Raw genomic sequence first — 72,089 nt, 5'->3', positions numbered from 1 at the left:
AAGCCACATTCAGCTGTGCAGACTCAGGCACTGAATAGGTATGGAACCAGATGTAAACAAGGTTGGGGTTTTGCTGAGGGAGGGTGATGATGATGGAAGTTGAGCATCCATGTAAAAGAGTGAGTGTGCTGATTGGCCATGGGATTAAAGCTGAGTCAGGAGGGTGAAGGACAGTGAAAAGATAGAAGGATCCAAGTACTGAGTCTAAGGATTGTTGGAGTCAAGACACAATAGGGGACTGAGCTGCTAGGAAAGATAGGTCGAGGTGTTTGGAGGGTGAAGGGGAGCTCAGGCTGTGGGCGGTTGCAGAGACTGGTAATGACAAAGGCTAAACTGTGATCGAGGGAGAGAGGCGTTGAGGTAGGGTGGAGGACAGGATCCCTGGGAAACAGGAAGTTAGGGAACTGAGAAGCCAGGCATTCCAGATGCTTTTGGTGTCATAGTCACATCCCTTAACCTACTTGTGATTTTAGCAGGAGCTGTGGTGGAGGACATTTCAGACTCCCCCTGACAGCCTCCTACCTGAGAGGAAGCACCTTTCCTCTCTGCTTTCACTTCAGAGTCTTCTCCAAGCCCCCAGGAGCCCGCTAGGCTCACAGGCAAATGCAGCAGGAATGGGGAAGATAATGCTTCAGGGAACAACCCTCCACCAATACGGGCAGAAGCCAGTGAGTAAGGGCACCAGCCTCCAGCCTTCTGGGAGACAACGTTGTGGGGCTCTCAGGATGCTTCCTAGAGGCCTCGGCAGACCCGAGATCCCCTTTGTTCATGGCAGTGAACTTGATGCCACACCTTTACAGTGGCTTTTCCTTCTTCCTTGTCTTACTCTCCTTGCTCCCTGGTTCGTGATTCCTGGGTTATCTCCCCAATAAACCACTGTTGTCTCACTTTCTTGTTTCAGGAGACACCTTACTACCACACCAGGGTACTAATAATCTTCTACATTATTATTGAAGTCACTAAGAATTATGACAGGAGTCATGTTGGAGAGAATGATAGTGAGTCAGGACCTAAACCAATTAAGGGATGAGGGAGTATGACCTAAGGGGTCAATACATGATTTGCAATAAGGAGGGTTAATGGCTGGATGGACAGTCCATTGACCCCAGGCGCAAAGCTGAGTGCTTCTAGGGAGAAGGGGAGGAGGAGGATTTGGAAGTGGCAATAGGAAGTAAGAAAGACCGGTAGCACACAAACATCAGCCCAGTGGTACCTCAGGCCAGCGTCTACCCAGTGGTACAGCCCAGTGGTACGTCAGCCATCTTGTGAGAAAGATGCAGGGGACGCAGTGATTTCAGGGGTGAATTGAGCGTCACCTAGAAGAGACTAAAAAGAAGAGTATGAGGAAACAGAGGTTTTCGGTTTTACTACTAGTCCAGAGGTTTGGAGGTTGAGTAAATCAGAGATGGAATTGGGAGGGGTAAGGTGCAGAGGGGAAACCTAGGCATTGGGGCTTCTTGTGGATATGGATATAACATGGCTAAAGGCATAACGAGATTTTTAAAATAATATTTATTTATTTTTGGTAGATAAAGAGGGAGAAAGTGAGAGTGGGGGAGGGTCAGAGAGCGAGGGAGACAGAGGATCTAAAGTGGGCTCTGTGCTGACAGCAGAGAGCCTGACTCGGGGCTCCATCCACAAACCATGAGATCCTGACCTGAGCTGAGATCAAGAGTCAGACGCTTAACCGACTGAGCCACCCAGGCACCAGAGATTGGTTTTAATAGTATAAGATGTGGGGATGTGTCAGGCAGTAGGGACGGGTGGGGATCTTGCCAGAAACACACAGAGTTCTAGCATCCTCTGTTCTCTGTTACAGTTGAAAGTGTGGAAGTTGGGGAAGGGCAGTCCTACTCCATCCAAACCCATCGGATTCTTTCGAATTCGCACCCTCTCTCTCTTTAAAAGATTTTTAAGTAATCTCTACACCCATTGTGGGGCTTGGAACTCACAACCCTGAGCTCAAGAGTCACACACTTCACCAACTGAGCCAGTCAGGGGCCTCAGGAACTCTCTTGATCCTTATTAGAAGGAGCAGGGAACCCAGGGAGAAACGTGGACTAATCTGGGGTACTGAGAATTCTAGGGAACACATTTTAAAAACTAGTTTCAGGCTAGTGTTCTGAAAGCAACTGGTGAATAGTCACATATTCTTTCCAGGTTCTTCATGAACGATTGTTAACCACGAGCACTAGCGTGGCCCAGTTGGTTGAGTGAGACTGACTGTTGATCTCGGCCCAGGTCAATTTCTCACAGCTCATGAGTTTAAGCCCAGGGTTGGGGTCTGAGCTGACAGCACAGAGCCTGCTTGGGATTCTGTCTCTCCCTCTCTCTCTGGCCCTCCTCCTCTAGCGTGAACGCTCTCTTACTCTCTCTCAAAATAAATAAGCTTTAAAAAACAGTTGTTAACCAATGCCTGGAGCTTATGCTTCAATATTTTCTAGACAAGGATGAATTAAATAATTCAGGACTTAACGATATTCTATTTGTATGATGGAAAATAACCCCCAAATTCTGAAAAACAGAAAAAGTGTCTGAAGATTTAAAATATGGCAAAACAACATTGTGAGACAGAATTGACAGAAATGTCAATTTTTGAAAAACCAGCAATTAGGTACATCTGAATTCTAGAACAGTAGATATCATAACCAACTTGCTGGGTTGATCAACTTGTTTCCTATGAACTTGCTTGGAGTCAAATTATCTCCCATCTTATCAGCTGTGTTGGCACTAGCACTGGGACTAGACCCAAGTCTTCAGATTTGTGATTTAAAAAAATTCTTTTTACATTTATGTATGTAAAGAGACAGCCAGAGCATGAGTGGGAGAGGGGCAGAGAGAGAAGGAGACACAGAATCCGAAGCAGGCTCCAGGCTCTGAACCTGACGCAAGGCTCAAACCCACAAACTGAGATCATGACCTGAGCCAAAGTCGGATGCTCAGCCAGCTGAGCCACCCAGGCGCCCATTCAGATTTGTCATTTAATGCTCCTCTTGGCCGAAAGATGGTTTCACAGGAAAACATCAAAGGAAACGTGCTCAAGGATGTTTTGGTTGAACTGTGAGGTTGAACCTTCACTTCTGGACCTGATTCTGATCTCCCCTGAGGCTGCCTCACCAAAGACTCGGACACTAGTACTCCACATCTGTGGATCTCCCCTGCCTTACTCTCACCATACACCCTAACTCTTCTGCACATGGGAGAGCAGTGGTTTAATCCACAGATGGTTCCAAGTTTTCTGACGCTTCTGCTGGACTCGTTTGTTCCAGTGCCCCAGTCAACCTCCCCCTTTGCCCCTTCCTCTCCCACTAAAATAGTTCGCCAGCAGGTTGAAACTTTCCTCCTTGGAAAGAGAAGACCAGTCAGAGGTTTGAACTCCCAGCTTGTCAGCTCTGCCTTCCGGTACCCTCCAGCGACCGCCGTTGGATTTGCAGCCGCTGCGAAGGGAGTGTTCAAAACTCCGTCTCACGAGCTCCCCCTAGTGGTATAACAGTTAACCACAATGGTGGGAGCTGCCATATGAGTTGATGTTGACTTTTGGCTTAAAGGGGATTTCAAAGACCGGGGCGCGCGCGCGCGCGCGCGCGCACACACACACACACACACACACACACACACACCTCTAATACTCGTTTCATTATCTATAATTACACAATTATTCACTTTTCCAGTACCAGAAAAAAAAAAAAAACCATTTTATCTTGCCTAATTAGCGGTAAGTATAAGAAATGGAAATTAGCAGCTGTTGGCCAATTATAACTTTTTTATTCATGCTATCACTTGGAGACTTTATCTATTTAGAATTTTATTTTCAATTGTGTAATAATATTTTTACTCAGGCTACTATTATTCAAAAGCCTTAGCCAATTTATTTTTAAATCTCTGTTGAGACAATTTATAAGATAAGGATGAATCATGAATATCTTAGTAATAGAATTTACAGACTTACTTTCTACGTGAAACTCAATTTCCCAATTGAATTAAACCCGAAGTAAATTGTCAGAGTGTTTTTCTGTGCCAAAGCAACCCAGTCATTGTAGCACAAAGGGTATGTCTGCTGTATTTTTGCTTAACAAATTGCTTATGACTTATGAAATTAAAATACCCCCAGGCTTCACAAGACTAGGCAATGAAGTCACATCAATATTAAAGCCTAACTTTGCCACTTCATCGACCAACCTCCACTTATTCTCTTTACTCTTCCTGTTTTGCTTTATTTCGTTAGTCTCCAAGGCATCCTTCAAAATGCTCACGATCGATTCTGCTTGTATCCAGCTCCACTCAGCTCCATCACTTCCAATGTAGTGGTGATTTCAGATAATATAGTTAGAAACTAATTATGGGCCGATGGACAGCAAACATGAGGGGACAAGTAGGGCATAAAATATTTACAGTACGCTAGTAAAGCTAGGCTGGAGAATACGTCTTGAGAAGGAGGCCAGGTGTCTTTTTTTTCACTCTTCCCTCTGAATAGAACTCAGCCACTCAGTTATCAGGGCGGGTGGCTGGAGAACCACAGCGTTCCTCCACCTGGAGTCCCATCCACTGGGCACACACAACAATCAGCTCAGACTAGCAAGGACATCCTGTGACACTTACCTTTGACATAATTTCCCCAAAATTAATTTGTATTAGATTTTGTTAAAATACTTATCTGGTTTTCTTTTTCACCAGAAACTTGACAAGCTAATTGAAAATGTATTGGGGGCACCTGGGTGGCTCAGTTGGTTGAAAGTCTGACTCTTGATTTCTGCTCAGGTCATGATCTCACAGTGTGTGGGTTTGAGTCCCATGTGGGGCTCTGCACTGATGGCGAGGAGCCCTCCTTGGGATTCTCTTTCTTTCTCTCTCTTTGCCCCTTCTCTGCTCATGCTCTTACTCTATCAAATAAATAATCTTTAAAAAATGTATTTGGGAGAAACATGTGAAAGACTAGCAAAAATATATATTAAAAAATGTTTTTAATGCTTATTTATTTTTGAGAGAGAGAGAGAATGCAAGCGAGGAAAGCAGAGAGAGAGGGAGGGAGACACAGAATCTGAAGTAGACTCCGGGCTCTGAGCTGTCTGCATAGAACCCAACATGGGACTCAAACCCACAAACTATGCCATCATGACCTGAGCGGAAGTCAGATGCTTCACCGACTGAGCCATCCAGGTGCCCCCAAAATATAGATTTTTTAAAAAAACAAACAAAGGAGGACTTGCCAAACTATATATCAACCCATATTACATTTTCTTTTTCAGTGCTGGGTCTCTTTTATATTTCAGAACACTTTTTTTACTATAGAAAATTGGGGGCGCCTGGGATGCCAAATTTGATCTCAGCTTGGGTCTTGGTCTCAGGGTCGTGAGTTCAAGTCCTGTGTGGGGCTTCATGCTGGGCATGGAGCCTATTTATAAATAAATAAATAAATAAATAAATAAATAGAAAATTTCGCAAATGTAGAAAAATATCACAATGGAACTCCATATGCTTACTGTATTAGATCCATATTCCTGCTGTAACAAATTATCATACATTTGTGGCTTAAAACAAAACAAATTTAGTCCCTTACGGTTCTGGAGAATGAAAGTCCAAAATCGAGGTGTCGGCAGAGCCGCGTTTCTTCTGACGGTTTCAGGAAAGAATCTGTTCCTTGTCTTTTCTGCCCTCTAGTGGCTCCCTGCATTCTTTGACTGGTGGCTCCTTCCTCTATGTAGCCATCCAGAAGCATAGCATCTTCTCTCTTTGACTCCTCTGTTTCCCCTGGTTCCACTGTCACATGGTCTTCTTCTTTTTTGGCTTTGACCCTCTTGTCTCCCTCTTATAAAGTCTCTTCTGATTATATGGGGCTCACCTGGAGAATCCAAGATCATCCTCTCACTAATCAAGATCCTTAATCGCACCTGCAAAAATCTTTTTCATTCTGGCGATGAGGACAGGGCATCTTTGGCAGGTGGCCCGTGATTTTGTCTTCCATCCGTACCGACAATTCATAGTCACTCTTGTCCCCATGCATATTCCAACTCACTTCCATTTTAGTATGTTTATTCTAAAAACACAATAATAAACTAACATCGCACCCAAAACATCAACAGGATGTCTTGATATCGTTAATGAATCTTCCATTTTCCCTGATGGTTACTTCTTTTTTACAGTTGAATCAGAATCATGATCAACACAACCCACATGGTTGATGTTTTAACTTGGGAGCTTCTGAAATACCCCACCCTGATCTTCCTTCTATGAAAGACATATTGGGGCACCTGGGTGGCTCAGCTGGTTAAGCATCCACAACTCTTGACCTCAGCTTAAGTCATGATTTCAGGGTTATAAGTTAGAGCCCCACGTCAGGCTCTATGCCCACAGCACGGAGCCCACTTTGGGATTTTCTCTCTCTCTGCATCTCTCTGCCCCTCCCCTGCTGGTGCTCTCTCTTTCAAAATAAATAAATAAATTAAAAAAAAAAAGATGTGTTGTCCCGGCTCTGCTGTCTGCTGGCAACATTCAGTTGTTAGTTCCCTCAGGCATTGCCTCAACTATAGAGAGCCACAACACCCAAGGCCACACCTCTTCTGGGAGGCCCATCTCCAACAACTTGTCAACAAAAAGAAAAAAGTCCTGACCATCTCAAACCAACCCTGTCTCAGAGTCAGCTTCCTGGAAAATCCACGCTGTGACAGTTGTTACCAGGACACTTTCAATAGAGAAGCAGCTAAAATTGGGTTTTAGAACGGAATCACTTCTTACTATGATGGTAAAGTCACCATCACAGGTTGTTAGAACTTTCTCCAGTGGTGAATGATCTGATATATGCTGGAAGGAAATGCATTAGCTGGTACACTATATAAGGTGTCTGTATTAGCGGCCATTGCCAAGTACAAGAAAAAGATGACGAAAACCTGACAGAGTTAATTTGCAGTTGGAAACTACATGTGACATTCATGTGATAGCTTACACAGAGGCTGTCATCTCTGACAGTGGGAGGAGAGAGAAAGCCAAAGACTGGGCCCAGGACTTACTCGTCAGAGTAGCCAAGCTCCACAGAGAGTTCAACTCCCTACAAGGCAGGTCTTCTATGCCAAGGTCAGGGCCCTGACCGAAAAGGAAGGAGAACCTGACACATGGACTGAGGACATCTAGTTTGATGAACTACAGGATCTTGAATCATCAGATTTCTCTGAAACCTCTGAGTCTGAGAGCTCACCTCTCCCTATTAAAAACTAACACTTCTTGGGGAACCTGGGTGGCTCAATCAGTGGAACATCTGACTCTTGATTTCGCCTCAGGTCATGATCCCAGGGTCGTGGGATCGAGCCCTGCATCAGGCTCTGCACAGAGCATGAAGCCTGACTAATATTCTCTCTCTCTCTCTCTCTCTGACCCTCTCCCCTGCTTATGTGTTCTCTCTTTAAAAAACAAACAAAAAAACCAAAAAGCTAGCAATTCTCCTCTGACTTGATGATGTAGACATTTTTTTTTTTTTTCTGATACAAGGCAACATGTGCTTCTCCTCCAGACCTTAACGAGGGTTAAGTCACAGTATTACCTAGTCAAGAGTGTGCTGGGCCCAAGAAGGGATAACGGAGATTATATCACAAAGGAAACTGCAAGACTGCCTGACCTGTACGTGCCTGAGGGGGCCAGGGGAATGTGCATACTATTGGCTTCTGAAGGTGCGAGATCAGCAGGCCAGAATAGAGGGTTGGATAAGGAAAATTTTATTGATTTGGGAGCATTTTCACAGGACATTGGATTTAATGCTTTGGCAAGAGCCCGGGGAAATGGTGCCGACTTTCTCCCAGGAAGTCCTCCAGAAGCATGGGGAAAGTAATGTCGCGCTCAACGAGGTTGGAATGCTAGAACGGCCGTGGTGGACAGTAGAAGTAAAAGGCTCAGAGAAGCGAGGGTGCTAAAGTGAATGTACTCTGTAACGTGGAAAATTCTCCCGGTGATAGTGCCTCACAGAAAGGCCTGGAGGACACATCATGTACTGAGGCAAGAAGGAATGTCCTGGTCAGAGGCTCACCTGTGTCACTCACTAAGAAGTTCAAGAGTGGCTTTCCTGTGTAGGCCAGGGTTGGCGGTAGGAGAGGTCATACAGAACTAGGCTTCCAGAGAGGAACAGGGATGATAGGACCCCAAAACAGCAGACACGGGGTGGCAACCCTTAACCATCAGAAATCACATGGACGGGTGCCCGGGTGGCTCGGGTGGTTAAGCTTCTGACTTCAGCTCAGGTCATGATCTCACAGCTTGTGAGTTCAAGCCCCACATCGGGCTCTGTGCTGACAGTTCAGAGCCTGGAGCCTGCTTCGGATCCTGTGTCTCCCTCTCTCTGACCCTTCCCTGTTCATGCTTTGTCTCTGTCTCAAAAATAACTAAACATTAAAAAAAAAAAAAGAGGGGGGTGGGAGGGAAGAGAGGATGGGTGATGGGTATTGAGGAGGGCACCTTTTGGGATGAACACTGGGTGTTGTATGGAAACAAATTTGACAATAAATTTCATACATTAATAAAAAAAAGAAATCATATGGACATAATTATCGTAATGTATGTTAAGGTCAGGTCAGGGGCGCTGGATCCTCAGTATTATTGAGACGGTTTAAAGACATGGTGTGCTTGATGGTTTATCTGTCAGCTTGGCTGAGCCACCAGTTGCCCAGCTATTTGGTCTAACATTTTTCTGGGTGTTTCTGTGAGGGTATTTTGCTGGATGAGATTATTATTTAAATCAGTAGACTTTGAGTAAAGCAGATTGTACTCCACGACATGAGTGGGACTCATCCAATCAGCTGAAGGCCTGAATTGAACAAAAAGACCGGCCTCTCCCGAGCAAGAGAAGCCTCCAGCCGACTAACTGCAGATTCCGTCTGCAGCATTGACTCTTCTTGATTCTACAGCAGACGGCCTTCGGACTCGAGCCGGAATTTTGGCCCTCCTGGGTCTCTAACCTGTCAGCCCACCCTGCAGATTCTGGACTTACCAGACCCCAGAATCTTGTGAGCTAATTCCTTATAATGAATATCTTTACAATATGTTTCCTATTGGTCCTCTGGAATGATTCCTCTGGGGAGTCTTAACTAACACGGTGGCTCTGCTGCAAACCAGATGGGCAGCGAAAGTGGCAGACTCAATCTATACCCTCAAAAGAAAATCAAGTACGTACGATCCGGAGGCTCGGGGCAGTCACTCAAAAAAAAAAAAAAAAAGTTATATTCCCTTGCCCAGTTTTCAGAACCAGAATCCATTGACTTTCGAAGAAACTAGGTCATCGGGAGGAAGAACCCCACAACATCTCAGCAAGTGTATATCGTAATGTTTACCCGTGCCCTTGCCCTTTCCCCAAAAGGCCTACAGCCATTTACTTCGGTAACGATGCCAAGGGGAATGCCCAAGTATTTCAAGGACCGTTTGACGCAGAGTGCCAGCTGACATGGACATTCAGAGACCTGAAGTGTCATCGTGTCCCCACTGCTAGAAGGGGGACATACGGGGACCAGGTGGTAAATGACACACATGACTAGTTCCAGCTCACGGTGGGTCCACCCCACCTACAGATTCACCCGGGGGTCCTTTCCCTCCGTCCTCCAGTGTAGAACCAAAATAGCCACACCGGGTAGTTGGTAACTGGACTGGGGACTAAAAGCTAACGCGATGGAAACGGCCGAAGAGTAGGCTCTGCCCTGGCCAGGAGGAGAAATATTATATCCTGAGGGAAATGGTGTAAATAAGGCTCTTCTTAAAGATTTTAGAATTCAGGGGTGGTAATCCTCCATGCGATCCACCAGTATCACCACTCGTGTTGGAGAATGACAGCAGACTACCAAACTCAACCAACTATGGCACCTGATGTGACATTTTGCCAATACATTCTTTCCTATCTTCGTCAGAAAAGAGGGTCAGAAACAGGTCACATTCACGTGGAATGGACAAGAGTGAAAAAATGTACAGTTTTCCTCTAGGGTGATGCTTACTCTCCTGTCCTTTGTCATACTACAGTCTAGAGACGTCTGGACTGTCTCAGCATCCCGCATGATATACCGATAAAAGACATCATTTGATGTAAGTTGCATGTACTTTAGACGTGTGAAATAAACCCTATGAGGATTCAGGAACCTGTGGCAAGACGAGAATTTCGAAGGGCCAGGCGATCAGCTGTGTGCTGGCATTCCATCTAAATTAAAGAACAAATTATTGCATCTTGCCATGAAGAAAGAACAAATCCTTGGAGGCCTCCTTAGTTTCTGAAGACAGTCTAGTCCACACCAGATAATACTGCTCTGCCCCATATACCAGGCTTCCAGAAAAGGACAGGGCTCTATAGCAGATCCAAATTGTGGTCCAAGTGGCCCTGCCGCTTGGACACGAAATCAGAAGACCCTATATCGTTAGTGGTGGGAAAGACATTGTAGCGTTTACGGTGAGACCCAATGGAAGAATCACAAGCAGTCCCTAAGGTTCCCGATCAAAGTCATTCCATCTAAGCAGGGAATTATATGCCTTTAAAAAACCAATTCTGGCATGAAACTGGGCACTGGTAGAGGTGAAGTGTCTGACCATGAAGTACCAAGTGACTCCGTGGCCATGACTCCCCTTCACGAGTCGGTTTCCTTTAGAGCCGCCAAGCACAACAACACCCTCTTGTAAGATAAAAATGGCATATCCGGGATCCACCACTGGGTGTGGTGTTGGGGATTCCCTAGACTGAGACCAACCAGCCACTCACTACGGGATGATTACATTGAACCTTTTCCATCTTGGAAGGGGCAGAGATTTGTCCTTACTGGCACAGATACATATTCCGGATATGGTTATGCCTCCAGTGTCTGAAACGCTTTTGGTTGCACTATCATCCTTGAACTCACGGGATGCCTTATCCGGGTGGTGGCCCCCCCATAGCATTGTGTACGATCAAGAAACTAATTTCACAGCAAAGGAAGTGCAGAAGCAGTCCCACACTTGTGGGATTATTGGTCTTCCCACATACTTTATCCCCAGAAGCAGCTTGGCCTAACTGGAAGGTAAAATGGCTTCCTGAAGACTCTGGTTCAGAGCCAGATCTAGGAGATGAAACCCAAAAGGACACGGTTGTGTCTTACACACTGCAGTATATGCTTTGAATCAGAGACCCTTATACACCATAGTCTCCATTATAGTTTGAATACAGGGTCTGGGAATCATGGACTAGAAATAGTTTTTCTTACTATCATGTGAGCTCATAGATTTAAAAATATTTAATGCCATTTTACGCCACTATTTTTCATTCTGATGCTCGTATTGTCCCAGCTCTGGCCTTTTCAGGTTTGTTTCTATGTTCTTTTGGTATGTCCATAGTATTCTTGGATCTCTTCCTTACCTTCTGGCGTGACAAGATGTCCAGGCTCATTTTGTTCACTTGTTGCCCCAGACCAAGAAGCAGCCATTTCACAAAAGAAATGGTGCCTTTTATTTTAAAAGGGAAATAGTAGGGGCGCCTGGGTGGCGCAGTCGGTTAAGCGTCCGACTTCAGCCAGGTCACGATCTCGCGGTCCGTGAGTTCGAGCCCCGCATCGGGCTCTGGGCTGATGGCTCGGAGCCTGGAGCCTGTTTCCGATTCTGTGTCTCCCTCTCTCTCTGCCCCTCCCCCGTTCATGCTCTGTCTCTCTCTGTCCCAAAAATAAAAAATAAAAAACGTTGAAAAAAAATAAATAAATAAAAGGGAAATAGTATTTAGAGACCACAGTCTGGGTGCTGATGGACATGGGAAGGGCTTATAGCAGTTGAGTTTGTCATTCTGACACCATATTTTAAAACTTCGGTAAATGATTTGGAGCGCCTGGCTGGTTCAGTCGGTGCAGCATGCGACTTTTGATCTTGGGGTTGTGAGTTCGAGCCCCGTGTTGGGTATAGAGATTATTTAAAAATAAAATATTTTAAAAAATCTTTAATAAGTGAAAGTGTGGTATTAGTTCAACAATAGATAATAATCAGTGGAACGGAAGTCTGGAAACAGATTCTGTATAGGTACAGAGAGCGCTAAAATATAGATGTTTAAATCTTCTGGGATAAAGATGAACATTCAAATGTTTGGAGAAAGGAAGTCGTGACATTGGAACAGTGGACTATTCAGAAAAAAAACACCTATATGACACCATGTACAAATACATCCTGACATATAAAAGTGCAAACGTAAAACACAAAACGTAGGACAGTGTTTATAATTTTTGGCTAGGGAAGACATCCCTAATCAAGACATAAATCCTAGAAGATATGAAGAAAAATGAAAACTTTACAACAAAAGGTAACATACAAGCTATAACTGGCTGTAAGAGAAAAATTTCAACACAAAACAAAGTATCTCTGTCCATACTATAGAAAATGTTCTTGGGGCGCCTGGGTGGCTCAGTCGGTTGAGGATCCGACTTTGGCTCAGGTCATGATGTCATGGTTTATGGGTTTGAGCCCCGTGTCGGGCTCTGTGCTGAGAGAGAGTGAACGAGCAGGGCAAGGGCAGAGAGAGGGAGAGAGAGAATATCCCAAGCAAGCTTCACACTGTCAGTGCATGGCCCAAAGCAGAGCTTGAACTCATGAAATATGAGATCACGACTTGAGCTGAAATCAAGAGTCTGATGACTAACTAAGCCACCCAGGCATCCCTCTTATAAAATCTTTTTGAAAATAACACTGGCCTACTCTTTCTTTTTTTTAATGTTTATTTATTTTTGAGAGAGAGAGAGAGAGAGAGACAGAGGATGAGCATGAGCGGGGAAGGGGCAGAATGAGAGGGAGACACAGAATCCGAAGCAGGCTCCAGGCTCTGAGCTGTCAACACAGAGCCCAATGCAGGGCTTGAAACTCACGAACTGAGAGATCATGACCTGAGCTGAAGTCAGGCGCTCAACCCACTGAGCCACCCAAGCACTCCTGGCCTACTCTTTTTAACAGAAATTTGGCATGGTGCCTGGGTGGCTCAGTGGGTTAAGCGTCTGACTTTGGCTCAGCTCATGATCTCACGGTTTGTGAGTTAGCGTCTACATCAGGTGAACATAAGCCCTGCTTTGGGTGAGCCCCACTTCTCTCTCAAAAAAAGGGGGGGGAGGGGGAGGGGGAATTTGGCAATATCGACTAAAATTTGCACAATGACATTTGACCGCGCATACATCTAGGACATCAGACAAAATAACATGTTTTCCCAACACCTATATCCACCAATATGTTCACTGTAACATTATTTATAGTAGAAAAAATTGGAAACAATCTAAACGTCTATTAATGAGAGTGGCTAAAGAAATGATATTTCCCTGTATATATTGCGTTTTGTGAAGTTGTCGAAATGAGTGTATATTAAAATGAAAGATATTGCCAAGACTCTGTTATGTGCAAAAAGCAAGTTACAGAATAGTGTTTTAACAGATCTTATTTGTGTGTTCCTTGTCCATTATATTTGTGTGTATCATCTGTATAAACACATAGGAAAAAGGCGTGAAGGATAAACATAGAATTGCGAACGATGATTTTTCTCTTAAAGGGGAATGGACCCAGGGAGGGCAAAAAGAAGTTTTCACCTTCCACTTTATATCTCTATTATTAGACATTTTTCTTTTTGCAACATGGCTGTATTATTACAAAGGGGGGAAATACCTTAAATGTCGAAATCGTTATTTTCAGGGGACGGGTCTAATGGTGATTTTTCCCTCTTCTTTCTATTGTTCTATATTTTCCAAATTTTGTACAGTGAGCTAGTATTTGCACAGTGAGGATTCCTTTATTAAAATAATGGTACTGGGGGAGACGCCTGGGTGGCTCAGTCCGTTGAGCGTCCGACTTCGGCTCAGGTCATGATCTCACAGTCCGTGAGTTCGAGCCCCGCGTCGGGCTCTGTGCTGACAGCTCAGAGCCTGGAGCCTGTTTCCGATTCTGTGTCTCCCTCTCTCTCTGACCCTCCCCTGTTCATGCTCTGTCTCAAAAATAAATAAACGTTAAAAAATAATGGTACTGGGGCATCTGGCTGGCTTACCTGGTAGAGCGTGAAACTCTTGATCTCAGGATCGTGAGTTGGAGCCCCGCGTCGGGCTCTGTGCTGACAGCTCAGAGCCTGGAGCCTGCTTCCGATTCTGTGCCTCCCTCTCTCCCTGCCCCTGCCCAACTCGTGCTCTGTCTCTCTCTCTCTCTCTCTGCCTCTCAAAAATAAATAAAACATTAACAAACTTAAAAAAGAAAGAGAAAAATCATCTAATAATACATCTTAAACAGGTAAATTGTAATGTAAGTTATATGTCAATAAAGTTATTTCCAAACAATCTCTTAAAAACCCATGCTACTGATAATCATGTTATATATAACTAAGAGGCCCAATCTTTGGCCCATGCTCCTTACCGCACGGCACACGCACACTCACCGTTCCGGTGATGACTGTTTCTAGTGCAGCTGCTGAGACGCGACGGCCACACCCACTTGAGTACCTGTCCATTTGCTCCGGTGTGGTGGCTGGTCGCCAGTCTTCCCCAGGAACTGTACCATCTTCTGTTTGTCCTGCTAAAGCAATTCTCCCCTGACTCTAAGAATCAGATCGTTGCAAAGAGTAGCGACCATTCACGATGATCTGCAAGACTGCCTTCATCAACAATTAGTTTGTGGCACACCGGGGATTAAAACTGGCTTCTTGGCGTTTCGGTGGTTATAAGAGTAATACTAAAGGGGCACCTGGGCGGCTCAGTCGGTTGAGCCTCTGACTCTGGACTTCAGCTCAGGTCATGATCCCAGGGTTGTGGGATCAAGCCTCGCACCAGGCTCTGGGCTGAGCACGGAATCTGCTTAGGATTCTCTGCCCCTCTACCCTGCTCTTGCTCTCTCTCTTTAAAAAAAACAACAACAGAAAGATGACATTTCTCAAGTGCTTACTATGTGCAAAGCACTGTTTTAAATATTTTACATGTATAACTGGTTATATATGCAGAAGTTCTAAATTTTTTTTGTGAGATTGAACAGCTCAATTTAAAATTTAATAAGCTCTTGCTATGTGCAAGGCTGAAGCATGACAAAGATGATCTTACTAAAAAAAGTCACAAATTCTGAGTTATCTCTCAAGGCATAATAAAAGACTATCATCCTTTTAAGTAATTTGGAAACCCAAAAAGCTCTGAGAGTCTACAATTCTTTTTTTTTTAATTTTTTAATGTTTTATTTTATTTCTGACAGAGAGAGAGAGAGAGAGACAGAGTGTGAGAGAGGGAGGGGCAGAGAGAAAGGGAGAAACAGAACTCGAAGCAGGCTCCAGGCTCCGAGCTATCAGCACAGAGCCCGATGCAGGGCTCGGACCCTCAAACTGTGAGATCATGACCTGAGCTGAAGTCGGATGCCCAACCAACTCAGCCACCCAGGCGCCCCATCTTTGAGTCTACAATTCTTTTGATAACTCACTTGGCAGCAAACAATCTGACCTTAATTGGTGACAGGTTATCTACAGACATTCTTTTAGTGTAAATATTTACACATTTTGCTGCACATATATACCTGTTCGATCATGGAGTTCTGCCTCACACTTCACCAGGATTACGTAATATAAATAGGATTTCAGATCTCTTGGTTCTTCTTTGCACTTCATTAGTAAACACACACACACACACACACACACACACACACACAGATGCATGTCATTGGAGTTAAGTGGTTGTTTCTGTTTTGAAAGCACCACAAAAGATGGTTCCCCAAAGATGAATAATGTAACAACCTTGTGACAACCATAGTTCTCATTCTTTTTATTCATTATTTAAAATCAGGTAACACTCATAACATACTTCAAAAAATGTAAACCATATCTTTCTCCCATTGGTTTTCATTCTAAGGAAAAAAAATGGCAAGAGATGATTATAGCAAAACAAGTTTCTCCGTGGAATGTGTAAATTAAAACCATGTATATGAGACTCACATTTAATAGGATTAATTCAACATAATAACCATTGATTGCTAGTCACCAAAGTTCACATCAATGAGACAATGTTTTAGGCACCATTTAAAAAAAAGACAAAAAAAATTTACCCAGAGAGATAACAATAAGGAACATTAACTTTAAAAATAATCTTAAAATTGTTTCTTTTCTCTTCATTTACTCTCCAACATGATTATGCGTAATAAGCGAACCAGAGTCTGTAATGATTGACACAGATTGTTGCAGTTCAGCACTCGTGTGTCTACCGTCATTCTAGGATTATAGAAACACCAAGTCATGTAGTCGGTCACCCAAATTCGGGAGAATGGTTTGCTAGTTATTTTGGTATCAGGTGAAGATTGGTCACTCAGGAAGGTTCAGTGAAGACACGGGGATTTAGAAAGATCTGGATTCGGAACCAGAGACAACTTTTTACCAGCTGTGAAATTTCCAAGAGTTAAGCTTCTTGTTGGGAACATACTCTATTTTAAAACACAAAGGATCTAACTTTAAAGCCTTGGGGCGCCTGGGTGGCGCAGTCGGTTAAGCGTCCGACTTCAGCCAGGTCACGATCTCGCGGTCCGTGAGTTCGAGCCCCGCGTCAGGCTCTGGGCTGATGGCTCGGAGCCTGGAGCCTGCTTCCGATTCTGTGTGTCCCTCTCTCTCTGCCCCTCCCCCGTTCATGCTCTGTCTCTCTCTGTCCCAAAAATAAATTAAAAAAACGTTGAAAAAAAAAAAAAAAAAAAAAAAAATTTTAAAGCCTTTATAGTCTTTCTTCTTTTTTTTTTTCTTAAAGATTACATGCTTCCTCTGCATTTCCAACTAAATCTTTGCAGGCAGTTACTGGGGAACAAATGAATCAGCTTATGAAATGGGTCTTTAGTCTTTCACATCCTTGTCACTCGGTCAGACCTAAGGAAATTATGCAAATATAGTGCACTCTTTGAAGTCTGCGAGGCTTTGTACTTGATTGAACCAAAGGCAATATAGAATCAAAAGTACTCTTAAAAGGATTTTATTAATCCATAGATTCAGTTTTTGAATACTATAAAGTTGGATTAATAGATTGGGAAAGTCCTCTTAACGGTAATAAAGGCTGCTTTGGTCGCCCCTGGAAACAATCATGGAGTATTTTGAGGCTTTTGGAAATCTAGTGTAAACTCTCCAAGAAATCTTGTTTGCTACTATTATGTACATAAAGGCCACATTTAAAAGCATTCTGTTTACAAAATCATTTTGGCTTCAGCTTACCATTTAATAAACATTACATTACTGTATGCGAAGTGTTAATACACTTCAAGAGGAGAAGCATTTCTCAGGGAAAGGGTATCATATGATTAGATAGTTTTTCATTTCCTTTTTATCATGTTTATTAAAAATAGTAATTAGCTACATCATCCGTTAGTTTTAAATTTTTAATTTAAATAGGTTTAAATTTAAATTGAATAATTGAAATGAAATAATATCAATGATATCTGATTCAAGTATACCTGACTTCTAAGACACTTAGTCAAAATGTTTTGCCTGGAGCAAACATTTTTACTATCTCGGTGTCACTACCCACATTCTCCATAACGATGTGTAAGAAAATAGGTCAGTTATTTTATATAGATATATCTATATGGATAAAGATATCTGGCTAAGGTTATACAGAAATTTGGCAACCTTGCATAAGAACTCAGATCTTTGTAGTTATTGTTCATTTTAATATTGTTGTACCACAAACCACTCTTCCATAACCTCAAAATTACATGGTCAATTTTAGAATTTTGTGGATTCAGTTAGATCACATTTTCCCTTTTCTTCAGCACACACACACACACACACACACACACACACACACACCTGACACAGCATGGTAATGAAAAGAACCCCAACTACGGTATAAGGAGAACTAGAGATCTAGGCTTGCTTCTGCTCATGTGTGACCTTGGTTAAGTATCAACTTTGGGGGTCCTGCATTTCCGTTTGTTTCTTCTGCCTCCTTAGTTCTATTCTAAGTCTTGAAAAACATCAGAACCCTTTAGCCTGAATGTTAGTTTTACCCCACCATTAGTATTGTAAAGGGTGTCCAGAAGTTAAATCATATTTTATATTTTAGTTGTTTAACTTCACAAGTAGGCACAGGTGCCTGTTTAAACTTTAAACTGTTGTTAGATACCCAGTTTTTGAGTTGGTGCCATTTTTGACTGGTGCAAAACTGTAACGTAAGATTTAAAACGGTAGCAGTAAAAATAAATTGTTTCACATTTGGCAGGGACAGGTATTCTTACCTGATCAATTACAGTTTGAACTCACTCAAGTGAAACGAATGCAAGGAGATCAAGAAAATGTTGACAATACAACTATCCAAAATCTTATAGTGATGTTATAATTTATATTCTTCTCTCCATAAGCACTATTAAAAATACTTCCATGAACCTAGAAAATGTACAATTATTTAAAATATAATCAAATAGGGGCGCCTGGGTGGCGCAGTTGGTTAAGCGTCCGACTTCAGCCAGGTCACGATCTTGCGGTCCGTGAGTTCGAGCCCCGCGTCAGGCTCTGGGCTGATGGCTCGGAGCCTGGAGCCTGTTTCCGATTCTGTGTCTCCCTCTCTCTCTGCCCCTCCCCCGTTCATGCTCTGTCTCTCTCTGTCCCAAAAATAAAAAATAAAAAACGTTGAAAAAAAAAAATATATATAATCAAATATCTACTTCAAAGATGCACAAAACCACATTCAAACATGATTCCGGATGGAGTTATGTCTCCTGGGATTTCCCTCCCAATCATTTCCACTTGGGAGGAGCAGTGTTTCAGGGCACGAGGGCACAGGGCATACATGAAACCAAGAGATCCCTCAGGTCCAGGAAAGCCTGCACCTTCCTCTGCTCCCTCTGCAGAATGTGGAAATGGGAAAGAATATGAGAAAACAACATTTTCATCCATTGTAAATATAATGTATTACATTATACATTATATTTAATAATGTAATAAGACCAAGCTCATTATGAGACCAAGCTCATTATGTATTTGCATAATGCTTTCTCTGTTTACAAAGCTTTGTCACATGATTCACTTGATTCTCAAAATTAGTCCATGAAACACAATAAATGGGGTTATTATTCTCATCTTACAGTTAAGACAATGGATGCTTAGCAAGGTTAAGTGACTCACTCGTGTTCAGATACCGGTACAGCAAAGGCAAGCTTAGAACCCAGGTATTCTGATTTCTCGTTAAATATTCTTTCCACCATATCACTTTGGTTTTCAAACAAATGAAGATACTGTAGGTTGACAGTAAACCTCATAATTCCAAAAAGGTGGCTGCATTTGGTGCCCCTTTGTGATTGGGAATGCTTCATAGAACAGAACAGAAATGTATGTTGTAAACTATTGTTATCAAAATGTCCCTTCCAGGAGGAGAATTTAATCAATAAGTTAAAAATTAGAAAACTCAAAAGTCATTTTATAGCCTTAACTCAGTATTCTATCTTTAATTTTACTGAAACGCAATTTGAATGCTAAATATATCAAACATCTAACCAATCTTCCTTGCAGAAAAATCTTTCTTTCCTATACTTTTCTTGTCCCAGAACCGGGAAATTCAGAAACTTAATTGGACAAAAAAGCGATCACTAAAAACATTCCGTATTTACCTATACTGATAATTTTGACAACAGTTCAAGGTAAATTGCATTTACTTTCTTTGAAAATGTCGGTATATAAATGAACTTTTCTTGTCTAAATAAGGACAATATACTATAACATCAAAACACTTGCTGATGAATGGTCCTTCATTTTTATTTTTACAAATATTTGCGATAAAATATTTTGCTTGGATCCTTAGATATCTTTACAAAACATAAATCTATCAAGAGCAAGAAATCAGAGAACAAAAATGAGTATAAAACTTATTTTCTTACGTTCAGGCAAATTAAGGGAGGATACATATTTCAAAGAATGGTTTAAAATCTGGCACATTAAATATGGAATTACTATTTTCGTCCTAGTTGATGATACCTCTGAGATCGTTTCCTTTGTAAGCAAACACTGCACTTTTCAATCCACTTTACTATTCAGCATTAACAGATGAGCTCAGGAGAATGTAATTCCTGATAGAATCTTTTCGATCAGATTATATATGCACAAAAAACCCATTTCAAACTGTCAAGAAAAATGAGTAATATTGGTATATGTGAACATTAAGGTTAGCTATGTGCTAACAAAGGGAGAACGGGGATCATTCCGGAGACACTCCAGTTTCAAGAAAAGGTTGTCTGCTTTGCCTGATAATTTAGCACAACCCCCAATCTGGTAGTGTCACCAGCAAGCATAGGGCTCTGCATTAAATACCTTACAAAATAGCATTAGCATCGATTTATAGCTGTGTCCTAAATGCTGCCACTGCGTCTCCTGCTGAAGTTAACATTGGTATTGATCCTGGGGTGACACCCAGTCTGTTCACGGGAGTCCTCTGGCCTGTGGGAAGTCAGCAGAAGCATTCTTTCCTGGGTTTTACCGCTTCCTCAGAAGAATGCACCGTATTTGGAACAAAGCCGCTTTTAACCCCTTCCCAGCCATCTTGAATACAAATCTCTCCCCTTTTGATAAGTTCATATATGTCTCTGGTCAGGATTGTAAAGGATTCCTCCACATTTGTGGCATCCTTTGCTGAGGTTTCTATATACTTCATACCACAGTCTGCTGACAGCTTTTCAGCTTCTTCCCTTGTAACCTGACGTCGCGAAGCCAGGTCACATTTATGTCCCACCAGCAGAAATACAATCCGAAATGGCTGTACGTGCATTTTTGCTTCTTCCAGCCAATCTTTCACGTGTTCAAAAGATCGTCGGTTGGTAATGTCAAATACTAAAAATCCGCCAACTGAGTTGCGGTAGTAAGATCGAGTTATTGATCTGAAAAATAAATAGAAAAACAGGTTGTGAAAGAATAAGTTGTTCTGCTCCCACCGTAATAAAATCTGAAGGTGACGTAATGTGACTTCACTAGAATTTATAAACCAAACAGAAAGTGTCTTTTTTTTTTTTTAATATTTATTTATTTTTGAGAGGCAGAGACACAGCACAAGCAGGGGAGGGACAGAGAGAGGGAGACACAGAATCCGAAGCGGGCTCCAGGCTTTGAGCTGTCAGCACAGAACCTGATGCGGGGCTCGAACTCACAAATAGTGAGATCATGACCTGAGCTGAAGTCAGACGCTTAACCAACTGAGCCACCCAGGCGCCCCAGCCAAATAGGAAGTGTCTTAAGTGAACAAAAATATTCTGAGACTAAGAGGAGAGCGGGTTTCATCCACTGACAGAACATTAAAGTGTAGTTATTTTCAGATAGATAAATAAGCACTTACATGGTATGTTATCTCACACTTAAGACTATGTGTTTTTATTTTAAAGTATCTGATGGGGGGCGCCTGGGTGGCTCAGCCGGTTGAGCGTCCAACTTGGGCTCAGGTCATGATCTCACAGTTTGTGAGTTCGAGCCCTCTTTGGGGCTCTGTGCTGACAGCTCAGAGCCTGGAGCCTGCTTCAGATTCTGTGTCTCCTTCTCTCTCTGCCCCCCCCCCCCCCACGTGTGTCCTGTCTCTCTCTCTCTCTCTCTCAAAATAAACATAATAACAACAACAAAAAAGTATCTGATAGATTATTACATTACTGTGATTAAAAATATGACGATAGGAAGATTTGGTGAAGATTTGGCAGAGGTTACCCAACAAACCATATCTTAAGAATTTCTCGGGGCGCCTGGGTGACACAGTCGGTTAAGCGTCCGACTTCAGCCAGGTCACGATCTCGCGGTCCGTGAGTTCGAGCCCCGTGTCGGGCTCTGGGCTGATGGCTCGGAGCCTGGAGCCTGTTTCCGATTCTGTGTCTCCCGCTCTCTCTGCCCTTCCCCGTTCATGCTCTGTCTCTCTCTGTCCCAAAAATAAATAAAAAACGTTGAAAAAAAAAAAAAAGAATTTCTCTGTCCCTGTCATTTAATTCAAGGAGCCCCTCTCTCCATCAGTTGAGGAAGAAGAAACAAAGCCAAGCCTGTTATAATGTGCGTTACAGGAATGGTCCTGTGCGATACCTATTCGAGAAACAGGAAGTTGCTTGCACATGGGTTATGAATCTGTGCTAGGCATTCCATTTGGCCCCTAAATCTAGTGTCTGCTCTTGTCTGGGCCTTGGGAAGGTGTCATCTACGGAAAGCTTTTCCACACTTCCTTGTCCTTGGGCTTGCTGTGGGGCTTAGCCGATGGAGGCATCAGCTGGTGACCAGAGGAAGGAGGTCAGGGTATCTACCCTTCTCTTTGTCTCCCCTAGACCCTGGCTTGGCAGTAGCTTGTTCCTATTTCTGGTCAAGGTTCCAGTTGGGTAGTGCCTTTCTCATGGGTTCTGCTGGGTTCAGGTAATCCCATTCTCTTTCCTGTCTCTTTTGGCCGGTGAATGGCTTCTCACTGTGGCTAACTCTTTTTTTTTTTTTTTTTTTAATTTTTCAAAAAAAATTAAAAAAAAAATTTTTTTTTAAACATTTATTTATTTTCGAGACAGAGAGAGAGCGAGAGAGCATGAACAGGGGAGGGTCAGAGGAAGAGGGAGACACAGAATCCGAAACAGGCTCTAGGCTCCGAGCTGTCAGCACAGAGCCTGACGCGGGGCTCGAACCCACAGACTATGAGATCATGACCTGAGCTGAAGTCGGACGCTTAACCGACTGAGCCACCCAGACGCTCCTCAAAAATGTTTTAATTTATTTTTGAAGGAGAGAGAGAGACAGAGCATGAGTAGGGGAGGAGCAGAGAGAGGGGGGACACAGAATCCGAAGCAGGCTCCACACAGGGCTCGAACTCACGAATCATGAGATCATGACCTGAGCCGAAGCTGGACGCTCAACCAGCTGAGCCACCCAGGCGCCCCTCGTTGTGGGTAACTCTGAACACCTCACCATCCTTTTTTGGTGACCTTGCCCATACATATCTCCAGAAATAGTCACTTGGTTAAACTTTCAGTTAACCCTCAAGTGTGCTGTTCCTATCTGTTTTCTTTCTTTCTTTTTTTAAGTTTATTAATTTATTTTGATAGAGAGGGAGTGTGTGTGCGCACGTGTGTGTGAGCAGAGGAGGGGCAGAGAGAGAGAAAGAGAATCCCAAGCAGGCTCTGCACTGTCAGCATAGAGCCCTACGCGGGGCTGGATCCCATGAACCGTGATATCATGACCTGAGCCGAAATCAAGAATTGGATGCTTAACCGACTGAGCTATCCGGGCGCCCCTGTGCTATTTTCTGATTGAATCATGAGGCAAGGTGGCAAGGCCATACTATTTTATATATCTTGCTTTTACGTGTTATTTTTCTACCTAGAATGTCTTCTACCCTTTTCTGCCTACCAAACTCCTATTTCTCCTTCAAGAGTCGGCTCAAAAATCATAAATATGAGAAGTCTTCCCTGTCACTGACCTCTTGTTCCCCACCTCTCTTAGGCAATCTCTTATAATTCCATTGAGCCTTTGGCATACCGCCATTATGATTACGTCCACTTTCACAATGTACTGACTGGATTGGCTGGGATGTCTCCCACGCAGTTCAAGGCTCCTTGAGGGTCAAACATTTTTCCTCTATGTATCTAACAATCCTATTGCCTGGCAAATGATAGATGCTACTTGATATCTGTCATATCGGATTAAGTAATCTTATTGGAGAGGTAAGTGCTAAATGCTGTAGGAGGCACAGGTCACGTGTGTCTCAGTTTCCAAGTCGTCAGTGACCTCGAGCATTGAGATGAGCCTCTCTTACTTGCCTGGCCACGAGAGATCTTTGTGGAAGGCCAGTGGGTCACTGGGGCTCTCTCTACCTCTTCCACGCCTTCCTTAGTACCATTTGCTGTGGGAGTGTGAAGAAAGTATCTTTACCTCTTCTTTCTTTCCCTTTCTCCCGCTTCTCTGTTTTTCCTCAGAATTCTTAGCAGAGAGATTCTCAAGTGAATATTTTAGGAATATTTTCTGAAGGACTACTGCATTCTACGGCCACTGACAATAAGAAAAATCTCCCACTATATTTGTCAGGCTACAAATACTGCAGTTCGTTTAAGTTGCTGCTTTTAAAAAAAAATGAGGCATAATTTGTTATTGTTTTGCTTTTCATCTTTATATGTGTGAATTTAGGTAGATGTGTGGCGCCTTAAGAGAAACCTAATTAAGGCTATGTGATTGAACTGAAAGCTTTAATTTACTCAGCACTGAGTTGGCATTACTTTTATTCTCCCTCCTCTTTAATTTACCATTAGTTTAATTTATAAAAACATACTTTTGTGGTTGAAAACTCAATGTTGAGATGCTCGTATATTAGGCAGAGGCATGTCTTACACTGGAGAAAATGCCATGTTTTCCAGGCCTGTGTGTTTAATTTTGCAAACATATTAGGAATACAGTTGGCAAATCATTCTATAGAACAAAATTATAGCAAATTCTATGCCATATACACTATAGAAACAGCCCTTATTAATGATTAGTTGGGATAAATGGTCTCAATATGACATCTGCCATTTTCCATATAATAACTTGGTCTTGAGTTTCTGTGTGTGGGTACGGATATTAGTTTAGAATTCTGATATGGTTAGGCCTCAGATTCAGATACAGTTGTGCCCTGGGGTAGGTTTTCCCTGACACAGTTGGGCATCCTTACTGTCAGTTATTTAGGGGAAGACACAGGCTTACCGACTGAAACTGGACCTTGAAAGGGAGCGTGTATCTTTCTCTGGACCTCCTTTCTTGGGTAACACTTAGGTATCCATAAGTTCTCGAGAGTATTATAGGTAGGGTACAGATCCTAAAATAACTATGTAGGTCAGCCTCCCTGTAAAGAATTTGAGTTGATGATAAGAATTCTTTTTTTTTTAATTTTTTAAATGTTTATTTACTTTTGAGAGAGAGAGACAGAGCATGAACAGGGGAGGGGCAGAGACAGGGACACACAGAATCTGAAGCAGACCCCAGGTTCTGAGCTGTCAGCACAGAGCCTGATGTGGGGCTTGAACTCACGAACTGTGAGATTGTGACTTGAGTTGAAGTTGGATGCTCAACCAACTGAGCCACCCAGGCACCCTGGGGTAACAATTCTTTATAAGCAACAACATCTTGCTGCAGGTTACTTTATAACCATTTTCTTCTGGACTCTGAAAGTCTCACTGAATGAATGGATTAAAGAAAAGAAAAAAATATCGGGGGGGGGGAGGGCGGGCCATGGAAGGAAAGAAGGAAGAGAAGGGAGAGAGAAATAAATGAATGCATTCCAATCTGGTCTCAGGTGTGCTTTGGGAAAGTTAAGAGTTATGATGCTACCCTCTGGCGAGACTAGAAAGGGGATAAATCTAGCATGATGGTGATACAATGGGGAAGGTGAATCATGGAAGATCTTTGTCCCCCCCAAGTGGAAGATCTCCTTTTTTATTTTTAATGTTTATTTATTTTTGAGAGGGAGAAAGAGCACGAATGGGGGAGGTGCAGAGAAAGAGGGAGACACATAATCTGAAGCAGGCTCCAGGCTTTGAGCTGTCAGCACAGAGCCCGACGCAGAGCTCGAACTCAGGAACCATGAAATCATGACCTCAGCTGAAATCGGATGCCAACTGAGCCATTCAGTCGCCCTGTGGCTTCCTCATTTCTAATGAACTAGCCTCGTCATTCTTTCTCACCTACTTCCTTTTCATCATCAGAAATTCACTACTTCCAAAACTGCAAATATACAGCCTACGTTTTGATCAAAATCTCATAGCCGGCAGCATATTTTTACTGTGATAATTTCAAAATGTTATCAAGATTTGTAATCTACTCAGCAATTCCATGACTTGCTATCCATTAATACCCTCCTATTTTTACTGCCTTCCATGAGACATCACTATAATTGTTCTCTTAGAAATATCTAAATTCCCAAGCTCCTCCCCCCCACTGCTATACTCATCTGGGAAAACTACCTCCAGATCAGGCCAGCATGCAGCCGAATGTTTCTGGGGAAAATCACTCAACCAGGCAGGCTGGTGTCACTATGAATTAATTATAACCACTCCCATGTAGACACTCATCACTGCAAAGGAATAGCGCTGGTTCAGGAGAAACTCTTCTCCCTCTTCCCTCACATTTAGGCTTCTACCATAGGAAGAAACAGGATTTCCCTTTCGAACTTTATCTCCCCACGAAACAGAACGGGAGGAACACTCTACTCCTCTCATTAGACACCTGCATTGAAGGAAAAATGGCGGTTGTTTGGTCAGAATCTGTTTCTCAGGTTGCTGGGCAGAATCACTGTGTTCAAGGCTAGTACTCTTGCGTACCATCCTTCTCCACTGCCTTCCACTTTCTGAATCCAGGATGTTGGGTTGCTAATTGTGAGACGTAGTGGGCGCCGTGTCTATGCTCATCACTGATTATCCAGTGATTCTCAAGGGCCTGGCACAAAGTGGGCACTCAGTACATTCTTAGTGAGGGAATAAATGATTGATTTGGTAAAGCCATGAACACAGCCATTGGGGAAATGGGAGAAATGGCAGAGAGAATGAGAACGTTTGAGGGAAAGAGATACTAGTGCGAAAAAAGAACATTAAGATCATGTCGGTGCCCAACATTAAGATCTATTAGCAGCATGTTATGTTCTCACACCAAGGTCACTGAGTTGCTATGAGTGTGCCAGTGGCAGGGGAGAGTGGGTAAATGAAATATATATCCACGTATCCTAAATATATATCCCATGAAAATACGGTAGTCAGTAATTTCTGTGAAGTGTCTTGGGGGACAGGGATCTCTTAATCTGAGGCATGCTGTGAAAACCTCTCCAAAGACAAGCTGTGGTATCTTATGCCCCCTACCAAGAAGAAAAAAGCCTAATACTTGGTGGGCCTTTTTGGCTCTTGGAGGACACTAGTAGAGTATCCAAATCTACCTCTCTGACCCATTTAGTGGGACAGCCAGTAGGCCACTAGCTTGAACAGGGCTGAAGGCAAGAGACGTCCCTTCAGCTGGTCCAAGCAACAATACAAGCAGCTTTGCTACTTGGCCCATGGTCCATCAGACCTAACGGTGCTTGCCTGAAGTACCTATGGCAGACTGGGATGCTCTATCAGGCCCGGGGAGGGACCCATCGGACAATTACAGGAGTGGCATTTGGGAAGAAAGGTACACCCTTTTTGCCAAAAGCCATCATACTTTTGAGAAGTAGTTCTTGGCTTACAACCTGGCTTTGACAGAGACTAAATGCCTAGCTGTGGGACACCAAGTGACTGTGTAATCCGAGTGCTCATCAGGAGCTAGGTATTCTCGTTTCATCAGGCTGGATCTTAAGTCACCAAGCGGAAGCCATATATACACGTAAGACAAGGGTAGATCCTAAGGGGACCTGGAGTGACAAGGCTCACACCCCAAGCAGGCCTGCTTTTGCAGGACCCTCTCAACCCATGGCCTCATCTGGGTTTCCCCATAACTGAAGAGGAAGAAACTCAAGTCTGCCTCACACATGGCGCTGCACACTATGCTGACAATGGTCAGCCCCGCTCCACCATGGACTTGAAGGTCAGTGGAAAAGAGACCCCTCCCGTTCCTGGAACTTCTAGTGGAACTTTTTGCAGAGGAAGAGATGGAGACAGGTAGGTAGGGATCTACACCAATTCATGAGCAGAGGCTAAAGGTTTGGCATGGTGGAAAAAACAAGATCAGGGGACTGATAAGAAGGAGGTCTGGGGAAGAAGAGGTATGCAGATGGGTCTAGAGCACATGAATCCCTGTATTCTGTGTGAATACGCACCCCAGCCTCCCCTCTGTGGAGGAGTTCCTAATAACTGGCGAAACAAAATATCCTGCCCTACCATTATCTGTCAGTATTTCTACCCCAGTTTGGACTCAAAGACATCATGGCAGAAAGATGGAGGCTGTGACTGGGCTCAACAAAGACAGAGTTCTCTCTCCTGGACTGTCACTGTTTAATAGTTAACTGTCCATCGCTTCTCGGCCTTTGGGCTAAGATCAAGTGCAGTATCTGTTCTTTTCAGCGTAATAGTTAACTTTCGAGCAGCTACTGACACTTTTGGTATGGCATCTTACTCTGGGGGGACCATGATGGAAGGGACACTGATGCGTCCTCGCTGTAACAGACGTTTACGCTGGACTCAAACCACGCCAGCACCGCCGTCTATGAACTTACAGAATCCCTTACATCTAGACATGGTATCCCACACTTGGCTGCAGATCAAAGATCTCACTTAGCCGAGGAGGAGACAGGGAAATGGACGGGTGCCATGGGATTCGTTGATCTTACCATGTCACAATCACCTACAAGCATCTGGCCTTATAAATCCGTGGAATGGGCTAAGATTCTGTTACACCAATGTCCAAGAGGTAACACCTTGTGAGATTTTGGGATGACCCACGACATTTGTGTTTTAAACTAGCGAGGGATACAGTGTGTGTGTGTGTGGTGGTGGTGGGGGGGGTCCTCAGGCACAGATGCTGTGGTTTGGGAAACAAAGGGTGGAGGTGGGGTGATGGTACCTCTCACAATCGCACTTAATGAGTCACTACAATTTTTTGTTGCTTCTAATCCCTGTGACCCTGAACTCTGCTGATGTCAAGGTTTTAGTATCCAAAGGAGAAACGCTTTCACTAGAGAACCCTGTGATGCTTCCACCAAATCAGCTGAGACTGCCAACTGGTCATTTGGGGCTTCTTATGGAAGTGGGAGAACAGGCAAAAAAGGGGCAACAATATGGTGAGGACCACACTGGCCCCCCGTGGTGCCTGCTGCCCAGAATGTCTGTGATCTTTCGACTCATTCCAAGCCCGGTCCGCCCAGCTCCCAGTCATGTCTCTGTGCCTCAGACACACTTCCAGTAACTTTCGTTTTAGATCAGGGTCCTCAAGCCGCTTTTGGTACTGGGGGCCAAAGCCCCGGTCGATAGTGTCCGCACAGTTTGTAAGGGAAGAGGGCAGAAAACAAAGCAACAGACATTTTGTAACGTTCAACATGGTTTGGTGAAGCCAAAACTCATTTTTCTTTGGAATTATTGTGGGTAAGCAACACATAAGATGAGATCCACCCTCCTAACAATTTTTAAAGCGTGCACTACACTATCGTCAGCTGCAAGCACGGTGCCATACGGCGGATCTCTAGAACTGTCTCATCTTGCATGACTGACACTCCATTCCCGTCAAACAGCAGCTCATTTCCTCCTCTTCCCCACTCCAGCCTCTGGTAACCACTATGCTTTCCGATTCCATGAGTCTGACTACTTTAGACAACTTGTATCCATAGAATCACGCAGCATTTGTCCTTCTGTAACTGGCTTATTTCACTCAGCATAATGTCCTCAAGGGTCACCCATGTCATAGCATGTGACAGGATTTCCTTTTTTTTTATGATTGAAGACTATTCAACGGTATGTTTATACCACGTTTTCTTTTAACCATTCATCTGCAAAGTTTGTTTGTTTATTTTTTTTGGGGGGAGAGAGAAAGAGCATGAGTGGGGGGGGAGGGGTAGAGAGCGAGGGAGACAGAGGATCTGAAGTGGGCTCTAAGCTGCCAGCACAGAGTCCGACGTGGGCTCAAACTCATGCACTGTGAGATCACAACATGAGCCAAAGTTGGGCACTTAACCGCCTGAGCCACCCAGGAGCCGCAGTTTATTCTTTTTTTAATTTTTAAAAACTTTAAAAAATGTTTACTTATTTTTGAGAGAAAGAGAGAGAGAGCACGAACAGGGAGGGGCAGAAAGAGAGGGAGACACAGAACGTGAAGCAGGCTCCGGGCTCCGAGATGTCAGCACAGAGCCCGATGTGGGGCCCGAACTCACGAACCGTGAGATCATGACCTGAGCCGAAGTCAGATGCTTAACCGACAGATGCTCCAAGTTTATTCCTACAGTATATGTGCTTTAGAAAAGAAAAATGGTCGTCTAATTTATGTTAATTTTCCCGACTTTTTTCCTCTGAAATAACATGTGGACACATGATAGTGACCTTCCATTTGCAACGAATCACGTAATACAGAAGCAATGCAATCGAGTGTGAATGAAATGCCTTCGGGAGTTTGAAGTGTTTTTTTGACCCAAATGACGATTCCTGAGATTCTAAAAAATTTAAGTATCTCAAAGTAAGCAGTTACCTAGTTTCCTGGAGGGCACTGAAAACAAAATGCTGTTGTCCTATGAAGGACAAAAGTCCACAGGTCCTGGAATGCACAAGATTATTTGTACTATATTATAGTTACTTATTTTGAAATGCTATCTGAAAGTGGCAAGATTATCTAACTCCTGTCTGCTGTTGTTATGAATTTCGTTGGACGTGCACAGGCGTCTTAAAAAAGCAACGAAATATAGAGCGCTGGCTGACTTTACTTAGGTAAAACGAACCAGATGTTCCATCCTGGAAATGTCCTTTTTGTGGCTTTGCCAGTTGTAAAACAGGCATTTAGAGGATATAAGTAGTTTGATGCCAGAGGCTGCTGGAAGCAAGCAGTCTGTGAGTGCATTAGCCCTGTGAGTGCTTTTCACCATGACCTTACATCCCTACTGCCCTTCTGGGAATAGTCATTGCGTTGAGGCTTTATTTTACCTGCCTCACTGGCCTTGTCATTCAGGCCCTGAGCACTGCTTTCCAGTCGAAGAGACAAGTCTCCCCTCTCCTTTTATTATTACTGACTCTAACAACCCCTCTCTGGCCCGAGATTCTGAAACTTGGAGCTCATGACTTAAGTTATGCTTTGGTATCCATACAAACATTAAAATCTTCTTTGTGTAATTCCAGGGTATTTGCATAAAGTATCAAGTCTGTGGTTGCAGAGGCTACATACACATTACCAACAAGACTTAACAGGCCGTATTCTCTCTTTGAATGTGAATCAACTCCCATGACCACCTTCTTCTATTTTCCTTTTATGACACATCATCACTTTTTAATAGTGAGGCCTTCCCACCTCCTAACATGCTCTGTTTCAGTCTTATCTTCCATTTTCCTCCACAGCAGTTAACATTGATACCCTATGTAGTTTTTCAAGTTTATTTGGTTATAGCCTGAATCCTCCCATTACAAGATAAGCCCCGAGAAAGCAAGGATTTTTGTTGTTTTCTTCTGGAATGCTGTATCCCTAGTGTCTAACATCTTAGCAGAACTGGGCATGATGTGTCCTACCAATATTTGTAAAGGAATACATCAACAAGTGAATAAGGTCATACCCTCAGACTGTGCCCAGGTGGCATGCAAACGCTGACCAAATGGGAGAACAGAGGAATAGCAAAGAGCTTTTCTCCTTTTGATATTTATGGTAGGGATTTGCAAAGCCAAAAGGAGAGAGAAATGGGCTGAATAAGAGTAGATACTTAAAAGCACATAGGCGAAATCACCCACGTTTTCTAAAGTACGTAAGTTGGTAGCAATTCAAATGGGTACTGTGCAGCGGCTTCTGGAAGGTAGAACAAGTTATGTGTGAAAATCGAAAGTTTATTTGGAAATTAAAGGGAACTGTCTCTAGTTTCGCTGTCTGCAAGGCGATAATGGAAGGATGCTTATTTTGTATATTTGGTTTGTTAACAGAAAATATATAAAAGACTTCAGCACTCAGTCCAATGCTTTCTGGCATCCGTCTGCCAAATAAAAATAAGACAATGACCATCTTCTCATGATTATTTTATTTTTCATATAGCACAGTGCATTACGTGATCTACACAATTAAACAACAATTCTCCTCGGGTTCTAATCCTCCCACCATTTTCGTGACTTACGTCCCTTTCCATACGGCTTTGTCTGTGCTGCTGGGTTTCCCGTGCTTTTGTACATTTCCCCACGTCTTGGGATTTACCACTGGTGTTTCTCTCTTTCTCATTTCATTCTATCTCTGAATTATTCAGCTCTTATTTTCAAGTTATTTGAACAGACTATGCTCACGTTCTTTTTGAGTTTGTGTTTTTATCAAAGTTACATGTGCACTTGCCCCCTATCCTTACTTTTCCCCATTCCCCAACTAGCCAGTGTCATTACATCATCATTTTAGATACATCATTTCTTGGCATCTGTGTTTATTCTGATCATGGACTTTCTTTTCATTGCTGAGCCCTGACGTAAACTGTGACTTCCCCCTTCCTGCACAACGTCTTCTAGACTGAACAATTATCTCATGTATTAGTAAAGATAGGCCAGGCTTGGGGCGCCTGGGTGGCGCAGTCGGTTAAGCGTCCGACTTCAGCCAGGTCACGATCTCGCGGTCCGTGAGTTCGAGCCCCGCGTCAGGCTCTGGGCTGATGGCTCAGAGCCTGGAGCCTGTTTCCGATTCTGTGTCTCCCTCTCTCTCTGCCCCTCCCCCGTTCATGCTATGTCTCTCTCTGTCCCAAAAATAAATAAAAAACGTTGAAAAAAAAATTTTAAAGATAGGCCAGGCTTGCTGTATAACAAAACACCCACCTGTCGATGGGAAGAATGATAGAGAATCTGGACTTATTTAAAAAAAATTTTTTTTTAATGTTTATTCATTTCTGAGAGATAGAGCACAAGTGGGGAAGGGCAGGGAGGGAGGGAAACATGGAATCCGAAGGAGGCTCCAGTCTGCAAGCTGCAGCGCAGAGCCTGATGCGGGACTCGAACCCACGGACTGGGAGATCATGACCTGAGCTCAAGCCAGATGCTTAACCAACTGAGCCACCCAGGCATCCCTCAACTTTATTTTGAATGTTTTATTTTTTTTCCTACTGTGTTTCTAAAAGCTCTTTTGTTCTCAAAATATTTTTTTTTAAAAATTGGCATCCTGTTCTTATTTTATGATTGTAATATTTTCCCATTATCTCTATTAGTAAATTAAAGACAGTTATTTTTTTCTTTGTGAACCTTCCCTTCCCCCTTATTAAATTTGTTTCTCCGGTTGCCTCTGGTCTCTGTTTGTTTTGGTGTCTAGGTTTTATATTACAGATTTCCTAATATTTCTTGCAATTACTCCTTGAGACCAAAAGCCCCACAGTCAGAGAATTAGGCTGGATCACTGAGTTGAGGAAACTCCCATGTTGGTAACTTACGTTTCTCTTCTTGGGCTAGTCAGATTCTTCAGAAATGACTTCACCAATGTTCAGGGGTTCTGTTTTTTTTTTTTTTTTTTTAACCAATGTCCTGTTTGAAGGGTGAGGGGCTGACTGGGAGCTGCGTGGGGAGGGGGGAGGACTAGACTGTAATAGCATCCAACATGCATGCATTCACTTAATGCCCTTTTTTTTTTTTTTTTTTTTAATGCCCTCACTTTTAATAAGAGAACCCAACCTCAAGTATGCCTGGTGCTTCCAAGTGAAGACTGTATATTTAATTCTTTTCCAAGAATAAATTTCCAGTTTTTTGCCAATGTGGGGGGAGGGGAAGTCACCTGATGTGTGGAATGGTGGTAGGGATGTGAGGATCCAAGCCTTCTTTCTTTCCTTTTTCTTTTCTTTCTTTTCTAAATTTTTGAGAGAGAGAGAGAGAGAGAGAGAGAGAGAGAGAGAGAGAGAGAAAGAGAGAGAATACCAAGCAGGCTTCGTGCTATCAGTGCAGAGCCTGATGTGGGGTTTGATCTCAGGAACCATGAGATCATGACCTGAGCTGAGATCAAGAGTCAGATGCTCAACCAACTGAGCCGCCCTAGGTCCCCAGGATCCAATCTTTCTTAACTAGACCGACATTCAATGATGCTCATTTTAGCACCTGCACTTCCAGAAGTATCTTGTGCCAGCCATTTCCTGAGTCTTTAGGGCTTGGATGGTATATATTGGCTTGGGTTTTTAGCTTTTTCCATCACTTGCTTAGAAGCCAGTTTTCTTGAATCTCCTAATTCATTTACCATTCCTCCATCTGCTTTCCTGCTTCCAAAATTTGGTTGCTGTTGTTTCCTTACCTACTTTCCTTGTTTGAGGGTTTACAGTTCCAAAACAAAACAGCACTATCGTCACTTTAGTGAGATTTCAGGGGAAAAAAGCTAAAATAGACATAGGCGTTCAATCTGCCATCATGACCTGAAGCCTCTTCTTTTTCTATTGCGGTTGGTCCTTCTGCTATTTCTCACAGATCCTTCATGTCCCAGCATCGAGGACCGTCTTCTTTGGGACACATACATCCTCTGAAATGAGCCCTCACCCCAGGCACAGAGGACAATTCCTCCCTTTGTTCTACCACTAGAACTTTATTTTATTAAACATTTAAAAATATTTATTTCTAAGAGAGAGACAGAGTGCAAGTGGGGGAGGGGCAGAGAGAAAGGGAGACAAAATCTGAAGCAGGCTCCAGGCTCTGAGCTGTCAGCACAGAGCCTGACATGGGGCTCAAACCCATGAACCATGAGATCATGACCGGAACTGAAGTCAGACACTTAACTGACTGAGCCACCCAGGCGCCCCTGGAACTTAATTTACTACTTACTGGCCTTTACTGCAATTCTTTGATTGTTATCTTTCTTTGCTGCAAGTCTGTAAGAGAGAGGTCTAATGGTCTCCCAATGTCTATTCTCCCTGTCTACCTTTAGTGACAGAACTCCCATGTGTTAGCTGGCACACAGCAACTCAGATAGAGACTGTATTCCCCAGCTCTCCTGAAGTCAGCTGTGGTCCGTCCCTAAATCCGGTTCAATGGGACATGAGAAGCAGTGTGTGCACTGTGTGGTACATCTACTTGGAAAAGCCATTTGCAGTAGGCTTCCTCCTTCTCCTTCTGACCTGACCTTCGCTAGGAAAATGGAAAGACAGAAGAATCCTGGAAGGTGATCTTGAGGCAGAGCTGCCCTGACCGCCCAGAACCATTCACTCTGGACTACGGTGGCAGGAGAAACAAAGCTCTGTATTATGTAAGGTGCCATATTTGGGCAGCTCTTAGTTACAGCAGCATAGTCTGCACCACATAGAGAGCAGCATGGACCTTGGATGTAAGACTACACCTTACTTTTCCCCCAGTACCCAATACCTACGGCAGGCTACTTCATACAAGTTTGTTCATTGCAGCGGCAGGGCTCACTCCTGCCACTAAGTGCACCAATGCGGTCACGGGGTACCGTGGAGACGCCAGGGAAGTGTCATCACGGCCACACGTGCTTGCCATCAGTTACCGGTATTGCTACCGTTGTGCAAAGCGATTTCACCCTTGTTTTCTGAATATAGCAGGAAAATAATGGTTTGGCGGAGAGGATAATTAACATGGGTATACAGAGGACAGGGGGAGGGGTTTGTGTGCAAACAGATTATTTTTCAAGACGGAAACTGCAAAATGTGTCAGTGAAAGTCTTCAATCACAAGAGGAGGCATGGTGCAGCAGAAAGGACAGTGAATACAGAGCTAAGAGAACAGGGTTCTTTGGCAAACCACTAAGGAGCTATAACCTCTGGGGCAAGTCAAAGCCTTCCTGGACATTAATTGCATTATTAAAAAATGAGACTGTTGGGGGCGCCTGGGTGGCTCAGTCTGACTTCGGCTCAGGTCATGATCTCACGGTTCGTGACTTCGAGCTTCGCGTTGGTCTTTGGGCTGACAGCTCGGGACCTGGAGTCTGCTTCGGATTCTGTGTCTCCCTCTCTCTCTGTTCCTCCCCCACTAGCACTCTGTCTCTCCCTCTCTCAAAAATAAAAAAGACAAAAAAAAAAATTAAAAAAATAAATGATAGTGTTGTATCAGACCACCTGTCTGTTCCCTCCCAGTCCTGTGGCTATAGTTATTTATCTACTAGAATGGCCAGGCCAGCATGTTGACTACAGGTGGCTGACCTCCGTGGCTTCTTTCCTGTATGTTTCTCCCCCACTTTCTTGCAGGTTGTTTTCAATTCATATCTCACTAATTTTCTTTGCGGCCAATGGTGCTTTGCATACAACTAACTACATCTTGTCTTCCACCTTTTTTTTTTTTTTGTAATTTATTAAGTTTATTTATTTATTTTCAAGAGAGAGTGAGAGAGAGCATAAGCGAGGGAGGGATAGAGAGAGAGGAAGACAGAGATTCCAGACACAGGTTCCAGGCTCCATGCCATCAGTGCAGAGACCAACACGGGGCTCCATCTCACAAACCACAAGATCATGACCTGAGCTGAAATGAAGAGATGAATGCTTAACTGACTAAACCATTCAGGCACCCTGAAATTTCAAGAGTTTTAAAAGGGAAAACTTTTAAATCATATGGTATCATGTCCAGAAGCACCAGCAAAAGAGACATAGAGAATCACATGAAAGAAGAAACTGTGAGATTCTCAAATATATTCCTAAAACTTAAGGAACTGCCTACACTTTTTCTTTTCAAAGTATTGTTTCCTAAAGTGCTCTATCTCCTTACCTACCTACTTACCTACCCATCAGTTACTAAAATGCTTTTGTAAAAAGACTCTGAGTTGGGAAATCTCATATCTATCTCGGGGATTCACAATGTGTATTACCAGGTCCATATATTAAAAGCTCTGACAAATCCCTCAATTTCCCACCCCATTTAATCAAGGAAACCTTTTCTCAAATTACACCTATTAAAATCACTCTGAACAATGCTATACTGAAGAAAAATGAGAGGCAATGCCTAGAATTTAAGAAATTATAATCTTGCAAATATAACCACTCTACAATCCAGCAATTGCACTATTAGATATTTACCCAAAGGATACAAAAATACAGATTTGAAGGCATATATGCACCCTAGTGTTTATAGCAGCATTATCAACAATAGTCAAACTATGGAGAGAGCCCAAATATCCATCAACTGATGAATGGATAAAAAGATGTGGTGTGTGTGTGTGTGTACACACACACACACACACACACACACACACACACACACACTGGAATATTACTCAGCCATCAAAAAGAATGAAATCTTTCCATTTGCAGTGACATTGTTGGAGCTGGAATGTTTTATACTAAGCTAAATAAGTTGGTCAGAGAAAGACAAATATCATGGGATTTCACTCATATGTGGAATTTAAGAAACAAAACAGATGAACATATGGGAAGGGGTGGGGGGACAAAGAGAAGAGAGGGAAACAAACCACAAGAGACCCTTAATGATACAGAACAAACTGAGGGTTGATGGAGGGGAGGTGGGGGGGGGGGGCGGTGATGGGGCTAGATGGATGATGGACATTAAGGAGGGCACTTGTTGTGATGAGAACTGGGTGTTGTATATAACTGATGAATCACTGAAATCTACTCGTGAAACCAATATTGCATGGTATGCTAACTAAATTTAAATTTTAAAAAAGGAGAAAAAAAAGAAATTACAATCTTTCTTCATAATGCCAGAAAGTTCTTAACATCTATCTAACTTCTGTTTGGACTATTCTCTCTTAATCTCTTCTCAAAGAGGGTTCAATTTGGGCTCCACACCATTCTTTTTGTATTTCTGAGTCAGGAATCTGTTATTAAGGCTATCCCTCAGCCTTATTTATTTGAGGCCGTTTCACACAAATTCCTACGAAAAGGAAACACATTTGGAAAGACTAAAAAATCAGAAGAGGGGTGCCGGGGTGGCTCAGTTGGTTAAGCGTCCAACTTCAGCTCGGGTCATGATCTTGCGGTCCATGAGTTCGAGTCCCCCGTTGGGCTCTGTGCTGACAGCTCAGAGCCTGGAGCCCGTTTCAGATTCTGTGTCTCCCTCTTTCTCTCTCCTCCCCCGCTCATGCTCTGTCTCTCTCTTCTCAAATAAGCGTTAAAAAAAAAAATTTAGAAAAAAAAAATTAAATATCAGAAGAAAAAACACTCTAAACATTCTTAGTAAAGGAAGATAAATTTATTTATTTATTTAGAAACAGAGAGAAAGATAGAAAGAGCGAGAGAGAGCTTCCCAAGTAGGCTCTGCACTGTCAGCATGGAACATGAGATCATGACCTGAGCCCAAATCAAGAGTCAACACTTAACCGACCGTGTCATCCAGACGCCCCAGCACTGAGATATTTTTGATGGTTTTGTTATATCAGTTATATCCTAGCTACTGATACCAGTTGATGGTCTTAAAAGACATACTTCCAGTAATACAGTCATTTGACTTAGCAAGTTGTTCCTAAATTAAAAATGAATTGCTACCATAGGAAGGAAAACAGAAAAAAGTCACTACATCTCAAGAATGTTTAAGAGAATGCTGTTCACTGGGGCATCTTGGTGGTTCAGTTGGTTAAACATCTGATTGACTCTTGATTTTGGCTCAGGTCATGATCCTGTGGTCCCTGGGATCAAGCCCTGTGTTGGTAGCCTGGACCCTGCTTGGGATTCTCTTTCTCTCTTGGTCTGCCCCTGCCCAGCTCACTTGCTCTCTCAAAATAAAAAAATAAACATAAAAAAAAAAAAAAAAGAAGAAAGAATGCTGTTAAGATTTTAAACCAAACTAATGTCAGCTAGCCATCAATATTTACTTAGTCGTGCTTATATGCAGAACTGCTTACCTGTATTTTGAAACACTTTTCACAGCTTAAAGTATAAATACACTTTAACCTTTGTTTCATGTTTTTCTGGAACTCCTAAAAGTCAGACCAGTACTTTATTACATAAAGTGATTACTTTCAGAAAACAATGTTTGTGGGGCGCCTGGGTGGCGCAGTCGGTTAAGCGTCCGACTTCAGCCAGGTCACGATCTCACGGTCCGTGAGTTCTAGCCCCGCGTCAGGCTCTGGGCTGATGGCTCGGAGCCTGGAGCCTGTTTCCGATTCTGTGTCTCCCTCTCTCTCTGCCCCTCCCCCGTTCATGCTCTGTCTCTCTCTGTCCCAAAAATAAATAAAAAACGTTGAAAAAAAAATTAAAAAAAAAAAAAGAAAACAATGTTTGTTTGTTGGGGTAGCAATTTTTAAAGTGAACTTCCCTAAACTATGTATTAGCAGAATTGATGAAAAGTTGCTGACATTTAGGGATTTATTAAAATCAGAAGTATAGGTTTGCAGGTACTTTGCTTTAGAAAGAATTAAAATAGCTTATTAAAGCAATATGTGATGTTCCCTGGTGTGTGTGTGTGTCTCAGTATCACTTTTTCCACTCACCTTTTCTACTGCTTGACAGAGCAGACTAGAAAAAAGAAGATTCCCTCTAACTCAGTCAGGATAAGAATAACTAATGTAAGAAATATCCTTAGGCCGTTCCAAGAAGTCTTCTTTAAATTTTTTTTAATGTTTATTTATTTTTGAGAGTGGGGGGAGGGGCAGAGAGAGAGGGAGACACAGAATCCGAAGCAGGCTCCAGGTTCTGAGCTGTCAGCACAGAGCCCGACAGGGGGCTCGAACTTGTACACTTGTGAACCATGAGATCATGACCTGAGCTGAAGTCAGACACTCAACTGACTGTGCCACCCAGGCACCCCTAAGAAGTCCTCTTTAAAAACTTTAGAGCAACGTGACGATGAAAGGGAAGTTGTTAAAAAATCTGTATATGCTTGGCAAAGTGACACTGGCTAGAAATTTCTACCCTCTCTCTGAGCAAAGCACTTTTCTTCAAGTGAAGACTTTACTGTGGTGTTCTATGTACTCACAACATCATCTCTAAGTTTCTTTTTCTAGCCCTTGCTGTGAAAGCTAAACACGGGGTCAAGGTGCCAGAACAGGTGGTCATCACTGTAGCGTCAGGAGAGGAGATTCCAACACCCACCGGCCACATACCTGGAGCTCTGCTAACAGGCAAGCATCAGGATGAGACATTCTCTCACTAGGTGGCCGCCCTCTTTTAGAACAGCGATACTCCTGGCAAGACTCTTACTAAGTTGTTTTCGACCATGGGTAATTTCGTGTCTCTCCCTGAAGCCAAAATGGACAATGAAGGGATGTGAGGGAGGACAGAAGACAAGAACAGGCCGAGGACTCACTACCCAAAATACAGAAGAGAAGTGGGAAAGCCCCCAAAAGTCCCAAAGAACGAGCTTTACCTACTTTGCAATTTTGCCTAATGCCAGCCCAGGGCCCTTACGTATCGGGCGTATAATATTTAGTTTACTTCAGGATGTATAACCACCTTCATGTACCAATAGGGGCACTGAGGTTGTGGCCACATCCACCACATCAACGGAGTTATTAAGAAAAAAGAAATTAAGACAATGACAGTTTTTTCTAATTACTAGCTTGTTTCTTGACTGTGCTGACTGAAGAGTCACTCAAAATGGTCTGAATGTCCCAAGGGGACAAGGCAAGTAATCTCTGCAGGATAAAAATATGTCTGGCTACCTGTGGCATCTTTTCACGTTCCGTTACGCTTGTTAGAAAAGACGCTGGCTCGTTCTGACATAACATTTTACCTGGAAACACCACAGAATCCTTTTTGGGATGACTGGTCACTTCCTTCTGTGAATTTCTCTTTTCCAAAAAGTAGACCTTCACAGATACATTTGTGTTGTATGACTTGTCATACATACCTAGTATATTTGTATTTGTATTATGTGTATACATATCTTAAAATGTGGCTGTGGGGAAGCTGATTCATGGTAGTCAATGCGTAGCAAATGAGATGGTCAAGTGGCCCATGAGATTATTTTCTTCCGTGAGTCTGAGTAAGAGGCTCAGACACTACGAGAACTGGGAGCTGGCAGAGTTGGAGAAGAAAACGAACCAGAGTGAAAACCCACAAACTCTTGCTTTTGGAGCTTCCATACTTCCAGACACCTGTCTATTCCATGAGCCTTCGTCATTCAGGAGATCTGGATCATTTATAATTTATCCCAAGCATCTAAATTAATTTGGCTAGATTTCTGTTACAACACAAATAATTAAAAAAAAATTTTTTTTAATGTTTATTTATTTTTGAGAGAGAGAGAGAGAAAGAGACAGAGTGAGAGTGAGGGAGGGGCAGAGAGAGAGAGAGAGAGAGGGAGTCACAGAATCTGAAGCAGGCTCCAGACTCTGAGCTGTCAGCACAGAGCCTGACATGTGGGTTGAACCCACAAACTGTGAGATCATGACCTGAGCTGAGGTCGAACATTTAATCGACAGAGCCACCCAGGCGCCCCTGCGGCACAAATAATTTGAACCAGGACATTATTTTATCTGATTACTCAGTACAAATAGAGCCTTGCTTGTATTGTGTCTAAAACCTGGAACGACAGGAGACTGCAGTGATTGTGGAGCTTAACTGTGGACAGTTTCTGCTCTGTTATGTGTGCAGTTGTGAACCCAGCAATCCAGGATTGGAAAATCTTTTTCTGTTAAAGATTATGAACTGTCGTAAAGAGGGTAGGAATCAAACACAAAACAAAAGAAAACAATTTAGTTTAGGCACTTAATGAGCTCTCTTGGGGCATCTGGGTGGCTCAGTCGGTTAAGCCTCTGACTCTTGATATCGGCTCAGGTCATGATCTCACGGTTTGTGAGATGGACCCCGCCTTGTGCTCTGCGTCCACAGCGTGGAGTCTGCTTGGGATTCTCTCCCTCCCTCTCCCTCTCTCTGCATCTCTCCTCTCCCTCTCCAAAATAAATAAACATTAAAAAAAGTTTCTAAAAAAATTCTTCTAAGGAGAAATAGACATTGCTTTTAAAATTAAAAATAGAGAACATAAATTAAGCCACTTTTACACATTAACTTTGTATCAATGTTTTGAAGGGGTAGGAGGGAACACAGACAGGTCGGAGCCAGAGGGACAGATGAGGGGAGAGAAGCCAGAAAGAAATAGGAGAGGAAGCGACACACTAACATAAAAAGGAAGGAGAGAAAAAGAGCGAGGATGGGAGGAAATGAAGAGGGACAGATCCAGGAAAGGGGCAATGGAAAAACAAAACTCAGCTGAAGGAGAGGAAGGACACATGAGGAAGACAGATACACAGTAGAAGGGTTGCTAGAGAAGAGATGACAAGACAGACAGAGGGGTAGGGAGAGGTCCAGAATGTTCAGCTTGTTAGGCAGAGGCCATCCTCAGGTTCTGGGGGCCCAGTGGAGCGGGGCAGGGTGGGGGGTAGCGTCCCTTCTCTGGCACTTACTACTTACAGCCCTTTGTTAACGAGCTGGTTAATGAGCTCCTGAGGTCTCCCACTGCTCCAAACCTCAAAAGTTTAGGGATTCCGCCTAAAGAATGCGACTGTACTTGGGGCGCCTGGCTGGCTCAGTCGGTTAAGCATCTGACTCTTGATTTCGGCTCAGATCATGATCTCAGGGTTTGTAAGATCGAGCCCCACATCTGGGCTCTGTGCTGACAGTGTGGAGCCTGCTTGGGATTCTCTCTCCTTCTCTCTCTGCCCCTGTCCCGCGCACTCTCTCTCAGAATAATAAATAAATATTAAAAAAAAAAAAAAAAGAATGTGACTGCACCAACTCACCAAGGGAGCTTCCCTGGGGTTGTACTCGTTAGAACACAAGTTATCATACATTTTCATATTTTTTTATTTTTTATTTTTAAGAGAGAGAGCGTACGCACAAGTGGGAGAGAGAGGCACGGGGGAGAGAGATTCTTAAACAGGTTCCACACTCAGTGCAGAGTCCAATGTGGGGCTCAATCCCACAACCCTGGGATCATGACCTGAGCCGAAATCAAGAGTCTGACACTCAGCCAACTAAGCGACCCAGGCACCTGGATTTTTACCTTCTAAAAAGAACCTGTCAAATACATTTGAGACATGCTGGTTTAATCAAGGTTAAACGGGCTTGTTACAGTACTTCTGAGAGCCTTTGATATGAATTTCTAAGAGAGTTCTACATGGGATGCAGGGATTCCCAACCTTACCTGGTCACAGAATTCATTTTTCAAGAGAATCACAAAGGTAACTGTTCTTGCAGAACACACTTCGAGAAGCATGGCACCAAGAGGATGCTATTCTCTTTGCATCTGAGCTTTGCAATCACTGGCTGTAACCATAACACCCCAAAGATCAGACAACAAGGAATAAAAGGCAAAATCTGGTTTGAAGCCCTGAGGTTTCCTAGCCCTACAGCCAACACTGCTATTTCTTTATCTCACTTTATCTTTATTTATTTATTTTTTTAACATTTATTTATTATTGAGAGACAGAGAGACACAGAGCATGAGGAGGGGAGGGGCACAGAGAGGGGGAGACACAGAATCTGAAGCAGGCTCCAGGCTCCGAGCTGTTAGCACAGAGCCTGATGTGGGGCTCGAACTCACGATCTGTGAGATCATGACCTGAGCCGAAGTTGGTTGCCCAACAAACTGAGCCACCCAGGCGCCCCTCACTTTATCTTTATATTGCTTTAAGTGCTTTTTACGGGAAGTTCAAAATTTAGAACCTTATATTTGATGCCCTCTAATATTTATCCTGAGTCACACTGTGCTGAACAACATTCTTGCTTCTTTTCCTGCAAAACTTCATCCACTATGATGATTCAAAATTCAAAGTGGTGGGGTGCCTGGGTGGCTCAGGTCATGATCTCATGGTTCGTGAGCTTGAGCCCCATGTTGGGGCTTCACATGGACAGGCAGAGCCTGCTGGAGATTCTCTCTCTGCCCTCTCCTGCCTGCTCTCTGTCTCTCTCTCACAATAAATAAATAAACTTAAATTAAAAAAAAAAAAAAAATCAAAGCGGCAATTGCTAGTTTCCCTGGAAAGCCCACCATGCTAGGTCCACATTCCCTTCTTCATGGGCACACAGTAGCTCATCTACCTGTGGCCTTTTAACTCCTTCCTCTTCAGTGAACTTAGAGCTGAAGGGATCTGTACCACATTGGTCTCTCTTGCTTAAAAGGAACATTGCTTGCTCTATTTCCAAAGGAACATTATCCATTTCCATTCCCCTGTGCGGGAACACAGTGTTCGTGAAGAAGATGATGATGTCTCAGTGGTGGCAGAAAAATAAGAAGGTACCAGAATGATGGCTTAGAGCAGAGTTACTCCACCAACACAGACCACTTACCTTGATGAAACTGTCACACAAAGAGAAATAAACTTTTATCTTTAATGAAGGCACTGTAATTCTGACTTGCCTTAATGCAGGAATTTGACATTTACCCTCACTAACACAGTGTTAATAACAAAAACATTTGAGTGTTATATTATAATTTACGGTATGCTCACATAGACATTATTTTTGTAAACCTTTTTCACTTTGATTTTGTTTCTTCTTTTTGAAAGTAATTATTGTCTTCTAGCATGTGTTAATCTGAACATTGAAAGTTAAGGCTTAATATTTGTCAATTACATCTCAGTAAAGCTGGGGTGGGGGAGAAAATGAAGATTAGGTAGGGTCATAGTTATTGCCTCACTATTTTGTTCTGTTTTTTTAATGCTTTCAAACTATACTCTGAGTTGTCTAAAGTAGGTTCCTTTCTGCTCGTTTATGTACAATCAACAATAAACCCTCAAATATAAAATTCCCTATGAATTCCTAATGATATGACTAATACCTTCATGAACTAGTGACTTTCTATGAAATAAAATGTATCTATTACTCAAAAAAGTATCTATTTTCTTCTGAAAAGACACAGAGTGGTTTAACAATGATTGTTTCAAATGCAATTTCATGTTGAAATATTCTGCTAAACTACAGAAAGCAGTATTGGAAGGTAGCTATTGAAATATGTATGTATTTATGAATACGTCTTTGGTAAAGAGCCAGACAAAATAAAGCATGACTCATTGTCAGTAAACATTCCCTAAATGTCCTTGTATTATTATGGGAGAGGTACCATCTGGTTTTAATAATGTATATAAAACAAATTGCTATTTACATCTGCTCAAAGGCATTAAAAAACAATGATCTACTTAGCAGAAAGGACTTTAAAGTCTAACAAATTAATTATCCTTTACTTTGTTGTCAATAAGGTGAGGAATTACTTCTTAGGAAATAATTAGATACAATAAGACTTCACTACTTATGTTTCTTGTAGTTGCAACTCACTAGTTTCTAGAAGTTTAAGGTATAAAGAGTATGTTTTTATTACATTCATTTTAGAGGGTAGAGCAAGAGTTATTAGTAAATGCCTTTTTTGGGGGGGAGGACCACAAAATATCTTAAATTTCATCTCTGACTGAGATCACAGGTGATGGAATCTGCAAACCATCTCACAATGGTGAAAGAGGAAGGAATCTTAGAGATCATAATAACCCCATTTTACAGATGAGGAATCAGAAGTTTGAAACCCTATTTAACTAAAAGAGGCTTCTTGAGAAGGAAAAACAAGTTTCCTCATGGACTTCTAGGGATTGTACAATTCCAACCTTGAACAGTAACCTTTACCATCTCTCTGAAGGGCTGGCCTTCCCATCTTCCCACTCCACGCATGGGAGTTCCCGGATCGTGTGTGTGGATCGTGTGGATCAGTGTGTAGCTGGGAATGGAAACCAGCACTTTACAAGCTGGAACATCCCCACAGAAGGATGCTGATCTCATCGGGAAGTGCTTGGGGCTGGGGCTGGGGCCGGGACGCCATGTTTGGGAAGCCCCCTCCTGGAGGACTGCATTTCACAAGCGGAGGACTTGCTGAAGATTGCAAAATGCTTGCTTAAGCGAGTTTTAGGTGACAATGCAATCTTAAAAAAAAAAAAGAAAAAAAAAAAAGCCCAAACACTACAGTGTATCAGATTTCCTACCTTCCTCTAAAACTAAACAAAACAACCCCCCCCCCCAAAAAAAAGTGTCCTCCAATCCCAGAAATTTAAATACGCTTTATTACGTAGTTCGGTCTTAAACACCCAGGAAATGCAGGCAGATTACATCTAGTTCTTAGTGACATAACACGACCGTCTTTGCAAACTCTCGTGCGGGATCCCTCATCCTCTACTGAGAACGCACGTTCTGATGTAGCACCACCCTGGAACGTTAAGCGCCCACGACAAATAACAGAAAAGCGAAAGTTCGTGACAAAACCTCAGGGCGTCTGTCTCCTCCCCACCAAACCACCGCAGATGACAAACTTCGAAACACAACTCAACCCTCACCAAACAGCACCAGGAGCCCTCGGCTGTGCTTGCGGCCCCGAGGTGGCACCGAGCAGCTCCCGGAGACGCGTTCCCACGGGTCACAGGGCCCAGAATTTCTGAGGACCATTACAGCATCCCCCTCCCTCTCCGAACGAGGCCCGGTGAGCTCATGCAGCAGGCTGGGGGTGGGGGACCCACCACCAACGTGGGAGCCCCACTCCGCAGTTCTCCCGGGCCGCGTGCAGGGGGAGCAGAAGGGGAGCTCGGGGTGGAGGGGGGGCGGGGGCAGGTGGCAGGGTCGGGGTGTGCGCAGCGAGGGGCGCCGAGTTTGGGGAGCAGGCAGCAGGGTGGTGTTGGGGGTGGCGAAGAGTTGGGCAGGGGCAGACAGATCGCGGAGCCAGAGGGGGTCCGCCAGGTGGGGGGGGGGCGACCCAGCTCAGGCGGGAAAGGGGGCGCAGGAAATGGGCGCCAAAGGGAGAAGTGAGAAATTGCGGAGGAGGAAGTCGTCCCTGGAAGAGGAGGGGCAAAGGGGAAGCGAGAAGGGAGTGTTTGCACTTTGGAGAGCGCAGGGCCGGAGCCTCCTCCGAGCCGGGAGGGGGCGGCCGACGCGCCGAGGTCCCCGGGGTGGAGGGGTGGGGGCGGCGGTCCCGGCGGCCCTACCTGAAGCGCTCCTGCCCCGCCGTGTCCCACAGCTGCAGCTTGATCCTCTTGCCCGGCTCGATCTCCAGCAGGCGGGAGAAGAAGTCCACGCCGACCGTGGGGTCGCAGGCGGGCGAGCGCAGCCCCGGGAAGCGGCCCTGCGTGAAGCGGTGCAGGAGGCACGACTTGCCCACCGTCGAGTCCCCGATCACGATGAGGCGGAACTGGTAGATCCAGATGGTCTCCATGGCTCACGTGCCCCCGCGGGCCGCCCCGCCCGCCTGCCCTCCAGCTGCCGGGCAAGTTTGGCGGCGGGAACTGTCCCTTCAGCACCGCCCGGGCGCCCGCCCGCCGGCTTCCAGCATATTCCTGCGACTGCAGCCGCCGCCTGGTCCCCGCCCTCTCTGGAGGGAGGGGCGGGGCCCGGCCGGCCGAGGGGCGGGGCCTCGGGCCAGGGGGCGGGGCGCGCGGGAGGGGGCACCGGGCTAACTGCGCGCGACTCCCGTCCCCGCCCTCGGTAAATCTCTTTCCCTGAAAGCTCACTGGGCGCCGCCGGGAAGGTGGGTGTGGCGAGAGGACGTGACGGCAGCGGCAGCCAATGAAAGCGAAGCAAGGGCTCCCCTCCGCGAGGGTCAGCCAATGAAAAGTGAGAATCGTTTTCTTACGGTCGTGGGGGCGGGCTTGTCAGAGCCAGAGTGGGCTTCTGCGAATAGGTCACTTCTGGGGCGCCTTTCTTGCCACGAAGGCCCTGCCCCTTCCCACGCCCCTGAAGGTGCCCGCCGACGGCGTCCTGCAGTCTAGCCTTGCTCAGCGCCGTCTCCCGCGCGTGCTAAGGCGAAGGAGTTCAGAACAGAATGGAAAAAAATTTGCAGAGCAAGGTCTGGATGCTTCTAGCAAGCGCTTTGGCCATTGCTCCTGCCGCCGCCGTGTATCTTCTTCCAGTACCACGAAGAGTGAGAAAAAGACCAGGTATCCTCTACATCCTCTCTGGGGACTTGCAGCCCCGAGAGATACAGAAGGGACCGAAAAAAAAAAAAAAAGTGAGATTTTGAGATGCTCATAAAAGCTCCCATTCTCCTGACTCCGTTCTGTAAATCGGAAAAATCCTATACTTGGCAGAGTCAGCTCCGGGATCCAGATAAACCAAGCACACCTGAATTCTGATGAGATCTTACTACTTCTCCATGCCTTTCTTAAAATTGAATAATAGTGAATTCAAGGTTCTATCTTTTTAAGTGTATTTTTGCTAAAATAGAGTTTTCTTTTTTTTTTTTTTTTTAATTTTTGGGACAGAGAGAGACAGACAGAGCACGAACGGGGGAGGGGCAGAGAGAGGGAGACACAGAATCGGAAACAGGCTCCAGGCTCCGAGCCATCAGCCCAGAGCCTGACGCGGGGCTCGAACTCACGGACCGCGAGATCGTGACCTGGCTGAAGTCGGACGCTTAACCGACTGCGCCACCCAGGCGCCCCTAAAATAGAGTTTTCAATAAGTCCACCTTTTTTCATGCCCGCATCCAAACTTACACTATTGTTATTCATTCTCCCTTTCTTGTTTTGGAGACAAAGGTATCGCTTTCAATATCTCATGTAATTCCCTGTCACCCAGGGGATTTTGGACTCCCTCCCCCCCCTCCCCCACAGTTGATCTTTTTGTCTACTGTTTATACCTCATACCTCCTTGTCTCCAATTGTTTCTATTCCTCAGTGTATACAAACATGCTCAAGTAGTCACAGTCCTAAAGCCAAACAAAACATCTCTACTATATGCTTCTCCTTTAGATTTTTGCCTTCTCCATTATTCTCCTTTTCAAACATTAGGAAAGAACTACCTATACTCATTTCCTACCCACCAGTGAGTCTTCAGCAGCCTTCTCCATACCTAATGTACCTCTGAAATTATTTTTTTTAAGATTTTATTTTTAAGCACTCTCTACACCAATGTGCGGCTCAAATTGCAACCTGTAGGTCAAGAGTCACATGCTCCCCTGACTGAGTCAACTGGATGCCCCTCTGAAATTGCTTTTGATAGGTTGCCAGGGATTTTCTGACTATCAAATCCTCTACCCTCTCCTCATCATCTGTCTTTAGGTATCATTCTTCTTGACCTCCCTGTAGCTGTTATGGACTACAATCTGTTGTTAAAAGCTGATTGGCTGACCCAGCTCTTTTCCATAGTTCTCTTCTAGTCTTCCTCCAGGTAGGAATGGCCCCGTGACAACAGAGATCTGAGCAATGAGACTTAAGTAAGGCTTTTGGTAAACCTTTTGCTTTTCCAACAAGGGACTGACACCCATACTGCCCTTCACTCTTTCTCTTTTGCTTTTCCTTCCTACCTGGAAGAATAAACAACCATCCTGTGACCAGAGAGATGAAGGTTAGATGCTAAAGATGTTAGTGGAAGAGAGAGGAAGAGCATGAGTCCTCCGTGGAGTTGTTGATCTGTTGTGCCAGCTCTGGACATCTTGTTTGAGACAAACCAATTAATCCCTGTTTAAGCCACTGATGGTTGGATTTTCTGTAAATTCAATCTAGATACTTTTGTTTCTTGGTTTCTACATAAGCATTCTTTCCTAATCTGTATTTTTTAACCTTATTCACTGACTTCTTTTTCTGTCATTCATTTCTTAAATACTGAAGTTCCTAAGAGACCCACTTTTCCTCTCTTTACCCTCTCCTTCCTTTTTCTATCGCTTTGAACAACCTCTGGTGACCTTATCAACTCCAGTGACTTCAGCTACTCCCATACACAAACCACATGTCCTTTCCTTAACCGCTACTCTGTCTTGAGACCCACATTTTCAGAATACCTCTGTCCTTAAGTGTTGGATACACATTTCAGATTCAACACATCTGTGTTGGTTAGGATTCTTTGAAACAAACTCCAGTCAGGGTGATATAAAAAGATAAATGCACTTATCCTAAAGATACAGAGGTGTTTTTATACAATCCACAAACAGGAATGTAGATGGTGTCATAAAGGGATTGGAACTAGGAAAGAGAAAGCTGTAAGGAACACAGGCAGCATGTGTGTCTGCCTCTCTCATATTTACTTCCTTCTAACATCTGCTTAATTTTTACCCGTCTGTGAACCAGCTTTGTCTCCTCCTTAGTCCATTTGGAAGACTATGGTTGCTGCAGATTCCATGTTAGATATCTAGACACATCCAGAGACCAATTTCCATTTTTCTCCAGAGACAATCCAGTTGGCCCAGTTTGGAACGGGCCTTTATATCAAAGACATAAGGCCAGTGAGACAGGAAGATGTAACAAGCCAATCCCTTTGGATGGGGTATATGGCATATTAGCAGTTCTGGAAGAAGGATTGGTCAGTGGCTTCCCTTTGTGTCAAAAATATACCCTCTAGGGGCGCCTGGGTGGCGCAGTCGGTTAAGCGTCCGACTTCAGCCAGGTCACGATCTCGCGGTCCGTGAGTTCGAGCCCCGCGTCAGGCTCTGGGCTGATGGCTCAGAGCCTGGAGCCTGTTTCCGATTCTGTGTCTCCCTCTCTCTCTGCCCCTCCCCCGTTCATGCTCTGTCTCTGTCTGTCCCAAAAATAAATAAAAAACGTTGAAAAAAAAATTAAAAAAAATATATATATACCCTCTATAGTGTCCAAAAGTGAATGTAGATTTCTTGTCATGTTTCCTTTTCCTTAGTGTATTTAGTGTCTGTTCTAGCTCCCTGGACAAGTGAGAGCTTGTGCCCCTGAATCTAGGGGCTAGGGGTTTGTGTTTGTATAAGGAAGAGATGAAATTGGTCTAAAGACAGCAGAATGTAGAGCTAAGGATAATCTAATACATAGCATCCTGGACAAAACTAAAATGGAAAGCAAGATAGGCAGCTCAAGTGAAGCATCTTAAAGAAACTAGGTAGATGGAACAGAACATAGCTACAAGCCAACAGGATGCAAACGGGAAACCAGCCCAAAGAAAGGCTTCAATGAGAGGTCAGAAGCATAGCTTAATTAGACACCGTTAGCCAGAAGAAAAGGCATGGGACTTTTTATAAGGTCCCCAGCCTCAGGAGAGATCTAAGGAGATCCTTAGATCCTAACAAGGATCTAAGGTAAGGTAGTTTAGACACAACATTCAGGTGATTAAGATAGAATAAAAACTTCATCCATGCCAGACTCCCTTCTCTCCTTTGGCATACTTAGCCAATCATTAAACCTTGTTATGTTTACATCAGTGGTATCTTTCAGATTTATGACCTTTTCTGAACTCCCCACTGTCACTGTCTTTGTTGAGTCTCTTATCATTTTGGACTGTACTGCTCAGGAACAGTAGGCATTGGTTTCCTAGGCATTGGTTTCCTAGGTCTGTTGTAACGAAGTACCACTAACAGAATGGCTTAAAGTAACGTCTCATAGTTCTGGGGGCTACAAGTACAAGGTGTTGCCGGGTTTCTTCCTTCTTTGGGCTGTGAGGGAGAATCTGTTCCAGGCCTCTTGCCTCGCTCCTAGTGCTTTGCTGGCAATCTTTGGCATTCTTTGGCATGTAGGTGTCCCATTCCAATCCTCCATTGTAATATGACATTTTTCCGGTATCTCTTCACATAGCCTTCCCTCTGTGTATGTGTGTGTCTGTGTCCAGATTTACCCCTTTTTATGAGGACACCAGTCACAGTGGATTAGGGCCCACCATAATGACCTCATTCTAACTTGATCATGGGCCAAGACTGTTTCCAAATAAGGCACGTTCTGAAGTCCTGGAGGTTAGGACTTCTTTGTGTCTCTTTTGAGGGATATAATTCAGTGCATGGAAGACTCCCATTTAGTTCTGCATTGCATCTAGAATTATGGCATTGAACACTTTTGATGACTCATTCACCCTAGGATGAAGTCTGAATACCTAATTGTGTGATATACCTCCAATCATAATGTGGCATCTGTGATCTAGTCAGTGACTTCTCTACATGACATGCTATTCATGCTACACCTTTTTCCCCCATGCCATTGCGTCCTCTCATTATATCCCTTTCACCCTCCAACTGGTCAGCAAATTTCTATTTCTCTTTCAAGGCCCAGAACAAATATTATGTCTGCTTTGTAATCTTTCTAAACCATTTATATCCCCAAGGAGAACTTATTTTTCACTCTCTGTGTTTCTACAACAGTTAAGCAAAGAGTACTCTGTACTTCTGTGATATCTCATATCTTCTATAATGTATTTCATTTTGAATTATGGCTATTGGTTTGACGGTCTGGTAGACTGTAAGTTCCTCAAGGCCAGATGCAATGATTAACTCATTGTTATTTCCTCAGCACACACACAGCTAGTGCATAGTGGTGCTCTATAAATGCTCACTGAGTGGAAATGAACTGTTAAGCAAAATTCTCTATGTCCCTAAACTTCTATATATATGCAGTCTGCACATAACCTGATGAGCTTCATAATGAACTAAAATTAATTAAGTTTATGATTAATACTATGATTAGTATAGGTTAATATTATATATTAATATACTATATAGATATAATATAGATTAATAATTATTCAAAGGCAAACTTTAGTATCTGCCTTTGAATAATCCATGAGTAATTTTAAGTATATTTGGATTATGCATGCTGGTACAAATAATTTAATATTTTAATTAGAAATGTTGTATTTGTATTTCTGGAAGTTTAAGCTTAGAAAATAAGGCACATAGGGGCACCTGGGTGGCTCAGTCGGTTGGGCGGCCGACTTCGGCTCGGATCATGATCTCGCGGTCCGTGAGTTCGAGCCCCACGTCAGGCTCTGTGCTGACCGCTCGGAGCCTGGAGCCTGTTTCGGATTCTGTGTCTCCCTCTCTCTCTGACCCTCCCCCGTTCATGCTCTGTCTCTTTCTAAAAAATAAATAAACGTTAAAAAAAAAGAAAAAAAAAGAAAAGGCACATAGGACAGATTTAAAAAAATTTTTTTTAGTGTTTATTTATTTTAGAGAGAGAGAGCACAAGCAGTGGAAGTGCAGAGAGAGAGAGGGTAACAGAGGATCCAAAGCAGGCTTTGTGGTAACAGCAGAGAGCCCGATGTGGGGCTCCAACTCACAAACCATGAGATCATGACCTGAGCCAAAGTCGGATGCTCAACCAGCTGAGCTATAATTCCATGTATGAGCGAAACCATATGGTATTTGTCTTTCTCTGACTGCCTTACTTCACTTAGCATAATACTTTCTAGCTCCATCCATGTCATTGCAAATGGCAAGATTTCATTCTTTTTTTTATGGCTGAGTAATATTCCAGTGTGTGTGTGTGTGCGTGTGTGTGTGTGTGTCTGTGTGAATGTCTATGTGTGTGTATCACATCTTCCTTATCCATTCATCAGTCAGTGGACACTTGGGCTGAATCCATAGTTTGGCTATTGTTGATAATGCTGCTATAAACATCAGGGTGCCTGTCCCTTTGAATCAGTATTATTGTATCCTTTGGGTAAATTCCTCGTAGTGCAATTGCTGAATCTTAGGGTAATTCTATTTTTAACTTTTTGAGGAACCTCATGCTGTTTTCCACAGTGGCTCCACCAGTTTGCACTCCCACCAACAGTGCAAGAGCGTTCCCCTTTCTCCACATCCGCGCCAACATCTGTTCTTTCCTGTGTTGTTAATCTCAGCCGTTCTGAAAGGTGTGAGGTGGTGTCTCATTGTGGTTCTGATTTGCATTTCGCCGACGATGAGTGATATTGAGCATGTTTTCATGGGTCTTTTAGCCATCTGTGTGTCTTCTTTGGACAGACATCTCGTTCTTGATTCCACTCTTTCTCATCTCTCCATAAGTATCCCCTCAGCAAATTCTATAGGGTGTGTATTCAAAATATGTCTAGATTCTAGTCATTTCTCAGCACTTCCACCTCTGCCACCATGTTCCAAGTTGCCGTCCTCTGTAGCCTGGATTACTGGAATAGTATCTAATTAGGTCTTGCCCTGCTGTTACTATTGCGATTTTCAACCTGGAAGCTACCACCCTGCAAGATGTAAGTCAGATCTCGTCACTGCTATGCTCCAGAACTTCTAATTGGTTCTGATGTCACTGCAAAAGTCAAATTCCTTGCCTTGGTCTCTCATTACCTCTTGGGCCTCATCTTCTCATCTTCACCTTCCTCTTTTTTTTTTTTTTTTTAATTTTTTTAAAACGTTTATTTATTTTTGAGACAGAGAGACAGAGCATGAACAGGGGAGGGGCAGAGAGAGAGGGAGACACAGAATCTGAAACAGGCTCCAGGCTCTGAGCTGTCCGCACAGAGCCCGACGCGGGGCTTGAACTCACGGACCATGAGATCATGACTTGAGCCGAAGTCGGACGCTTAACCGACCGAGCCACCCAGGCACCCCTTCACCTTCCTCTTTAATACCTTCACAACATACTGGCTTCCTTTTTTTTTTTTTTTAGGATTTTATTTTTAAGTAATCTCTACTCCTGGTGTGAGGTTCGAACTCAAAACCCTGAGATCCAGAGTTGCATGCCCTACTGACTGAGCCAGCCAGGTGCCCCAGACTGGCTTCCTTGATGTTCCTCAAACAGGAGAGTCAGGCTGCCACCTCAGAGCCTTTGTACTTGCCCTTCCCTCTGGAAGAGCTCTTTCCTTCTGTCTTTGCATAGCCTGCTCTCTCACCTCATCCAAGCTCCACTCAAGTGTCTTCATTTGACTATATTTAAAACTGCCCCTCTACCCCCTTGTCTCCTTTATCTTTCTCCTTAGCACTTACTACCATATAACATAATTTGCATTTTACTTATTATTTTGTTTATTGTTTGCACCCCCCAAGAGAATGTAAGCTGCATCAAGACAAGGATTTGTGTTTTGGTCTGTTTTATTCACAGTGGTACTCCAGTGCCTACCACATCACCTGGATTATCACAGGCAGTAAACAAATATTTGTTGAATACATTTAAAGTTTCCGCAAGTTTCCCTCCAGAAGACAAAATCAGGGTAACTGATAAGGGTTTTTTTCCCCCAAGATTTTATGTTTAGTAATCTGTACACCAACATGGGCTTTGAACTTAAAACCCCAAGATGAAGAGTTGCATGCTCTACCGGACTGAGCCAGCCAGGTTTCCCGATAAGGGATCTTTAAATTGAAAAGGTAGTGACATTTAATTTCAGATACAAAGACTGAAGACTTTGGATGGGAATTAAAGAAAAATGTTTCTGGGTATGGAGAATAGAGAAAGAGTTTTATCAGTTAGAATTTTGTATTTGTAAATGGAGTGTTTTGTAATCTTTTCCTACCACTGATTGATTTTGATAATAAATTTGGTGTTGAAACTAGCTGTTCTCCAAGTGGTTCTACGGGGAGTCGTGAGATGGATGACTGAGGGCTCCATATGAAGTGATTAATATCCTCACTACCCTCAATACCTGATCCTCAAAATCAGGAGCTGATTACACTGGAACTAAAGTTCTCATTTGTACTGATTAGCTAGCCTCATTTAACCATCTTATAGGACCTTTTGAGACAAATAGAGTTTTCCAGAGTGTATGAATAGTGTGGACTGAAATAATTGCATAAAATTAGAAGTCAGTTTGAAATGTGTATGCATGCCATTCTCAATACTCTAAAAAACTATGATCTCCACAATTCTTTTCTGAATAGGGCGGTTCATCCAAAGTGAATCAGAAGTCAATTTACACTTTAAAAATATACTAATTTTCAGGATGCCTGGGTGGTTCAGTCGGTTGAGCATCTGACTCTTGATTTCAGCTCGGGTCATGATCCCAGGGTCATGGGATTGAGCCCCACATTGGGCTCTGTGCTGAGCATAGAGCCTGCTTGAGATTCTCTCTCTCCCTCTCTCTCTGCCTCTTGTGCGCACTCTCTCTTTGTCTCTAAACAAACAAACAAACAAACAAAAATTTTCTAACTTGTGTAGGCATTGTTTTTATTTTGTTATGTTTGCCCCACAAGAGGCATGTGGATGGTAGAATTTCCTCTGTATACCCCTCTGTACTTAGAAGATACAACTCTATAGCCATTGCATTGTGAAGGCTTTTGCCATTTCTCAGTTGGACCAATGTCCAGTTCCACTCCCCATCTCCGATACAGTGAGCTTATATAAACATTCAGGAATTTAAACGACCTCAATAAACATGGGGAGGGAGAAAAAAGCCTGAATCGACAGAGTTTAAACCTGCAGTGGTTGGGGGGGAAAAATAACTACATTAGGTCATTCAATAGAACGGAGACTCAAAGACGAAGCTGAATTGTAGGAAGATAAAGTTATAGTTCGTTTGCATGCTCGAAGCAGTAGGCTGAAAATACTTGCCCGCTAAAAGAGGAAGAACTGATCCAAATGATAGCTGACATATAAGAGTGATTCAAATACGTGTGTACTCCAGGAAAGTATGCACATCCTTTCGGACACAACATGCATCTGAGTCTCAGGACTTTTGTGAGAAATACATATGTGAGTGGTGAAAGAAAAATCTCCCAGAATGCGTAGCTGAATTTGTCACGTCGTCCCTCTGGAATGCCCATGGTGGACTTCTTATATCAGTTGGTTGTAGTCTTGTAATAGTGCCTGTCTGTCTCTCTTGCTTCAGAAGTCATTCAGGTTGACTAAATTCTGGTCAATTCCATTTTGTATGTATCTTTCAAATCTGTCTATACTTTGTCTTTCCCGGTACTGTTGCCCTGATTTTGACACTTTACATCTCTTACCAGAATTGTCATAAGCTCAATTCCTCTGGTTTTGTCTAACTCCCAAAGATCTTCAAGAATCTTTCTAATGATTAGAATAATCATATTACACCTAGCTAAAACTATTTCAAATATCCCATGTATATACATATACACAACGCTTAAAGAATAACGTCTAAACTTACTAGGATGGCATAAAAGATATGCTTTGGTACCATGGGGTTTTCCTTCTTCTTCTATTTTCTGTTCGCTTTTACATTATTATGCTATATGTGGCTCCTGAAATGCCACGGTCTAGCTCAACACCATATACTTTGCATCTGTAGCATTAGCATTAGATTAGGCCATGAGTGACAGAAACAACAAAATAACAATGACTTACATATGAGGGAAATTTATTTCTCCTTCGTGTAAGAGAAGCATGAAGTTGCACTGTCTAGGGTCAACAGGGCGGCTTTACAAAGGTAGGGACCCAGGCTCTACCAACATAGAGGAAGCACAGCTCTTAAACCCAGAAGAGAAACTGAGTTCTTTTGACGTCGTTTGATCCCTAGCATCAAGCTGTAGCTAAAGCAAGTTATACCCTTGGATTTTTAAATTGCACGTGTGCTTGTAACTTCAGGCCACGGTACCTAAGGTGTATAAGGAAGAAAATGAGGACGAGAAAACTTTGATAGACTGAGTCCTTGGGTAGGTGCTCTTTTTTTTTTTTTTAATTTTTTTTTTAATGTTTATTTATTTTTGAGACAGAGAGAGACAGAACATGAATGGGAGAGGGTCAGAGAGAGAGGGAGACACAGAATCTGAAGCAGGCTCCAGGCTCTGAGCTGTCAGCACAGAGCCCGACGCGGGGCTCGAACTCACGGACCGTGAGATCATGACCTGAGCCGAAGTCGGCCGCTTAACCGACTGAGCCACCCAGGCGCCTCATGGGTAGGTGCTCTTAATGAGGTGATGCATGTGGCAGTACACTACTTGGGTACAGAACCTGGATGGGCAGCAGAGAGATTGAGGCATGAGATTTGTGAGTTAGGAAGTAAGCGGAACCGTTTCTGGTGATGATATTTATGATGCGACTCTGGAGAGTAGGTACCTCAGGTGGTATAGATGAAAACTGTCCATAAAGAGGAGGCAGTCAAGAAAGTGAGAGGCCGGTGAGTTTGATGGCTTCATATAAATGCCCCTTGGCGTAGGCCAACATCATGTCAGAGTTTAAGTTAGCAATAACAGGATTGTCAGAAGCTGAGGTCCACTTCTCTTCTGGTTTGGTCTTTCCTAGGGATAGATCTTAGTATGAGCTCAGGGAATAGCCCATTCAGTCATTCTTCCAGAAATATTATTTGTCTGACTTTGGATAAGTATTGTGAGTTCAAGGTCATTCTTAATGCCAGGTACCTGGGGTGTAGTTCAAGGTAGAGTCATAAATATTAATAGTGATCTGGGCTGGGGATAGGATTGACAGCTTCTTTTGAGGGCAGAAAAGTCTGGAAGGGCATGGAGTTAGGTCAATACTTTTGGGTATGGCCTAGATTCTCCTCAGGCAGCAGTTTGGAATTCATTCTAGCACAAAGATGCAAGGGTCTTTAGGACCCCAAAGTTCAATATAAGGAAGCATGACTTTAGGGACTTAACCTGGAAAATTTTTACATCAGATGAAACTACATGTCTGTCTCAACCATTCACAGTGAAAATACATGTCAGCAACTCAATGAGTTGTAAAAGTTTATAATTGACAAACAAGTTAAACATTGGTATCTGTCGTTCACGGGTAAGAATTTATTGTTAAAACAGTTGACTTTTTAGAAGCATTTCTTGTCTGAAAATAGAGAGCAGAGTAGTTATAATAGAAACATTTAAAAGTGATTCACATTTAAGATGGTTAGTTTTTCGTTTGTTTTGTCTTATGTCTAGGGACTTGTAATCTACTGGCCGAAGAGCAGTATCATAAGGTACAAATTAAAAAACAGAGGGGCTGGAACATAGTTTATCTTTATTCCAGTGGAAATTGCTATCTGTTTTATCAAAAGGCCATTTCTACCAGTGAACAGGTTATTCACAAATGAAGAAATATAAATGGCCATTAAGCACTGAAAAAAATGCCCAATTTCACTAGTAATCAAAGAGATGAAAATTAAATCAATGGTATGCAGTTTTTACCTATCAAATTGACAGTTTTGCTGAGGGTGACTAACCTGATGATCGATCACTTTAGTTTTCCCTTACCTCACTTTTCCCATCACTGGAAATTAAATGACTCAAACGTTAGGGTATAAATCATCACAGTGAATTTCAAGATCATTAAAGAAAGCAATGTTCTTGGAATCTCTAAACTGAGAATGTAGAAGCAAATTTTCCTCTAATTCCAGACCCAAAGCATTTAGAAAATTTTCTCTACACAAATGCTCAGAAATCAATATTATTGAGGCAGAGCAAAAAAGAAAGAATTGGCTCTCTTCCAATTCTAAACCTTCTCAGATGCCATTTTTTCTCATTGGAAGTCCACCAAAGAGTGTTTGGGACCTATTCACCTGATCAGAGCCAAATGCTTGGGCTCTTCTTATTCCTTAAGAAAGGATGTAGCTTTTACCACATTTTCTGTCAGGCAACATTTCATTAGAATAGGCAGCCTGAAATGTAGCCTGCATTCTTCAATTATGCTTCCACGGAGTTGCTGCAAAAGAGTGCCCATTTCTTTTGTTAAATACACAGAGACCTAGTGAATTTTGTGTGTGTGTTTTTAAGATTTTATTTTTAAGTAATCTCTACACCGAGTGTAGGGCTCGAACTTACAGCCCTGAGATCAAGAGTCACACACTCCACTGACTGAGCCAGCTAGGTGCCCTGAGACCTAATGTGGTGTAAGAGTGATTGTTATGATCCTCCCTTAGTTAAATATATTGAACAGAATTTCCTTAGCATCCTAAAGATCTCAAGAAGAAAAAGAAAAAAGATTTTTCATTTCCTAAACCACCGTCTATGGTTCTCTTCAGATGATGGTGTCTGGCCAGTAGTTCTTTGACAGCTTGGATGGTCATGATTTCAGCCTTGTTTTCCAAGGCTTTCAGGGGGGGTCAATAGGGACTATATATTATGTGGCCACCTGCTACCTGTGCCCCCAGCCACATCCTGCCATACACACGTGCATGCTTTTCTTCTTCATCTCCATCCATGACCACCAGCATTGGGCTCTGCTTTTCAAATACACGTCCCACCACCTCCACACATGCCATTGTTAGAGCTGGAAGAGACCTAAAAGGTTATCCAGTCTAGTGAAAGCCCATCGTCTTAAGTTTAATTTTTGTCAGAGCGTAACAATATATAGTGGCAGTTTCAGCTAAATCCCCTATGCAACAGAGAACAGCTTCCAAAGCATCTTCAGGCCAAGGTGCAAAAATTTCAAGAGACGCCCCCCCACCCCAAAACTCCTATAGCCCTGTCTATGTGGAGAGTGTAAAGTCACAGGTTGTGGGTGATGAGACATGAGTTTTGCAGAGAGCTGGTGATGTGCTGTGAGCTTCTCCTCCCCTCCCCAAGGATGCCTGCCTCACCTCCAGTCCGGGGAAAGAGCCTCAACAGGACCACTCACAGAGTTCAGTATGTGCTCCCAGCAGTTGGGGAATGTGTGTGTGTGTGTGTGTGTGTGTGTGTGTGTGTGTGTGTGTGTGTGTTTAATTAATGCTTATTCATTTTTGAGAGACGGAAACAGAGTGTGAATGAGGGAGGGGCAGAGAGAGAGGGAGACACAGAATCCAAAGCAGGATCCAGGCTGTGAGCTGTCAGCACAGAGCCCGATGTGGGGCTCAACTCACAAGCCATGAGACTATGACCTGAGCCCAAGTCGGAAGCTTAACCGACTAAGCCACCCAGGCACCCCAGTTGGGGAACGTGTTTTAACTACACCTGAGAAATCTAAAGAGGGAGGGGCTGGAGGATCAAAGCAGAGGTCTTGATGTGTTGGAACTAACCTGATTTCTTTCTCTACTTTGTTGGGGGGAAGGATGAGTAAGTGTCTTCTGTGGACCACAAGGAATCGTGCCTGTGAGAAGCCAGCGTGGAAATGTCCCCGTGTCCCCCGCTGCGGGTGCACCACTGGATGCCTGCGGACTGCGGAAGGGGCAGCCAGCACCGGTCAGAAGACAGAGGCTTGCCCACGTCAAGGGACTCGCAGCCGAAAGCTTTCTAGTGATGTGGGATTTGTGAAGACTGCACGAAGTCTGCCAAGCTGCCCAGGTTTTTAAAAAAAAAAAAAAAAAAAAAAAGCTGGTTTAAACTCTTCTCCGAGACTGGAGAGCATGATGGCCACATCGCCACCACAGTGCCCGTTAGGTATGAATTCTTCTGCTTTCCTTTCCTTTCTTTTCCATGTCCTCTGACCCTGGAACGGCCAAAACCCAGGGTTGGCAACATGAGGGAGGGGAAGCACTAGGTGGGGTGGAGAGCGGTCGCTGTCTTCCTCCTCCTCCCCAAGAGCAGGCTTCTGGCTGCAACAGGCCAGAGTTGGGGGTCAGGGATTGGAGACTATCCTCGAATTGACTGTGTGTTGTGTGGCCTGAAGAGAATAAGCGGACATTTTATTATCTAAGGACGCCCTGAAACTAACTGGTGTGACTTTTTACCTGGAGCTGGGAGACAAAGGGTGCCCCAGAGTGGCTGTAAGGGACCCAAGGGAGCAAAAAAGGGCCTCTCAGCCCTTGTATTGTGCAGCACCCCGTGCTGTGCCCTTCGCTACGCATCCCACCAAAGCCTACAGAAGGCACGCTTCACTGCACACAGGTGCTAATTCAAGTAACACGCTACTGGGTGTCATGGTCTATCAACATCTCACCTTCTAACTGTCACAGCTCCCCACTCCTTCCCGAAAATCCAGGCCACACAATCCCAGATTCCTATCCTTGAATATTTATTGCGTACAATCCTTTCAGGTACAGATAGATCACAAAAACCAGCCGAGCTGTTTTAAGTAGAAAAGTATTTAGTGCAGGAATTCAGTGGTGGAAACTGCGGACAGGGCTGGAGGGCCGGGCTGTAGGTGGGGACGCCAGCGACGACGACTCCTAGAATAGCACTGGCTGCTGGAGCTGCCATGTCTGCTCTAATCAAGATGCTGGGGGAGGGAGGAGGAATCAGCGATTGACTCCAGGACCATCCCCTCCCAGCTTGGATACAGGGACCAGGGTGGCTGCCGCTAATCTGCTGGCTCCAGAGCCATTTTACACTCGATATATCCACAGCAGCAAAAAAAGGTGCCATACGTGTTATATATTTTTTAAAAGTTTATTTATTTTTGAGAGAGACAGAGCATGAACGGGGGAGGGTCAGAGAGAGAGAGAGGGAGACACAGAATCGGAAACAGGCTCCAGGCTCTGAGCTGTCAGCACAGAGCCGGACTCGGGGCTTGAACTCACAAACTGTGAGATCATGACCCGAGCCGAAGTCGGACGCTCAACCGACTGAGCCACCCAGGTGCCCCAGATGCCACGTGTGTTACATACCCAGTGTCTCCTTGACTCAGTCCTGAATTCACGTGTCTGAACATGCATGTGATTGATAAAACTGAAGTCTTCCAGAGACACGGGTGAATGTGATTTTAGCTTTCCATCCGCTACACAACCAGAGAGGCACATGAGATTAGGACACTCAGTGAGCCAATCCACTGCACCTGCTCCACCATGGCTCTTTCTCACTTGATACACTTTTTTGACTTGGTGGATTACATTCGCCAGCAGCTTCCCAAAAAAGGATGCATAGCCAGAATTTTTTGAGAAATTGCGTGTCTAAAATGTCTTTATCTTCCTATTTACCTAACAGTTTGCCCTAGTGTTTAATGGTTGGAAATCATTTTCCATTAGAATTTTGAAGACACTTTGGTATTTTCTCCTGGGTTCCAGGGTTGTGGTTAAGAAGTCCATTGCCATGTTGATTCCTACATGTTTGTGTGGAAACGACTGGCTTTTTCCCCCTCTGATCCACTTTTCAGATCCTTTCTTTATGTGTGGTTTTATAAAATGTTACAGCGATGTGACTTTCTCTTTTGCTGTGGATTCCTTCATATGGATACTCTTGCTTTTCCATAACAGGATATTTTTGGTATTTGTTTTCAATTCGAGAATTTCCTTTTCTTCATTCCTTGATTCTCTTCCTAAAATGCCTTCCTCCTCTTCCCGAAATGCCTCAAAAGTTGGACGTATCTTCTGATTTTGGATATATCTTCTGATTTTCTTATTATCTCCCTTTCCCCATCTTTTTGCATCTTGGTTTCACTTCTTAGTAGATTCCCTCAACTTTATCTTTCAATCTTTCTGATGAATTTAAAATTTTTCCTACCAACCTTTAATTTCCAAAAAGTTTTTGTGGTTGTTGATGCTTTCTGATTATTTTCTTCTTATAGCATACTGTTCTTGTTTTGTAGATTCATCATTGTATTATCTCTCTGGTGATATTATTATCTTTAAAGCTTTATTTCAGTCCCAGCTTGGTCTTTTTTCTCTGACTTCATTTTATTCTGTTTAGTGGCTTGTTTCGGCTTCTGACTTTCCACACTAGGGTTCAGCTTCCTTAATTCTGCTAAGTCAGCTACCAACGGTTCCACTACTTTCATCTTCGGAAATTTGGTTGACACTCTTATCTGCTGACTGCTGTCGACTTTCCTTCTCTTTTGTCCTTCTGGGTTTACGTCTTCCTTTTTTGTTTTGTTTTGTTTTTAGTTCATCTGTTGACTATATCACTCCCTGGGGTTTTGGAAAGGAACAAAGATAAACACACATGTTCAATACACTATATTTTAAAATGACTTTCATTTGATGTGTGAGGCATGAAGCTCCAGGGGAGTGAGGTGCTGTGCCCAAGGTCCAAACACTAGTTTGTGGCAAAGCTAAGCTAGCCCTTAGTTCTTCTGATTTAAATTTAACGTTATTACCTATTTCTGTTCTACCATTCCTTCCCTCCTATCACGAGCACTTGCAACTCTCTGATACTCTTCCTGTATTATTCATCCATTCATTTGTTCATTCATGTCCTTCCCCAACCCATCTTCCATACTGTCTATATGCAATTGCTAGAATCTTGCCCAGCACAGATTAAACACTCAATATTTAATTATTCAATTAATAATGACAAGGTGGGTGACCCATACCGTAGATTTCCTCTCACTTAGGATTATGCTTTTAAGGAAGACAAACTCTTCTCCAGGTGATGGTTGATGAGAGGATTTCAGACATGTTGACTTGGGGTTTGGGAAGATAATATCCAACCTTCTCTCTTAAAAGGCAGAAGACAGGGTGATTGGCAGCATGGAATTTGAAGACAGAGGTAGCTTTCAGTCTTGAGTTCAAATTCTACTACTGCCTCACTTAAAACGTGCATAGCCTCTTCCTCCTTTTCAAAAGTCTCAGCACATAAGTAAATCTGAGTTTTAAATCCCCAGATCATTGTATTCTTTTAATTTCTTCTCCGCCCCCCCCCCCCCCCCGCCATAATTGTTCTCCTCTTTTGGAGTTCTATGGTATCTGTTTTTGAAGAAAGAGGAATTTCTTCCTTTGTCTGCATGGGTAAGTGCTAACCATATTTTATAGAACTTGTGTGAGTCTACTCCGCACCCCCAGGCTAGAAAAATCATTTTTTATTGTCTTTTCCTAAATCTTCAGAGTATGCTCACTATCGTGCTTAACAATGCTTTGGTTTTTTATTAATACTAGACATACATTCTGACCTTTAGTGCTTTTGGCTGAAGATCACAGGAAGATAGTATAGCAAGTAATTACATTTTACTTCTAGCCCTTGTTTCTAATTGGTCCATTACTTCTTGGTAACTTAATAAAGCTAAGAATAAAAATCCTTTCAGATTACTGAAGAATTCTTTTGTAGGTCATATAGAAATTATTATTGTGTTAAGGCTTTATTCTGGGAAATACCAGACTATGGCAGAGCTCCCAACAGGTGTCCCAAAAGGTTACATAGACTAAGAATCTGTCTCATTGGATTACTTTTGCCTTCCAAGTATTTGAATGTGTATAATCTTTCCTAAAACAATGAAGTGGTATACTTTCCTTCTGCTATTGCAACTTGGATGCACATGGAGGCAGTACAGTCTAATGGACAGATCCAATGTTGACCGACCTGCTCTCACATCCGGGATCTGTTGTCGACCAGTAGTAGGATTATGCTCACCGGTGTGTGTTATTAAACCCATACCTTTGTATTTCCACACATAAAAGGTTGCTTTCTGAATTAACAAAAGAATATTGCACATTTGGAAGGGCTACATCAGTTCGATATCAGTGGGTAGTAACAAATCACTTCCGAGTGACAGACACAAATTTTTACTGTATATTCTCTATACATCTCCATCTGGATGTCTTAGAGGCATTCCGAACACAAAAGTCCAACGTAGAATTCATTATTTCATTATTTCCCATGTCAGACTTGCTCCTCTCCCTAGAGTCTTAAAGAGGAAAAACAAAATCTTTTGTGCCTTGCAGTAGTCAGAAGCCGGAAGTTAGCCTCGAGTCCCCCTTCCCCTTCACCCGAAGTCCTATCAGCACTCACTTTATAGACTGTACTTTCTAAATATGTTCACACTCTGTTCCCTCCTTTCCATCCCTAGTTTAGGCTCCCTATTAGCTTTGCCCGGACTATGACACTTACCTCCTTACTAGCATTTCTGCCCTGTCCTATCCATCACACACATTAATGTCTCAACAGTCAGGACGTTCCTAAGCTTCCTGGTGTCACAAGGCTTCAGGAGGCGTCGAGCTCTTGAAGGCATGTTCCTGCTGACCTTTCTGACCTTGCCTTTTACCACATCTTCATGTGCCCTCGGTGAGCCAGTCACACCTTGTGTTTGTAATTCTTCTTCCTTTTGCCTGCCACGTTCTGTTTCTTTGTCTACCAAAGCTCTACTTTTTACGAAGCTGCCTTATTCATCTCAGTGAAACTATTCCTGATCTCGTTACCCTCTCAGTGCTGTCTCTTGCCTTTTGCATCAAGAACCTCCTCCGTTCTACCTTCCACGGAAACCACTATTGAACCCTCTCTGGAGACTTGATGTATCTGTTTAAGGGCCCAGACTGTGGAATCAGCAAATCTGGGTTTGAATGTATTATCTATTAACTGTGTGACTTTGAGCAATTTGTATAACCTCTCTCGACCTCGGTTTCTTGTTCTGTAAAGTGGGGATAATAAAAACATGGTAAGCACATAATGATAATAATAATAAGCATTATTATTATGGCTTCATTTTACTTTATTTTAATTGGTGATTTATATGTCTGGTTTCCTGCATTGCCCGCGAGCATCTGAAGTCAGAATGTCCTTAACTAATTATTAAGCAACATTAACTAAGCACTTCTTATGTGCTTACATCCACTTACATATTTGTAGACAAACACTCCATCAGCCTTCGTCTCGCATAAGTGAGCAATATGCATTTAATTTGAAAACATTCCAACATTTATCCCTCTTGATCTGTCACAATTTCTCTTGGCATAATTCATGAAAAAGAGTTTTGGTTGGTATCATTCTTGCTTTTTCATTATTCTTTAGTGAAATTTCTGTATCTTATTATTTGCCTGAGTAATATTGAGAGATAAACTTCTAAAATAATAATCATTGTCATCACTCCTATTACATATGTCTGTTTCTTGCACTGACATTAAATGTTTTGGCTTCCACGAAAGGCGGCCCTCTAAGTGAGGGCATTTGCTAGGTTGGTTCTGTTTTTTTCTACCTGCATTCTCTTCCTCAGGATATTTAGTTTCGTTTCCTTGTCCAGCTGCCACTGCTAGGCCAGAGTTCCAGATCTCTTGTTCTAACAGTCTTTTCCATTTTTTTTTTTTTTTTTTTACTTTTGAGTAGCTTGTGATCAGTCTTTTATTTTTTACTTTTTTGATGTTTATTTTCATTCATTTAAAATTTTTTTTAATGTTTGTTTATTTTTGAGACAGAGAGAGACAGAGCATGAGCAGCGGAGGGGCAGAGAGAGAGGGAGACACAGAATCGGAAGCAGGCTCTAGGCTCCGAGCTGTCAGCACAGAGCCCTACGTGGGGCTCGAACCCATGAACTATGAGATCATGACCTGAGCTGAAGTCAGTCGCTCAAACGACTGAGCCACTCTGGCACCCCTCTAGCAGTCTTCTCCATGTATTTTAAACAGGCCCAGACATGACCCCCTGAAAACATAGCTATTCCTTGAAGCTTGAAAATCAAGCCCGTTCTCTTCTTCCTTTCTTAGTCTGGTCTTTTGTCTCTTCTTGCTAAGCAATCACCAACTTCTCTGGGTTCTAAGGACGCCTCCTTTGTTCTGGTCCTTCTTCTTTATTCCTATTACCACGATTCATGATCCACTGGACCCTGCTACAGAATCCACGCTGCCGTAATGACCTGCTAATGGCTCTCCCCGCATTCAACCCTTTATTTCTAATGTGTTCTACAGGAGCAGCCTTCTTAGTACTAGACTGCTCAAAAAGCCTCTTACGGACTGTCTCTACAGTGGAACTGAAACTGCTTGACCTCAGTTCAAGGCCCTTTCTAGTTTAACCCCAACCTACATTTCTCTCCTTGTCTTCTGTTTCGTATCATGAAGTCCCCTCTTTCAGCCAGGCTGTTTGCTCGTTCTTCCATGCTGAGACGCAATACTCTACTTTTTACCTTGATTCCAAATGCTCTCTTACTCATCACCTATCCTAGGTCCTAGGCATAATTTAAAGCCCAGGAAAAAAAGGGTGTTTTGTTTTTTTGAAGTTGTTTCTGATTGAGCCTGGTGCTGTCTAATCTAATTTTGAATCCCTTTAGAATTTATGGCATTTGACATATAGTACTTTACTTTGTCAGTTTTTATTGTACATGCTTTATTTCCCCTATATATTGCTAATTTCTTGATGCCAAGGACACATATACATATTAATATATATATTAATGTTTTGAGCCCAAGGACCATATACATTAAACCCAAAACGGGGACCTATAGTCTATGAAAATACGACAGTACTTGTGGGAAGACAGTACTGTGATTTGAATTTAGAGCACGTGTGACTTGTGGAAAATCCACCCAAATTTCAAATTTTATCAGTTTCTTTTATTAATGCATTTAAGTTTCTTTTCCAACAAACGCGTTTTTCAGGACGGTACAGGCACTGTTATTTGGCATATATGAGTTGAAAGTTTAACTCTTCTTTGTTTTATTTTATCTGATTTAATGGGGAAACAAGTAAATCAAAGCATGAAAATCAAATATATCAAACTTCAGAATATTCTTAGGTGATTTATTTTGACAAGTGTTTAAATTATTTAGCAATTCTGAATTCATTTGGTTTTAATTATTTATAACAACACATTAGTAAATGTTTTGAAGAGTGTTTTGTAAAAGTAGGCAGCATCTCAGTAAATATCACAATAACCCTGCCATTTAATTTTTGCTGACAAGTGGGTTGGGCCAATGAGGATAATTTTAAGAGACATTTAGGGGACACTGTTTCTGCAGCTAATACAGGATGGCACTATACTTACCCTTTCAATTCTTTGTGCTGCTATATAGTTTTTCAATACTTTTCAAAAACTGTCAGCAGTTCAATAAGACTTTTAGTTCATTCTTGAGCTTAAAATATCATTTTTATGTGCTCAATGGTATATGCCTAAATTTCTCAAGTGCTTACCTACTTACTTTTTAACAGCAGCACTTTTCAATGATGTTCCATTACATCCTAAATGTCCCAACCTCTTCTCTTTCTACTTCTGCTTGGAAATTTTTCAAAAGCACATCAGTATTTGAATAATAATGCAATAATCTACAGTGTAGATTTTACATGGAATAACTCCATGTAATGGACCTATTCATTTTGCCCCTTAATTATTTTCCTTTGACGTTTTCAATAAAATCACTTAGAATGAGATTAGTGTAAAGAGGGCATCTCCCAAATTTGTTGGCTTTGAAAGCAAGACCAGGAAGAATCAGTGCATTAATTATGTAACTCCTGCAGTGGGTACCACCCACAGGAGTATCCACTTTAAGACTTGTATTGCTAATAAACACTGAGCTTAGTGTTTATAATCCCAGTGCTCTTAAATTACCCAGAAAGTTACAACCTTCCACACTATCCAAGATAGAGAGACATTGTGTGTCACAGATATAAATATTCCACTTACTAGTGAGATGGAATCACATCTTTGTAAATATTTCAGAAAGCATCTCTAACTGATAAATACATTAAAAGAATTGACAGTAGCTAGGCTGTTACAAGATGTCTGTGGTCAAGATTTGAGAGGTAGATGTGAGGCAGAAGCCATCTGTCTGTTTCTTCTGGTGTTCAGCATGGGTAGCGATGACGTGGGGTTCTTTCTGCAACAACAGTCCAGTGTCCAGGTGCTCACTATTGGCAAATAGAGGAGAGGGTCACTATACTCATTGGGATGATTGATCTTGACCATCCAGGAGAAATAGGTCTCCTGCTATACAAGGGGACAAAGAGTTTTTCTGGAATCTTGGGAACCTTTTGGTTTGCCTCTTATGTGCCAAGCCAGAAAAGTTCATGGAAAACTTAGCTTCCCAATGCAGGCAGGACTCCTCAGGAAATAAACAACAATAAATAAATGTGTCCTTTAGTGTTTCTGTTTTCCTGCTCAGGGCTTTCTCTGACATCAGGAAAGTTTGCTCAAGCCATGCATGGGGTTCCCTACACGGAGAGGAGTTAGTGCCCAGGGGCAACTCTCTGCCATCAGGGATTGGAGTTGGATAGATTCCCACCTCCGTCCTTGAGAGGGCATAACTTGGAGTTGCATGGAATCTGTTCCTCACAGAAGTCCCAGTGGGATCGGCAGCCGTTGCACGTGATAACCGGCCCCACAACCAGTTCTGCTCTCTTTCCCCTTTCCTATCTCATCCCAATCTTCACCCTTCCTCTGGGAGGTCACCTCCCAAACAAACAGGTGCATCAAGCCCTCGTCTTGGGCTAATATGCATATACTTGAACCAATTTCCTTTATGTTTTTCCTCTTCCTTTTTCCCTGTATTTGTATGGGTGTGTTGGTGGTTAACTTGATAGTTTAGTTCACCTGTTACAGAACATGGTTCTGTGGACTGAATGAGAAGAGGAGCAAACACTACCCAGAGGTGCAGGCAATGATTCTTTGGAATTTGCATTTACCCTTCTTGTGAGAGACCGTGCATGTCTGAAGGTAACTACATCGCATGAGGCAGGAACAGGGTGTTTTGCTCTCGCCATTGTTTAGAACTTTAAATATGGAGGTGCCTGGGTGGCTCAGTCGGTTGAGCATCCTCAGCTCAGGTGATGATCTTGCGGTTCGTGGGTTCAAGCCCCATGTAGGAATCTGTGCTGACAGCTCAGAGCCTGGAGCCCGCTTTGGATTATGTCTCCCTCTCTGCCCCTCCCCTGCTCATTGTCTGTCTCTCTCTCAAAAATAAACAAACATTAAAAATTAAACAATTAAAAAAAAAAGTTTAAGTATGGGTACAAATGTCCATAGAGATTGAGTAGCCAAAGGTCTGAATTATGGGGGACACAATTCATAATTTAGCCTCCATTCCCAAGTCTCCCTACTCTGCCTTTTTATACTGCAAAGTCTGAAAAGTTACCAACTGTTGGGATACTTTCCACGAATTAGATACATTTGTTATGAATTAGAGGTGGAAGTGAGGTCAAGGCCATCTGCCTGTCACTTCTAGTATTTTCTACCAGCTCCTAGAGTCACAGGGGTGTTTTTTTCTCAGTGTCCAATTTCTAGCTGTGCAGATAGCAGGAGGCCAGGCGCGGGGTGTCTGACAGGCACGCAAGAGCTCACAAGGACCATGTGCAGCACCAGTGACTTCCTGACCCTGACCCATAGTATGTTCTAGAGGCAGGGAAGTGTTTCCACTTCCCTGGCTGTAGCCAACGTGTGGCTCCTCTGCTGGGCTAGTTCTGTGTTCTTCCTAGAAGTCACCCCTGGACATCAGGCTAGAGTCTGCTTCTCCAGGCATTCCAAACATTTTTTGTAAGCACCTGATTCCAATTCCCTGATTTATATCCTTTTATGTTTATAAGGCATTGTTGTTGTTGTTTTTTTAATGTTTATTTATTTTTAAGAGAAAGACAGAGCTCAAGCCAGGGAGGGGCAGAGAGAAAGAGAGACCCAGAATCTGAAGCAGGCTCCAGGCTCTGAGCTATCTGCCCAGAATCCAATATGGGGCTCGAACCCACAAACCATGGGATCATGACCTGAGCAGATGTCGGATGCTCAACTGACAGAGCCACCCAGGCACCCCTTGGGGGGAATCTGTTCTAGACTCTCTCTTGCTTCTGGTGGTTTCCAGCAATTCTGGGAGCTCCTTGTTCTGCAGCTGTTACTCTGATCTCACCTTCCTCATCACACGGCCTTCTCTATCTATATCCCTCTGTCTCTGTGTCCACATTGCCCTCATAAGGGATGTTGGTCATTGAGTTAGGACCCTGCCTAATTCTGTATGACTGCAACCTACTTATCACATCTTCAAAGATCCCATTTCCAGTAAGGTCACATTCATAGGTACAGGAATTAGGACTTCCATATACCTTTTTGGGAAACACAATTCAAACCTTAACACCAAAAGTAACCACTATTCTGATTCCTATCGTAATGGATTAGTTTTGGGCAGCTGGGTGGCTCAGTCCATGAAGCATCCAACTCTTGATTTTAGCTCAGGTCATGATCTCACAGGTCGTGAGTGGAGCCCTGCATCAGTGCAGAGCCTGCTTGAGGCTCTCTCTCTCCCTCTTGCTCTGCCCACTCCCTCACTCACGCTCTCTCTCTCTCTCTCAAAATAAATAAGTAAACATAATAGATTAGTTTTACCTTCTTGAGCTTCTTGAAACTCATATAAATGGAAGCACAGAGTAGTTCTGACTTTTTTCACTCAATATATGTCTGTAGAGTCACCATCCCATGTTTCACATATCAGTACTTGGTGTTTTTCCCAACACACTATAGTATTCCATTGTGGAAATTTATCTGTCCTACTGCCGATAAACATTCAGGTACTTTTGAGTTTGGGGCTCACTAAAACCTGATTTTGCCCACAGAACTCTTCTGACACCAAGTATGCAGATTTTTCACACCAACAACCAATTCTCCCACCCTCTGGGTGCCAACTGGGTGTCCTACAACTCAACTCAATTCTGTAACTAAGTATCTGGCATTATTACTACAGACCCCACAGGTTAAAGGCTCAGCCTTACACGACTGCCTCTACTTGAGATGCCAGTTGCAAACCTGGGCCCCCCCGTGCTTCTGACCAGCCATCTAGCAAGTCAGAGGGTTCCCCTGACCTCCTTCTCAGGTTTGATAATTTGCTTAAAGGACTCCCAGAGCTCAGGAAAATAGGTTACTTACCTATTTATTTATTTATTTATTTATTTATATTGTTACCTACTTATCTACTTATTTTACAGGATAAGACTCAGGAACAGTCCAAAGGAGGAGATGCATAGACAAGATGTGGGGGGTAAGTAGGTAACAGAGCCTCCATGCTCTCTCTGGGAACACTACCCTCCAGCACTTCCTGTGTTCATCAACCCAGAGCTCTCTGAACCTTATCGGTTAATGTTTTTATGGAGGTTCCATTATGGAGGTGCAGTTGATTAAATCACCAGGTGGTTCACAATGAACTGAATTCTAGCTCAGAGAGAGAGAGAATCCTCTCTCCTTCCTGGAGGTCAGGGGGTGGAGCTAAAAGTCCCACCCTCCTAATCACATGGCTGGGTTTTTTTTCGGTGACCAGACCCCAATCTCAAAGACTCATCACATTGGCATAAACTCAGATATGGTTCAAAGGGGCTTATTATGCATAACAGAAGATGCTTCTCTTACCCCTCTCCCTCAGGACATCCCAAGGGTTTTAGGAGCTCTATGCCAGGAGCAGGGACCAAATATGTTTTTCTTATTATGTCACAACATCACAGGGGTAATATTGATAAAGACGCTATGAGCATTCTTGTATATCTCACTTATGCAAATACGTATTTTCTTTTTGGTACACACCCAGAGCGGGATTGCAGGATCTTGGGGAAGCCTATGTGCAGCCTCAGCAGGTCTATGGTTTAATGAAGTGATTGCATTTTTTACGTTCTCACCAGAAGTCTGTAACAGTAACAGAAATTCTGCATCCTCATCAATATTTGGTATTGTCATTTTAAAAAATTAGCACTTCT

The 72,089-nt window shown here is 43.1% G+C and overlaps 1 protein-coding gene and 1 pseudogene across 1 annotated transcript; one reads left to right on the top strand and one right to left on the bottom strand.

The window, feature by feature from the left end:
- Window positions 1–19,657: 19,657 nt before the first annotated feature.
- RAB39A (RAB39A, member RAS oncogene family) lies at window positions 19,658–46,754 on the bottom strand. Its single transcript, XM_058686656.1, has 2 exons — window positions 46,315–46,754; window positions 19,658–20,793 (listed from the first exon to the last, which is right to left on the bottom strand). The coding sequence occupies exons 1-2, from the start codon at window positions 46,539–46,541 to the stop codon at window positions 20,367–20,369; spliced, it is 654 nt and encodes a 217-aa protein (XP_058542639.1). The 5' UTR covers window positions 46,542–46,754; the 3' UTR covers window positions 19,658–20,366.
- On the top strand, window positions 27,861–28,034 carry LOC131488997 (U2 spliceosomal RNA; annotated as a pseudogene).
- Window positions 46,755–72,089: the final 25,335 nt, after the last annotated feature.

This window comes from Neofelis nebulosa, chromosome 10 (assembly GCF_028018385.1).
Source record: "Neofelis nebulosa isolate mNeoNeb1 chromosome 10, mNeoNeb1.pri, whole genome shotgun sequence".
NCBI classification, from domain to species: domain Eukaryota; kingdom Metazoa; phylum Chordata; class Mammalia; order Carnivora; family Felidae; genus Neofelis; species Neofelis nebulosa.
The sequence above is the reverse complement of the archived record's forward strand: the minus strand, read 5'-3'. Positions and strand labels throughout refer to the sequence as shown.

What these genes read in the sequence shown, in the direction of transcription:
- RAB39A (XM_058686656.1), bottom strand. Translation starts at nt 46,541, where the DNA reads ATGGAGACCATCTGGATCTACCAGTTCCGCCTCATCGTGATCGGGGAC. An exon ending in GCGGGGCAGGAGCGCTTCAG is followed by an intron (nt 20,794 to 46,314) that starts GTAGGGCCGCCG and finishes TTTATTTTTCAG; the next exon opens with ATCAATAACTCGATCTTACT.